The sequence below is a fragment of the Seriola dumerili genome, unplaced genomic scaffold (assembly GCF_002260705.1).
Source record: "Seriola dumerili isolate Sdu_G_001 unplaced genomic scaffold, Sdu_1.0 BDQW01002273.1, whole genome shotgun sequence".
Classification (NCBI taxonomy): domain Eukaryota; kingdom Metazoa; phylum Chordata; class Actinopteri; order Carangiformes; family Carangidae; genus Seriola; species Seriola dumerili.
This window is the reverse complement of record NW_019176528.1, coordinates 253,706-325,794: the sequence shown is the minus strand read 5'-3', so window position 1 is coordinate 325,794 and position 72,089 is coordinate 253,706. Positions and strand designations below refer to the sequence as shown.

Below are 72,089 nucleotides of genomic sequence, written 5' to 3'. Positions count from 1 at the left end.
AGAAATCTATGTAAACAAAATATTTCATACCAGGTTACATTCCAGAGGGATTTAGGAGGGATAAAACAATCAGCTGGTGGGGGTTATGCTTTCTGTTAGGAGTTAAGGCACTAGACAGTGGTAAAAACATTGGGAAACTTTGAATGCTGAAGTCCTTTCTTTGATCACAGTTAATACGTCTCTAAGAGGATTAAACTGTCATATTAGATAGATTTGCCTCTGAGGGGATAAATATAAATCCTCCAAGTCTCAGCAGTGAAATCTGTAACCCTCTGCATCCTGCCACACATAACTGAAAAATGCAAACCCTCAAATGTATTTGGTTTGCCATTGCTTGTCATGTATTGTACAGCATGTCAGAATTCATTGTTGACAAGAGTAAAGGATCTATAGTCCTGCCAGAAAGATTCAGCATACATATTTCAAGTTTGCACAAAAGTGTATATATTGAAAAAAAAAAAAAAAGTCCAACCAGAATGATGTTCGACTGATACCACGCTGAAAACTCAGCACACACAGCCTGTCTGTCATTAACTGAAAGAAATGGCTGTTTAAATACCAGAGACATAGACACTGACAAAACAAAAGATGTGGAATTTTGAAACTCCAATGACAACTGGCTACATCTCCAACTCCGTCTGCTGATGAAGATTGTGTGGTATGATTGAAATCTCCAGAACAGTTACTAAATGGACCTTGAGGTGAGACCGTTTGGTCAACTGCTGTTCCCAAAGTCAAGAGTGAACTTAAACCCTGAAGATATCGCGCTCACAATCCTGGCCATTTGCTCTGATGCTCAACACTCCTCGTGTTAACCACCTAATCATTAAGTGCTAATTAGTGCTTTCATAACAGTGATGTTTAATGGAAGACACATCCAACGTAGGAGGGAACGTAATCATTGATCACAAACTGCAGTGATGTTCAGGCTATTTCGAGAAAAAGCACATTATTTAACAATAACATTGTCACAACAGTAAAGGAGATTTCTGATAACACAAAGTTGTTATGGCACACACTGACACATACTGCCCTCTCCTCACGCTTGAATAGATTGTAGATTTAAATATAAAAATGGCGCATGGTGCATCAGTGCCCCCAGGAAAGAGCATTTGGCTAGTTCATCTATGTTGGCTAGGATACACATATTGCAACCCAACCAGATGAGCCCTTCTGCGAGCGACAGGTTGGGCGGAAAAGGAGGCAACAAGGACAAATGTCTTGGTGCTCCAGGTGTCACTATTATTTAGGAGTGAGGTTAGAGAGTTCTGGGAAGGGTGGATTTGCTGGGATTAGTCAGAGGCTTAATGAACCTCCTGGGCTCCTGTGTTTATTTGACAAAGAGACAACCCTTTTCACCAACTCAGGTTAAACAGTGTGTGAAATTAATCTATACATTTTAATGACCTTCCTAATGAAACTCCGCTAATCCACCTGGATTTTGTTAGCGCGGTTGGTGCAGATTAGGCGCTTTGAGCTGCCTCCTGTAGGCTGTTTATTTCTGGTGTTCGTAATGAGCAACTGATCAATGCATTGATTAAATCTCACCAAAGATATATTTAGCGTCTTATCAGCCTCTTCAGGGCTCGAGCCATCGAAGGCTTTAGGTCTCATCTCCAAATGAGGCATAATTACAGGTGCACGGTGAGAAAATGATCCACAAATGCAGGAGAGGGTGACTAAGAATCAAGTCTGATTTAAATTCTGATCTAATTGGTGTAAACAATTATAGCCTATACAAAATTCTAAACATTAACATTTATTTTCAGCTATTTCCTCACTTACTTGGATCTATAAAGGTCTGCATTTACAGCCCCACTCAGTCCAGTACAACAGCTGAATTCACATAAATACAGGCCTCTACAGAAAAAATGGTGGAAAAAAGAAAAAAGGGAGAAACACAAATTTTATTTTGCTACCATCATCACAACTATTTAAAGGTAACCATTTTAATAATCAGCAGAACATTCCCCTGACTATATCGACCTTTTCCTGTGGCCTCTTCCCGTGAAGAATTGAAATGCTGTGAGACAGCAGCTCTTAGCAGGATTAAATTGGTGCTGAGTAAAGCCCATTTTATCCTGACCACCGCCTCAGGACGCATAGATGCTTCCATGAAGCCCAGACTTGGCATTTCACTCCCTGAGCTGCAGGTCCAACATTTTTCATCACAGCAAATATTTGTGACCACACAGTCGACTAAAGAACTTTTACCTGACACTCAGCATTTTAATGAGAGGAAAATGTGATTTTTTTATCTTTTTTTTTTTTTCAAATTTCAAGCAATGATGTCATGATAGATGCTTTGTAATTACAGTACAGCTTTGCTATGTTATTGATTTCCATTTGCATGAATGTGTAGTCTTCCAGTAACATAATTTGGGAATAGTAGAGAGGAAGGGAAATGAGAAATAAACAGAGACAGAAAAGCAAGCACACAAGAGTCAAACAAGCAATACAAAGAGACAACAGATAAATAGACCAGAAGATGAATAGAGACAGATAGCAGACTGGTGTATTGGGGAAACATATTGTTGTTTTTAGAAGACTTGTTCTGATTGCATATTCTTGTACTAATGATAGATAAGATGGTTTGGTTGCAGCGACTGAACTATGCTCTGTATGCAGCAAAGATCTCATTCTGTATAGTAAACTGGTTGGAGTTTAAAGGAATGGCAGCTTAACAGATTCAGACAGACTGAAGCAGAGCTGAGGCATATTTCAAATACTGGACATCACTCAGGACATTTCAGACAGTCATTCTGTTTTATTCAGAACTAGACTTCATGGCTTGATAACTTGTTCATTAACCGTACAACGATTCACTCAAGAGCTGGAGGAGAGGTTTTTAGCCTGCATAAAATAATCCAAATTGGACACAGTAAAACATTAGAGAATATAAGAAAGATGATTAAGAGTATCCATTAGTTCAATCTATGACAACATCTACGACAATAGCACATTTTATTTAGAGGTTGTGGAATGAATTATTGAATAACGAAAGTGGCAGATATAATTTAGATGTGTAGAAAGTAGTTGGTAGTAAAAGTTTTAAGAAGAGATGTGATAAAAGTTGAGGACTATTAGTCACCGGATGATACATTTCTAACAGTCAGCACAGCCATACATTTTGATTACTTAAATTTGCACTTATCGTTTTTGACAGTCAATATTCAATAAGTAGAGGTATGAAAATGTAGTATTGCTTGAGAAATATTGACACTGCTCTGTAATACAGTGAGAGACACACTCACCAGAGCAGAGACTTCAGATGTCTGATAAAAAAAAACAAAAAACAAACATTGTCAGCAGTGTTTATTGTTGAAGAGCTTGTCGAAGCAGTGATCTGTAATACATAACGAGCATAGAGTCGGATACAGACATGGAGTGATTTGAGATGTTTCTATGGACGTGTTTTCCCACCATGAAAACTTGTCTGTCCAATGAAGAAAATACAACCACCTTTACAGCCACCATTCAATCCGACAGCAGGTAATTGTGTGATAGTCAAAAGATAGATTTTCACTTTAACCTCATGAAAAATGTTGCACCCACACTCTATTACATTGTTTGCACAATGCAGCCAGCATATGGTTCTTCTGCACAGCTGCTGTTGCTGTTGGGAACATTCAGCTGAAGAATTCATTCACCACTGTGGTTCAACTCCCTGTGACAGGCGTGAAAGCCTGTTTTGTACCGGAGTGTAAAAGCAACGGAGGTGAAGTTTGACTGTAATGCTCTGTGGCAAATTGATCACATGTGAGCTGTAATGAGGTACCTTCAGAGCACTGATTGGGAGCCAATTGCTCTGTTAAGTCAAAAGGTAAGCAGGCAACCTGTCTTTACTTTAATGAAATGACAAACATTTGGGTCATGGTTTTGAGTTTTTCGGAGAACCATGACTTTAAGTCCTTGAGTCCTGAATCTCAGACCAGCTTGTAGAACCTGAGATTGGGTCTACAGGTAGATTTGCGTCATCTAATAGTTTAAGTGTCACTAAAGTTGTGTGGCCATATATTGATTTCCCTGTCCCTCTGTTTTAATATCCTCACACAACTCAAATTGGAGCTTGGTGTTTCAATTTACTGTGGTATTACACAGGGTGCCTCTGTGAATCTCATTTTAGATCTCCCAGTCTGTTGTTTTAACATTCTTTGTCATAAAAACAATGTCACTAAATGGCTTCTGTAATTTGTTATGCGCTACAGTTTGTTTGTTGCCCGGCTTTGTTTTAGAGGAGCTCTGACAGGCACAGATGTGAGATACATTGAGAGCATTAAGCCTCCAGTTTCACTTTTCTCTCCTCCTCCTTTACCTCCCACGGCAGTTTGTGAGGAATGATCACTTACGTCGATTGGTACAGAATGCTACAAGGCGTCATATAGACAGGCCGGTAATGACGATATGATTCCACAGTCCACCACCTGGGCTGGAAACGGTTGGAGTGGATGAGAAAATGAAGAGGTGAAAGGAAGGAAGGAAGGAAGGAAGGAAGGAAGGAAGAAAGGGATAGGAGGAGATGAAGATGAGAGGAGAACTGAGGGATGATATAATGTTGTTTGTGTGGAGCCACAGTCCCCAGGCTCTGTCTGGACCCAGAGGCAACAGAAGGAACATCTGCTCTGGGCTACAGGAAAGGTAGGCGAGGAAGAATATAACACTGAGGACACTGAAGAATACTATTGATTAAACCTGTCAATTCATCCTGTTTTTCTGCCATCATGCCTTTTCCATAACAGTTTTATAAAACAGATGGAGGTAAGAGGAAAGGAAGAAGTAAAAAGGAGAAAATCGTTAAACAATATAGCCACACCATAACACATTGTGAATTTTTTTTGGCATCACTTTCTAATACAGTGGGCATTACTGTGCTGCTATATCAGCCTTCAGTGTAGGAAGTTTGTAACTTTGCTCCATCTCAGCCACAAGACCATTTGTGAGGTTGGGCACTGAAGTTGAGCGCCAATAGCTGGCTCACAGTCTGCTCCGGTTCATCCTGAAGGTGCTGGATGGGGTCACTGTCAGAACTGCACAGGTCTTTCAAGATCTTCACACAAAATGAAAGAAAACCACTTCTATGGCGCACACTTTTACTGTCCTGTTGAAAGAGAAAAAACATGTCCCCAGTGTGGACTGGACTGCCCACATACCTTTGGCTAGGTACCGGAATTACAGCTTGACTAATGATCAAGCCAGGTTGGTGATAGGTTTCCATTAGGCAAACAAAGATCTGCTTTTATAGCCTACTGCAGCACAGACATACATTTTGTTTGGAAGTATATACACTCATTACCATATGAAAGCAGATGTAAACAGGTGAAGCGGAGGAGGTGGATGAAACAGAGCAGCAGCTGCAGGAGCCTGACAATGGCTGAGTTATGAGTCATTTAAATGTCACGTCAGTGTGTGTAAAATATTGACTTGTTCAACTATTAGGAGAACCAGGTAAAGAAAAACTCCCCAACTTATACCACTCATTTGAACACTGAGAACCAGAATAAAAAGGAAAATTAGAAAAATAACAGAACTGGAGTGCTCGTTTGGACCAGGGCATATTTAGAGCAGCTTAGCACAACAATGGGAAATTAGGAAATGGCTAACCTCTTCAAACAGCTCCAAAACTGTCAAGTTTATATAATGTGTCTTGTTAACCTGGCTAGCTAGCTACTAATAAATCCTTAATCATCTGGGTTTTGTTCAGAGTTACAAGAAAAAGATAGCTTTGGAGCCGTCTTAGCAGAAGGCACATCCAATGGACCTAAGCTAATGGTCTCTCGCTACTTCCTGTGCTAAGCTAGCTCTGTCTGTACTGAATGCACAGGGGTGAGAATAATGTAGATCCTCTTATTTAACTCCCAGTGAAAAAGAAAACAAGAACATTTCCCATAATACCAGAATATTATTTTGAATAAAACTGCTCAAGTACAGGCTCGCAGGCTGATGAATTAACTTAATTGGCATTTTGGACATTCTCCAACCACTGAGTAGAACATCTCATTCTTCTTTGTCCACATCTATGCACCATTTATTTACGCATTTGTGCTGGTCTTGCTTTGTTAAACTGCATGAACATCTGATAGAATGAGCAAACAGTGGAAATACTGTAATCACTACTGCCTACGGGGAGTCAATCAGTCAGCAATTCCTGAACCTAGCATAAGCAGCAGTAGCGGAATTAATCACCTGGAATAAAGTAAGGTCTGCATTTCCCGTTTTTCATTTTTCAAAATGACACAAAGAAAACAAGACTAGCTGTGATGATTAAGTACACTGTATATGACACCTAATAAGTCTGAGATCTGATAGATGGTCCGGAGAGAGGGCAGAAAGAGAAACTGTTTTCAACCATGTTTGGTGCTCAACAAACAACTGCTGGCGTACAATCACAAAACTAGAGAATGACGCCAGAAGCAAGTGGATGTCTTCATCCCTCTTATTGCTGTTGAAGTGTTCAACCGTGAGAGCACATCTTTCTCATCTCATCCTCATTCTCTTTCTCGTCCACTGTTTGTTCCTTTAGATACAGGTGTATTATTTTTATCTGCCCTTGGGTAAAATGGCAGCTGCTCCTGTCAGAAGCTGATTTATGATTTACTTCCGTTGTCACCGATGTATATTTAAAAGACACACCCCTCATTCCCAGAGCTGGAGAGCAGACATTTAATTGCTTTTGATAGCAGTGAAATTAAATCTTTGAAACAGCAAATTGTTACAATACAAACATAAACAGTGAACACTATGACGCACTGACACTTAAGTAAATGAGAGAAAGGGAGAGAGAATATGCGTGTCAGTGTGGTTATGGAAGATGTATAAGTGTGTGTATTATGTATTTCATTATCTGCAACTATGTGGGTGTGGGTGTATGTGGGTACGGTCTAAGTACACTTGTTAGTGTATTTACTGGGGTAATTAGATTGGCTCCATGGTTTCATTTCAATTCCATGGTGTGCCTAGACTGGAAGCTAAGAGGTGGATTGGTCATGTGACCCCCAGATATATGTATGTACGGACCATATCTTATATGTTGTATATATTTCTCTAAATAAAAAAATAAATGAAAAAAAAAAAAGATGAAAAAAGAAAAAGACACCCACATATGCTATCTGTCTACACAAACACACATTTACATGCACACAGACCTGTGCACTTCAAAGCTCATAACTTCAGCAGCTGTTCTCTGCCGATTTGTCCTCTGAATTTGACATGACCTGCTGTCTACTCAGTGTGACTGTGTGCATGTGAATAAATCAGTTGACTGAACCACTGTTTAAGTCAAAGCTTTAAAAGGCATCAAAGGTGGTGAAATAAAACTTAACCTCTCTCTGCAGTGAATGATGCCGCTAATCTGGCCTTTGGTCAAAACACTAGAGGATGAAATGCTTTTTACATCTGTGCAGTGTTAATAATAATTGCATTGTCACACCATGGTTCACCCACACAGGTGTTTTCATTTATATGCCTGATTAGGCCTCCTCTCAGGAGTGGGTGGATGTGCTTGATTGACAACTCTCCCTTTTTTGTTTTGTTAGCGTTCACACAGTAATAATGAGCAGCCGAGTGGGAAAAAAAAAAAACCTTCACGTCAGCCTCCTAGGTGTAATTCAGAGTCAGAAATATCGGGAATATCTGACAGCTACGCTATCCCCCACTTGGCAAGAACCCAAACCACCCAGATTCAGTCTCGACAGAGGTCTCATTATCCAGTAACTGAAAACACCTGTGCGTAGGGCCTTTTAAGATGAAAGGTTTGGGTAGAAGGCTTTCATAAAGACAGATTTCAAGTGGGAGGGGGCTTTCTCACAAAAAACACCTTACATTAACAGCTATTATTGTAACAGCACAGTAAAGTTTCTGACATTTCAGTCCTGCCACTTTTGATTTAGCAAGGACGCCCGGACATGCTCCCATCCATGCAGCACTGACACACCAACACTGAGAATTTACTCCACTGCAGGGGAAAGGTTTGTTTTAAGAAACTTCACTGAACTCTTTAAACCAGTTTATTTTAGAGAAATCATTGTATTGCTCTTTCTACAGTGGTAAACCCGAGGGTTTGAAAAGTTTAAATTTTTTATAAGAGTGTAAGAATAGATGAAGTAATAGAAAACACAGTGTCATCTGAATGATGAATTCACAGCAACTTCAAACAGGCACGCAGACAAGCAAGCCATCACTCTCCAGTCAGACTTTTTTTTTTTGTCATCACAGCAGACATGCTGAATTTTCATTGTAAGAAAAGCATGTGTTTTAACTAATAACATTAATGGATGCTCTGTTCTATTCAACAGCCAGAGTAAGCCTTGACTGTGAGCCATCATTTACACGTGCTACTCCCATTGCAACATGTCAATACGTCTTAGCTGTGAAGGTGAAAGTGGAGAAACTGAACACTGGAATGGTTTCAGCCATCCAAATACATAACACACATTTTTCAACCATCTTCTTATGAAAGCATCAAGTTCCTCTGTTTTTGTGCTTTTTTATGTGGAGTGCAAAAAGCAGAGCTGCCTGCCAACTGTAAAATAACTTTCAATTAATACTTTGTGTGTGTGTTAAATGGCTGGTAATAACGATGGCAAAGGCTAGATGTACTTTGTGCTGGGAACATTCAAACACAGCTTTGGCCTTGCTTTCAGAAGGTTTATGACTTCCTGGAGCACACACCAAGACAAACTCCAGTCAATATTTCATTGAAATGGTAATAAATTATTGACTGATTTTTTTTTATTTATTTATTTATTTAAACGAGACAGCATGACTCATTGAAGTTGCATTACATAATAGGGGCTTGCTTTAATTTGTGGGGATCTCAGTGGTGTCTCGCCTTTCCGACATAATAAAGGTCTCACGTGTACAGCATGCATACTACTTTAATAAGATGTGAAGTGTGACTCAAACTGGCTTTTTGAAGCAAGTGCCTGAGGAGAACACTAGAGAGATTCTTCCATTAAAACAGTAAGAAGAAGGCTGATAAACTAACCTGATTATTTTAAGGCCTGAAATCGGTATCACTAAACAGAATTTTAACTCAAGCAGGACTGTAGAAGCGGACGAGCGAGTATCGATAAATCTGCGAGAGTGCTGTTGGCTTGACTGAATGATTGATGAAATTTGACCTGCTAGGAGCAACATACATGTCCACAAATTCACTCACATTCATATGCAGTACATAAAGCCAGCTGACAGAGTAAGGGTTATGTAGGATGTACGATTTAAGGAATGTTGACTCCAGCCAGCGTTTCCCCTTTACATTTCTTTTTCAGTTTTAAAGAGTTTCTTTAAAATCCACCAAGCAGTGCTCTTTCAATGTTGTTCTGGGTGCGGATTGTTTTTCATAATCATTCCTGGGTTTGTTCTGACAGCAATTCCACTGTCACATCACATGTATGTATGAGAAATTGAGAAAAAAGTAGTTTAGCTTGTATTTGTTTTGTTTTTTTCTCTGCTTTAAAATTCTCTGTCAGAGCATTCATCCTCAATTTTAAGCCTTTCCCTTATGAACTCTGAAAAGAATAAGCAATGGAACAAAAATGTCATGCAGACAGGGATTGTGTTTGCTCCATAGTGGACTCGGGTGAGAAGAATGCTGAGGGACAGGAAGAAAAAGAAGAGAGGAACAAGCGACTGCCATGACTTCACCTTTTAGGTATATACACATATATATATATATATATATATACACACACCTGCAACCGTCAACACGCCACAACACACAGCAACACACACACACACACACACACATCTTAAAGGACTGACTCAACAAAATGCTAGAAATCCTTCAAAGGGATCTTTGGTCATGTTGATCTAATGGCTAACACTGCACATAAGTCTAAGTGATGCATTCATGCTGTGAAAATCCTGTCACACATTATCCCAAAGATGCTATATCCAGTTGGGATCAAGCCTGTATAAAGAACTAATGTCCTTACTGTGTTCTTGAAGCTGCTGCATGCGATGGTTAAAGATATATGTGACCCTACAGGTAGGAATCATTTCATGCATTTGTATTCAGATGATGCTTGGCTGGTAATGACAGGCCCAATCTGTGCTAATAAATCACTGGCTACACTATTATATCACCAACTTCTGGCCTGCACTGTTGACACTAGACAGGATGGATGCAAGAATTCATGCTGTGTGCACCAGACTGTACCACTGCCTCCTGCAGGTTGCAACTTAACAAAATCAGTATTCTTTAGTCATTCAGTTTTTTGGATTCACTTTCCCACAGTAGTCCAGCCAGTCCACACAGCAGGGTTCAACAAAGAGTGTTTCCTGTGATGCCCTTCGGCTTTATATATATATATATATATATATATATATATCACTGTTTTACTGAGATGTTATGTAAATAATTCTGACATCTTTAGTTTAAATGTGTCTTGCCATTGTTTGACCGCTCTTTTTAACAGGAGCTTCACAGAATAACAAGTGCAGGATATGTTTTGTTGCAAATTCTGAACTGCATAACTTTCAAGTGATGGTGTTATTGTTTCTCGTACATACATGTATTTGTGTACAAGCCTGTTTCTTAGAATTTAGGTTCATGTACAATTACTTTTATAATATACTATATACATAAGTATGGTAACACTATTTATAGGTCCTGTTTTATCTCCTAAAAAATTAGGTGGTACTTCAATAACATTAAATTAAATCACCATCCTGATAAAATGTTGGTTTCACGATGCCAAATAGCATCTGACCCAGTCTGATCGACTACTGACGTAGGTTTAACCCACGCCACTGTTAGTTTGAACAGACTTTTCTCACTCACACTTTTTTCTCTTGATTTTTTTGCATCCCCTGCTCCAAATCTCTCTCTCTTTCTCTGTCAAGCTCCATCTGTCTCAAGATGATGATTTGAACATCTTAATTATGCTAGAAGTAGGAAGTATGGAGGAATGATTGCATACAACTGAGAGCACAGTTCATAAAGTGTTAGCTATACTTGAACTATAAATAACCATTGTCTCAAGGGCTCCTGACAGTTTTCAGTACAGCACTTGAGTTTTTCATCTCAGTGTTTGAATAGTGTCACTCACTTCCCAATCTTCAGGTTATTAACATGCACATGTCCTCATGATGACACATTAGTCAGAAAATTAAGTGGGACAGCCAAAATGTCTTAGTAACATTTGTTAGTTTTCTAATTCCTCATCTCTCCACCCTCCTCCCTGGGATCCCTCAGGCAGATCTCTAATGATTTTTCTTTGATAAACATTATTAATATACAGTAGTGGCAAGAAATGGCTCATGAATTAACATTCATAGTGGCCCACTTTCTTTCCCTCTATCTTCGCCAGTAGTTTAAACTGAATCTTCATCTTAAGTTTGACGTGTTCATTAATGATACTGAAATTTAGCAGTATATAGTGTTGTCAAAAATTCAAACAGTGGGACAAAAAAGTAGTACAACTCTTACAGAATATCTGGCTCTTTGATATAAAAAAAAAAGTTGGTTAGGCTACTAGATAAAAGTATAAAGTTAGAAGTTAACTATGAATCCCTGGGTGCATTTTGCTAAGAAACATTCATTCACCAAGCTTAAAATTCCAACAGCAAGTGCAATCAAAAGATGAAAACTGTGAACTAAAACTTCCAGCATGTCCCTCCAAATGTCCATTCCCTCTCCAAGCACTTTCTGATCTGAAGCTCCTGTCAGCAGGACAACATTACATGTCTGAACCCGCCAGAAACATTACAATTCACTGTTGGATTAACAAATCCTTTTTATGATCTGACAATGCTACGCTTAAGGTTGAGTTGGTTTAAGCACAAAAAACACTTGGTTAGGTTTGGAGAAAGATCACGGTTTAGGTTAAAACAAACACTTTGTTAAGGTGTTAGGTTCCTTTGTCACCAGGATTGCAATAACAACCACATGGTTAAGGTAAAGGAACAATGGTGGTCGTGGTTGAAATAAAGCAATGTTGACTATCAGCTGGAAACAGGAAATGAACATCTGTTTCCTGTATTAATGTTTGATATTTTGTTGACCCATACATCAACCTCAACATCATCCCTATGGAGATTTTGTCAGGAAGTCATCTGACTTCTTCCTTTGCTCCCAACACAATTACTATGGCCACAAGACAGTCTGTCACCTGAAGCCAAACACGTTGCTCTGGGCAACTTGCTGCAATATCATCTATTATTTTCCTCAGGTGGACAGTCTCAATGTCAGACAAAGCAAAAAAGCATAATGTCACCAGACCATAAGCATTTAAGCTGAACTCTCACAGACTTTCATTAATGTCATAAGAGGGATAAATTCTGTTTTAGTGACATGTGTGTTTATACTTGAAAGGAAAAATGTCTTCTTGCTGACTCCTTCAGTATTCTGTTTAAGTAGCTTTTAATGTAACAAGCAATGCATTGTGGGTTATTCCCTTGAGCAAAAGCTGTGTTTGTTTCCGACTTGATGGTCAACATGAACTGCTGGCGACTGCATAAAAAGACATAAAAAGACTGCCATCAACTCGGACACATTCTACTCGTGAAAGTGTCACAATAAAGTCAGACATAATTCTAACCAGTATGTGTCATTTTAAGTCCAGTGTGTATCACAGTAAATCAATGCTGCATAGCACTGCATTAACTGCAAGATTTATAGAAGGTAAGAACAAGGCTCAAAAAGTCAACCTCAGAACAGCTGGGACATCTGCTAGCACAGGTATAAATATGAGGAACAGGGTAGCACTTGGTGACATCATTGGCTTGGCAGTTCCCTTTGTCAACAAGGTAACTAGAGTTCTGGATTGAAGCTTGAACGTTTTTGACGTCTGACAACTTTAAACTGTCTCCACTTAAAGAATTTTTCTAATTGAATGATATTCCTGTTTTTTCTGTTCATGAAAATGTGCCTGCACTAAGAGTGGGGTGAAAAACTGTGGAGCACGCACAGACAGTACCTTCAATGATAAGCAAACGACAGGCTGGTTTGAATTTAATGACAGGCATAAAAAGAATAAAGAGAAAAGAAGAGATTTATTTATACCTATTAAATCTTAACTTAGTTGTTCCATGCTGTGCTGCTCAGTCAGAACAGCTTCCTGAAATAGCATGGTGGTGATGGATTTACAGGCTGTAGCTGTCTTTTTGAGCGTTAAGACAAACTCGTGCAAGTCTTACAATGCAGCCGACAGGTCCTCTTGAGTCTGAATCCATCAGGTACAGAGGCTAATAATAGTATTGCCTTTGCTTAATGTTGCTGTCACGACTGCTGTCATTTCATTGTTTCATTGCTCCTTCCCTCACATGGGTGATCCCCAAGTCTGTTATCACATACAATGCTGCTTTCAAAATCTGATCAAGTCAAGGTTCCATTTGCATTAATATTCATGACAAGACTGAAGAGCAACTCCTGACTGCCTTCATGCTGATTTGTGGCAACAATCTGTAATTTGCACAGAGAAAATAATCAATTATACACAAGTTGATCCCCTTGCTATACATACAGCAGGACCTTTCAAGGACAGCTCTATTTCTCCACACAACTTTGCTTTTTAAAAATGTAATAAAAATAGCCTGTCATGTAAAGAACATGAATGGATATTGCTAAAGGGTTTTATACGGTATATCTATTCATTATCAACACTAGTTGAGTCACACTTTATGGTACACTAATAAGACATAACAAGCCCTACTTTGCATGAAATTAGACAATAACTAGAAAAAAAAATGTTTTATTGGGCAGTAAAGAAATATGCTACATGTATACCCTAATTAGACACCATACACCTAAATTATGCCGTAATTAGAAACCACATATAATATAATTTCATATAATAACATTTCAGTAAACAGCAAGCATGCTAACGCTAACTGAATTGTGGCTCTTGTAAAGTAGCATGATGCTAACTGCCAGTCATCTGTTCAGTCATTATTTAGTTTTGAAACTAACGCAATCTGCAGTGTGATGCTGCGCTGGAAGGAAGCTTCATCTCCACTGCGCTTGGGACGATTAACCCCGTTGTACTATACTTTGGCCTCCTGTCCAATATTGTCACAACGGTCCCCAGGCCTTGGTGTTTTATGTCTGTCTTGTCATTTCCTGTTTTATTTTGGTAGTTTCCCTCTTGTGTCTTTACTTCTTCCTGGTTGATTACCTGCCTTCTCCCTAATGTGTGTCACCTGTGTCTCGTTATCCCCACAGTATTTATGCCCTGTGTGTCCCTTTTCACTTTGCCAGTTTGTTTTCTTCCATAGTGAGTGACTTACCAGCGTTTTCCTGACTGCTACTTTGAGAGAGACCTTTTTGTGACCCGTTTCCCGAGATCTGCCTGTTCCCTGTCGGTACCTTTGCCTTGTCCTGCCTGTCTGTGTTTTTGACCCTGCCCGCCTGACCACGTCTCTGCTTTTTCCCCACTGGATTCATCGCCTGTCTCCATTGGGCTTGCCAGTCTGTTTTTTGGAACGCTGTTGTCAGTATTTTTTGAGTTGTACAATAAACTGCCTGATTGCCAACTGCCTCTCGGATCATGCTTTTGGGTTCTACCTTTGTGTCCCGAGCCTGACAAATATAGAACATTTTATTTATAGTTTTTGTCTACTTTGATACAAATTACAGCTTGTTAGGGCTTATTAGTGTACCGTAAAATAAAGTGCAATCTTGACATCAGTTACAGTGGATTCACAGAAACATCATTTACTGCCTGTCACAGTTCCTTTTAACTGTAAATAATAATAACATTAAAAGGCTTTTTTACGACATGATGTCGACTTGGTACAGAGAAGTGGTTCTTTCAAAATTCTAGAAGCTTTGTGGCCTGGTGCATAAGCCCTTCAAAAGGCAGTAAAATCAGATTCCTTTGTTGAACTAGAGAATTGCCAAGTTCATAGCTGTTAATAAATACACATTGTATTTCATCTGTGCCTAATTTTGTCCCATGGTGTTTGTTGTTTGTTGGTGTTTGACAATGGAATTTTCCAACAATATCTCTATTGTCTTTGGGTGTTTTTGTTTGTGTTGGTGTCTCTCTTAAACACATCAAAACCTGTATACAACCCAAATTTGTGTGATGCCTAAGAAATGTACTCATGAGTAGCTGTTTTGTCTTAAAATGCAAATTTCCTTTTATCGCTCATAAAATAGTGAGTGGAGATGTGTTCTAAACCAGAGGAGAGATGTCAACCTCTGTAAATATCTGAAAATGAATATAATCTTTCTGCTTGGGAGAATTAAATTACTTTCAAACTGCACTGGTGGAGGAGAACAGGGAGTAGAGATGAAATACAGACAGTAGGAGAGCCACAGAGGAATCTGACATTGAGGCTGAGGTGGGAAAAGAGATGAGGGGACAAATTAAGACAGAGAGAGGGAAGGACTGAGGGAGTCAAAGATGTATGAACATTGCCTTTCCCATCTTAATCACGGGAACAACTGAATAATTGATAAAGAAAAAGATTAATGGGAAGGGGTTGCTGATGTATATGTCCTAAATTTATAATATCCTTCATTAGATTAAAATTTAAAAATTGTATGCCATTATAACAGCAGTAATTAAAAAATAACAGGGTATATAAATATTTGCCTTCATGCAAAATGAGATGGAGATACGAGGTTTTTCTTCCTACGAATACATTTAGACTTTATCTTGTGAGTAGTTTTGGTTTGTTAGTTTTGGTCATTCCAGTAAAGCCGAGTTAGGCACTCAGTTTGTGGCAATTAAAATGCCAAAAACCTAAATTTTATGGATTATTGTTTATTACTTAAACTATCGTCAGCTCTTTTAGTACCATAATTTAAACTATATTGTACTGTGTTAGCTATAACCAGTGGTCCTAAATCTCAAGAAAACAAAAAATATGCCCGGACAAGATTAGGGTCTATTGTGTTTTAGGTTGAGTGGTCGCTTTACTTTAGGGAGAGGCAGGTGGAGTTGAGGTGAGGACACTGTGCGCAGTGTTTGTGTGTGTTATCATTCTACAACTGCAGCGTGTAGGACTCGCAGTAGAATAGTAGTCCGCCTGTAGAATTGGCCATTTTCTGTTGATTATGTGGCTTCATTGACAGAGTGATTGAGTGACGGGACTAGCTGGGAACCAGTGACACTGTGTGTGAGAAATGACTTGTAATAGGCTATTACGGCACAAGAACCCCTCATCCCCCGCAGTGTACCTGTGGGATCTTTCCCACCACTGGATAGAATACAAAATACAGCGAGAGAGGGAGAGAGGGAGAGCGGGACAGAAAGATTGAGATTGATTGACTGGCACAAAGAGATAAAGATGCCAGGAATCAGAGCTGGACAAAAAGGCTCCAGGGAGATGAGGTGAGTTAGAGGGAGTTAGATGGATCACTTCACCTTTAAAGGGAGAAGAATGAATTTCTCAGCACTGGGCCAGCACATAAGGATAATTCTTGGTCTCATTTACCACCATGTTCACAATGTTCTAAGACCAGGAGGATAAATTCACAAACCTTCCTCATACTGCTGGTGAAATTTAAAAATTCCATGAAACCCAGGAAGCACTGCAGTCCCTCAGAACCTTTTTGTTTGTTTGTTTGTTTGTTTGTTTGTTTTTAGTTTGGTTTAGTTCTTTTTTGTTTTTCAAACATGAAGAATATCCGTGGCAATAAAACTGTATGGAATCACTGTAGTCCTTGGATTTTTCATTTGATGCTACAGTCAAAGTAAGTGATTTCTTGGGTTATTGTTTAAAAAAAATGGATATACTCAAGAAACTTTCATACAGTATTAAAGCAATTGTATGTTTTATCTGACTTTAAAGGAGCTACATTCAAGTTTTTGATATTGCTACATTAACAGCTTTGAAGACGGGTCACACATTCAGGAACAAACTCCGATACCGAGTCATTGCAGCATCCAGTCTACCCCGAAGAAGTATGTGAAACTTGAGTGACATATTTAGAGCATTCACGCACAAGTTAAGAGGCTAAAAGAACTAGTCACCCTATAACAACAAGGTAAACAACTTTCTAACTGAGACATAGCTGACTGTCCACTTGAGCCCAAGACATTTCTGTCAGGAAATTGACCATTTATAACAAATGGGTTGATTTGACAGAAAATGCTCTGAAAGTGGAAAGTCCGGTTCATTTTCTGCTTGGATGATGTTGGTGACTGGCAGTTTGAGCAGTTTCAAGACTGAATGAATGAATATGCATAAAACTCTCCTGGTTGAAGCATCAGTACAAGAGAGAAGGACCTGCATCAGAAAAGACATCTACAAGACTAATGTCTTGCTCACCTGTACATAAAATATTACTACAAATATTATGTTATGCTTACACTACAAGGTGACGAACATGGTATAGTACAGTGAGCAGTGAGCCTGCTAAACATCAGCATGTAAGCATTGTCATTGTGAGTGCCATGCCAGTACGAATATATAGCTCAACCTCACAGAGGCACAAGCATGGCCATTGACTCCAAGTTTTGTTTTCTTAAAAAGACAAAGGATCAAGCCGGTGTGTAGAAAAATAGTTAAATGTCAGTCTCATGATAGAGTATACTTTGTTGAGAAACATCCACTGACCCTTAAAAACTGATATACTGTGCAGAAGCCAAAGCTAAAAAAGTGTAGGCCTACACTTTTTAGAAAACACATCTGCAGCTTAAATGAATTCACTTTTGGAATCTGGGTCAATTCGGGATGAATTCATCAATTATGATGTGTTTTGTTCACAACTGCAACAACAAAGCATTTTAAATTCACTACAGCTCTGATTTTTGGCTCTGCCTGCCTAAAGGCGAGGAGAATAGGTATTGTAGTATGTAAAGCCATCCATGATGCAATACTTGCTTTATCTTCCTTTACATTTTTCTACTGTAGCCCACTCACTCAATTCAATTTTAGATTCAGAATTGTTGTGATACACACATTGAAACCTGATACACTCTTTTGCATGGGAGGTGCACTGGTGATGGCTAAAATGTAAAATCAGGATGTATCTTCTATTATAACTTAAAAGTGTATGACTGACTAGGGTGCAGAGAGGCCAAGGTAGCTTGTTTAAAGGTTATACTGTTATTTTGAGCTTTAACCCCCCTGCATCAAACTTAAACCAACTATAGCCCTTATTTTTAACCATAACCATATAACCAAAAAACACCTTATTATCAAAGAAAATTATCTGACTTTTGAACATGAATAAATGTCAAAGCACAAAAGGATCAAATGCAAAAACAGAAATTTTATATTCCAAAATAAGATAAATAAGTTTTCAGTTTATGGTACCAGAACTTTAGGGCGCATGTTGGAGCTCATTTTGAAAAGGAATATTGTCATTACTCACTGTCCGTTGGGAAAAGCAGGAAGATTTTAGTGACCAGCAGTGCAAACCCTCTGTCCAGCGGCTAGCTGGTTAATGTAGAAAAACTGTCCTGAGGCTTGATCCATGTGCAGAAAGCAGTCTTATCCGTCAGCAACAAGTCCTGAGCACCTACACTGCAGCGGCATGTGTGGCAGTACCTGAAGCACAGTCAAAACGACGCACAAAGTCTAATAAACTTCCGGTCTATTGACTCTATATGTTCATATTATTATTACAGTTTTTTGATCCATACTCACTCAGAAGGTTAGTGGAAAAAAAAAAACTTGCATTCCCACACATGCAGTCAGTCTCTTCTCCTCTAGTCGGACAAGCGCAGAGTTATGCTGCTCTCAGACAGAACGCGACTTGACCGCTCGGTTCAGCGCACTGTCCGGTGAAGTCGCGGCGGACAGAGCAAAAAAACGGGCGGACTTTTCAAAACTTCTAGCGTGACCAGAGATGTATATGAGTGGACACATCCACACTGCAGGAAGCTTCCGGTGTGTTCCGTTGCTTAAATATGTATCTTTCCTGTGCTCAGAAGAAAGCGTTAGCACTAGTATTTGCACATAGTGCCTACCTGCGACAAGCTACAGACTGTTAAAACCATGGATTGTATACCTTCTAACACACCTGACATGCCTACTCTGGTAGAAAAAACAGAGAGGGCTTGTATTTCGGGGTATTCAGAGACACAAAGGATCAGTTTATTCTCCATTTTCATTTAGCGCCGTATTTCCATTTCTGTGTTTCAATTGGCTACGCGGATGGTCGTCATACTGAGCCAAGACATATCTCCATATACGAAATATAAAAGGACTGAACTAAAAGGCATATAAAACCAATATATAAACATAATTAGTAGGGTACTACAGCACTCACTGTCTTTATTGTTTATTGTTATGCAGCAGCAAACTTGGCAGTTCTGATTCTGATGTAAAACCAATGGAAAATCGTGATTTGATTTGATTGAAAAGTGGCTGAAATAATTAAAACTAGTGGTCAGACTATAGTATTATTCCTGTGCTTTTGTGTGGAGGAGCATTGAGGAGTACAAGAAAACCTTGAAGCAGCAGTTTACTGAACTGCCACTTTGGTTCAATTTCTTTGTACTTTGAGAACTTTCCTGAAATCACACACTTGCTGCTAAGACTTGTATGGCTAAGGGTAGAAAGCTCTTTCAGTGAACAGTCCGAGTGTTTGCAAACACAGCCCCCGGTGCATTAAAGAGGGAAAATAGTATAGATATTGTTTAGATTGTTTGAGAGAAGGATGTGTTTGTATGTGTGCGGGGAAATAAAATTAGAAGCAACACAAAGAGGAATAACAAGAACACTGATCCTGAAATGAGCATCTTCTGTATGACTGCTCTGTGTAATGTAACTTTAAAAGCTCTCCCAAAAGTGCGTGATATTTCACGTCTGGCTGCCTATCTAAAAAGAAAATTGTTTTTGAACAGAGAGGTGCTTGTGTCACAACAAGTCTCTCTGTCTCTGTCTGGTACAAACAACACCAAAACGATCCAATACTGGGAAATGAAATGCAAGTGGTCAAAGAGTCCAATCGACAAATGGATCGGGCTTGCTGGTTCCCATCTGGACAACACTCAGTAACAATGAAGGCTTTGAGTGGGATCACTTTTCACGCTGTTAGCTTTAGTTTTTGCAGCCCAGCTTCAGCTATTGTTTATTTTACTCATTTGTTTCTTTTGTGTGTTTTTTCCTTCTCACATTTTTATGTAACCTATTTGTCTTATTGTTCTTACTAAGCCACATATGCCAAGTCACATCTACAACTGTAACTACCCATACAGAAATGTAATATATAACATATCATTTCCTATATCCTGTGACTGATGTTGCCATAAACACTGTTGCCCATAAAGTTGGAATAATTTTGTTTTCATACACAATCCTCTGTTTATTCCTATTTAAATGCATCAGTAATCACTTTTGACCAGGTGCAATGATTACATTATGTGTCCCAATTACCCAGGTGAAATGAATTCATGCATAGCATTTGTTTGGTGCTAAAAAAAATATTTTTAAAAATATTTTATTCCAACTTTATGAGAAACAGTGTATGTTGCCTATAAGGGGATATATTATTATCACATATGTACATCCTCTGGATATACAAAGGTATACGTTTATGAAATACCCATGGTAAAATTTGGGCCCTACTGTATATAATATCAACATCTATTGACAGGCTTTGGGATGGATATATATTTATGTAACATATGTCTACAATATAAGTACACATACATATTTGTATGGGCTAGACATATTTGTCAATACATTAAATAGTTCCAGTTTCTAATAGGTTTCGTATATAATTTTCATATTTTTATTTTATATGTATATATATTTAACACATATGGAAATTCAATATATGTACATATATTACATCTGTGTATGGGTAGCTAATTTGTATCTCTCTAAGTGTATAAAATTTATGTGAAAGAATAAGGCGTTATACAAATCCCTTTTCCTGATATTTCCCCACATCACATCTTGCTCATCCCTGTAGTTCAGGAGAGGAGATGAATTAGCCGTGTTTGGCAGACAACTTGAGACCCATACAGATAATTACACCTCGTAAATCTGTGCGTAATAATGTTTTGATCTATTCACTGCAGGGGGATTTGTTAACAGGACTTCTATTTATCAGGATCTATTTCTTCTCATGACTTTAACTTTTTTATCATAACTGAAACTTCATTACACTGAGATCAAGCAGTTAGTGCAGAGATGTTGTCCTTTGATTAGATAACCTTTTCTGTGGAGGTCCATTTGCATACACTCAAAATGTATCAGTCTCTTCTTATTACACAGCAACACAGCTGAAATAAACTGTTCATCAGTATTTGACATTTTACTCGTCTAATGTTTTTGTCTCCCTTTGTCCGTGTATTCCTCTCATACTCCACAACCGTGCATTTCATGTGATCTGGAAAGTCTAGATTCTGGTCTGATTGTGTCAGCCTAAGAATTAAACCTTTGAAACATACGGGACACGGCCAGGCCATTTGCCTTTAACACAGAGCACCATTAGAATCATCTCTAGCAGCTCACAATCTTTTACAGGACGGATAATAAATGGATGGGAGGGAAAGCTTCTACACCAATTTTGTGGACGGTTGTGCTGGTAGTCTATGTCGGCCATTAAAACTAAAACATTTCAGTGCCATTCACAGGGAGCAGCATTCTCCTCCCTGGCCGAGAGCCTGTCCCACAGAGCCTGTAAGTGCAGTACATGTGAGATTCTTAATGGCAGACGCTCTGAGCAGCCCAGTTTTGAAGTGAGTATTTCTACCTGGCTCTTAGCATGAGCTCCTTATCCTGTCTGCCTACTGCTTATCGGACAAATGTGAAAACACAATAAGTACTGCATGCACTATTGGAACGTTTTTTTTTGTTTTTTGGGGTTTTTTTTTTTTTCACTTCAAAAAATACAGTTGAATCTCTGACTTAATAACTATGTGGCTTGAGAGTAAAGGATTTGATATCCAATTTGTACCCAATGTACCCAATGAATTGTTTATCTTAAGTTGATTTTAGAGTCTATTTGCTCTTTTTCCTCTTAGAAAATGAAAAAGTTATATATCCATGCAACAGACCTAAATATCTTCATATCTAATATTGTGCAGAGCTTTTCCTAAGCCTTAGTTACTAGCATCTTTAAAAGCAAAATATAATTAAGGATTTTAACAATCCTCCAATAATCTGTGTTCGCTGAGATTAGGCAGCAGTTGCTGATTAATTAAAAACATTCTGACTTATAGCATCTGTTCCTCCAGCAACAAGGAAAAAACTTACAACCATCTGCATGGTCATGGTTTTTGCTGTGTGTTGCCCTAAAGGCCAGTAACAGCAATAAATGAAAGGGAACTACTGCAAATGATCTGCCACTTGAATTCAATAAATAAATAAATAATTCAAAACACACGTTTTCTTCTTTATAGGTAACAAGTGCTTCATTAATGTTGGCAGGAGACAAGCAAAGGTCTGTTTCTTTAAAGCCTTAAAGGAAAAATCAGGAGGAAAAGAGATTGGGAGGGAGCAGCACTGGCCAGAACCAGCATGCACTAATGGACATCTGGTGTTAGTATAACTGTTATATCATGAGCATCATCACCCTAGACTTTTATTTTAATTTATTTTATTTTATTTCATCATTATTGTGGAAACAGTGTCCACAATAATTAAAGCGAACACATTTCAGATGCCGTACTTATTACAGGGCCATTATATTGAATTACAAACAACTTAAAGTATTCTATAACTGTGTCCAAATTCAGTGGCCGCATGCTTCAGAGGCTGCATTTGAAGACTGACTGCGTGACAGCAGCACGACTAAGTTGTCCAATTTGGAAGGCTCCTTCAAATATGGTAGAGAAATACGGCCTTTTTTTCTCTCTGACGGGTGGATCTTTCGTCGCCCAACCTATCCCAAGATTCATTGTGCAGGAGTAATGAAAGCAAACAACACCAACAAAGATCCAGAAGATTACATTTTTAAATGTAAGTATTAGGTTTCAGCTCAGTTCAACAGCTAACAGTAAAGCCGTTAAAAAACAACAACCAAGGGCTTTGAAACGTCATGTTTTTGTGAAAATAGTTACGTGTTGTCAGGGTTGCTAGGTGATAGGAGCCAAGTCTTGTGATGCAACGATAAGGGTGGACAAAACTCATAGACCAGACCGGTCTCATTTTGGTTCGGCCTTCGCAGTCAACAATGGCTACGAGGGGCCACACCTTCATGGACGAGATCGTATCCCCCGAAGGATGCGGCCCCTGAATTGGTACACATCTTATATCTAATCCATGTTCCATAACCTCATAAACTAAGAACAGGAGTAAACAGGCATATGAAAAAAATGATTTGCATCTGTGATTTAAATATCTTAAACTTGCTTTTCTGTCTCAGGCACAATTTCAGTTCCATAAATCAATTGCAAGTCAATTTCTTTCCCTGATGCATTTCTGCATATGTTTTATTTCACAAACATGATATTCATATAAGCACCTAGAAACTATCTGATGTGAATGTATAAGCCTCAAATTTCAGGTGAAGAAGTAAAGAAAAGATAGAGCAATGATGAATGAGGTTGCTATAATCAGTCACTCATCTGACATTTTGCAGCAGAGAAATTCCCTAGGTTTTTAAACAATCTATTTGGAAGGTAAGTTCACGGCTGGCTTATGTGGTGCTTTATGTCCAACTGTTGTACTAACCAGTGTCCTGAATTTGCTCATTACTTTCTGTGACTGACACCTGTCCTCAGAAGTCGGATAAGAGGAGTGCAAGATGTGGAAGACAGGAAGCAACAAAGGCAACACAGGGAATAAACGTAAAACTATCTATTTGGAGAAACACTCACTGCAAATATTGGAAATGTCATGTATTATTGTTTGATTACTGTGGAAAATGTCAATGATAAGTCCAAACAGAACACAACGATTACAAAGTGTGCACGATTGCATCTAACGTAGAGACAATAAGTGGGCATGAGAGATGAGGCACACGCAAGGCTGTACAAATAAAGTCACAGACATATCTACTTGAATTGAACATGCTTCATCTTCAACTCGCAATCATCCTGAAGCTGCGTGACTCCATTTCATGAATGCAATTGAGTTGTCGCAGAGGCCTATGTGTACACACTCCGCATACACAGAGTCCATGTGTATTGTTGGGAGAATATAAAAAAGCTATATGACAGCAGTGAGCCTGCTTGTTCTTGCAGAAAAATTGTATTGTCACTAATCATAGGATCTGTACAAACATGGGTGTGTAATATTTCTCACTACACACTGCTGGTGTTTCACAGCCAGCCGCATTTTTTGGCAGGAGTTTCCAATGCACGTGATTGTTGCTCGCTTCTTCTAAGGCTCCCAACCTTTCAGGGGCCGCGAAGAACCAATCACAGCCCAGTAAACTTACATTCATGATGGGCGACTCTGCACCTGCACAATTTAAATCCAATTCTAATGTTCTAATCAAATTAAACCCCAGGTTTGATACACAGTAGCCAATCATTCAGTAATTAGCTCATTATATGATACAAGTTACTGATAGTAATGGAGCCCAACTGTCTACTATGGGAGAAAGACTAGTTTGCCGTATCCTGTGATACCTTAAAGAGTTAGGAGGTAGGTATACGCCGTACCTAACGCAGATAGATAAATATAATATCTTATTTCTTTAGCAAAATACATTCCAGTTTACTCTATTTATGTGATATACAACAATTCCTCAAGGCAAACCAGGCCAGAATAAGGCTCGATCCCTAGATACCTGCTCTAAATTTGTGCTGGTGTTCTACTTTTAGCGGTCTCTCATAGAGTAATTATTTAGTTTTAGATGCATAGCACATATGTTGAGTGTGTCACGGGACGGCAATTCAAAGAACTCCTCCTCAGTGTCACAGATGTCAAGAGACGTTGATTGTAATCGAACAATAACAGGAATCATCATCTAAAGTACATAAATACATAATACAGGGGATAGTGCCATTCCACTGTAAAAGTTTTCTATCGTTTTACTCTGGAGTAAGCGTAAAGATAGAGATGCATACATTCTTCTGTCTTTTAACTTAATGTTACTTGTAAGGCCAGTTTTCAAGAGATGCAATATTGAGTCCTCCAGAAGTCTTTATGGCAGTGCAGCTACTCATGAATCTCCATTGCAACTCCACAGCACACAACATGCGGACTGAAGTGACAGTAACAAAACCTGTCTGCCAGCATCTAGCAAATCTATCCATGTTAGGGAGCGAGGAGGGAAACAAAACGATGCCAGGGCCCTGTCAGTTCAGGTAATGATGATAAACAAAACAGAAAATGGCAGCGTGTCTTTCATCAGTATATTGAAATCAGGCACCCGTCTGTAAAGGAGTGAAGCGCCTGGTCTCTGTAAACTTGCAAGGTACTCGTCTACACAGTCATTTATTTTCTCAATAACGATGAAGGATGTGTTTGCGTGTGTTGAAACGTCTGCATTTGAACAAGGGTAATTACAGATTGAGACATGATCTTTTGATTCACCTTGTTAGATTCTTCAATGAGTACTTTGAAGCATTAGCAGTGCATTGTTGGAATTTGAATCATGACAGTGGCATGTTTAAATTCATATTCATTCATTCATAACTATTGGAGTCTACATACTTTGGATTGTTCATACTTCGGATTGATTTTGGATTGCTCATCTTTGAATTGCAATCAAAAACATGAAAAACAAAGACATGGTGACATAATATCTAATAGGCTTTCATTTTCAATTATGCATTGCCGTCTAATTGCAGTGGATTCAGTGAGGCATGCTACTGTATGTAGTGTGTGTGTTGTACTGGTGCAAGCAAAAATGCAAAATTCAGCAAATATAGTTTTTAAAAGCAGAACTGTAGTTAAGGTAAACAAAACAAACAAACAAAACAGCAATGGTGTATTTAATACCTGAAATTTACATGGATTTATCCCAAAGAACCACCCAGCCAGTCAATATGCTCCTCTTTGAAGAAGCTATTTCTAAGTTTTGCTATTGCTACATAGCCAGTGTTAGCATTAGCAGCTGTGTACTAAGCAGGCTTGACAAGAGCTTCAGCTGTCATTGTGCTTACAATGCAAGAGATTTAATTCACCATCTGAGAAGCGCTTCTTCAGAGCAGCCTACATACTGACTCAATATCAGACAGTTATGAGACAGTCTGACTGGCTAGCTTGCTAACTTCAGTACAAGACAAAATGTGATAGAAATAAAAGCAAAACAAAAGAGGTTGCTTTCAACTGCTGGAGACAGCTCTTGGTGAGTGAAGGAATGAAGGTTCAAGCTGAACTCACAACATTTCTTTTAGACTGGCAAGTAAACAGCTGTTAATGCTAACGTTACAACTTACAACTAGTTCCTTTAAGAAACTTTTTCTCCTGCAGGTTTCTGAGTCTGTGCACGTTACCCCCCACCTTTCCCCACATCCTCCCTTTTTATCATTCTGTGCTTCAGTTTTACTTCATCCTGATCTGCATGGAAAAACAACAGAGTTAGACTGACAGTTATTGTTCGGAAGAGCGAAGACACAGCAGAAAGAAAGCGAGGGGAGGAGGCAGAGACAGAAACTGAGGGTGAATCAATGAAATAGAGTTCACACTCTGTGATTACTCTCCACTGGAACATGAACGGTGTGTTTTAAATCACTGTTCTCATTGCTTATAGCCCATGGATTTGTGTGTTGAGGTGATGAAGGAGGGTTTTCAGCGCCCAGCAGAGATCCAGCAAAAACCATTCTAGTGACTGAAATGAATATGCCATTAATCTAGAAGAACTACCACTGACAAAAGCAGCAGCAGTAATGTTTAGGGTATCATATTTATTAGTCAACATCTGGTGTAGTCTGATATCAGTTCAAAACTCATCACACTGCATATTAGATCCATACATGTGAAATAAATGGTGTGGCAACAACCTGTAAATAACTTACCAAATGGTGTCTAATCCATATATGGCTCAATTTTATACCTCTTTTTTGATCAATCTAACAAGTCCTCCAATTTAAACAACCATATGGGTCACTCCCTATCTTCGAATATGAGCCATAGGAGTGTACAAGGAGCAGGCATGCTGGACCATGGTTGTCATGGCAACGATACCTGTGTGTTGTCAATTCATCCATCCAATCCAATCTCCTCCTAATGCAGACTTTGTTGCTCCCTTTACACCACCTCACCCGAGTTTTTCCTTTGCTCCCGTCATAACTGCTACGGCCACCAGAGGGATACTAACAATAACACAACCTTTATTTTCTCAGGTATACATTGACTGACCCTTATTTTCAATAAGATTTTATAAAATAACTATGGGTAATAATAAGCTGCTTCCACAGATGACCAATGGGCTTGTTTTTTACAAGTCTCAAAAATCAGTTATTAAAAAAGCACACTACCAAATTTACACACAATTTACTTATTTAGTAAACAAGATACATAGTTGCTTTATGGGAAATGTAGGATTGAGCTCAATAGTAGGGACTGGAAGTCAGGATATCTCAGTCTTTTGACCATTTCTTTTTTTGCAGACTCTGGATTGCATACAACGGCAAGGTAAAGCTCATGCAACTATTTTGCATGAGAGAAATACATTTGGCAGAACACATCATGGCACCCAAACTAACTTTCTGTCTTGTCGTCATTTGTTGTTCATCATATTAAAGAGAACATTTATTTTTAATGTTTCAACAAAGATTCTCTTCAAACTTTAGCGGACCAAGCAGGGGGCAGAGGGTGCCCCAGGCCCATGGTTCTTCCAGTTATGAAGGGGCCCACCTTGGGCCCAATCTGCCTGACTGAACATGCATTTTAGCTGTTGGGCAAAAAATAAAAAGACAGATTTAAACCACATCTGTGTCTGCTGCAGAGCAGAGACGAGCCCCCACCACAGCCAAGATGTTCTCTTCGTATGCAACCCCCACTGCTTCGAGTCGATTTGGCTGCCAGTGTCTGTTTGTCTGCTGTATTTCTGTTTGTTTTTAGTGACAATGAAAGTGTAAAAAGTCCAGATCAGAGCGTTTCTGAAGTCAATTTAAAGGTCCTATATTGTATAAAGTGAGATTTCCATGTCTTTTTTGATTTATAAAGCAAGTCAAGGTGTTATATAAATATTGTTAAAGTATCAAAAGCTCAATCCACAAAGAAATGAATACAACCAGTATTCAAAAACTGTGCCTTAAGACGAGCAATCAGGGCTTCCATAATTTTGTGATGTCACAACTAAACAGTCAGCAACTTCAGCTATTCCCCCAGCATGGCCTAACATCCAACCTTTTGTTGTTGTTGCTGTTGTTGTTGTTGTTGTTGTTGTTTAACTTTATTACATAACAACTCAATACCAGGTGGTCATTTTGTCATTGAGCTTGCAAGCTACAAGACACAGAATTGTTCAGGAAACACTACACAATCATTGGATATCAGGAAGCCAATGTATCTCATTGCACTTGTTGTCTTCCCAATGATAGTAATATTAGAAACCAGTGGCTAAAGTTTAGTTTTTCTTAAATTTTTAGTGTGAATTTGTCCATATGTCTCATCTCAGTGCTGATTAACCATCACTATTTGCATTTACTACAGAGGCTTACCAAGCTACGGCAGTAGGCTACCATATGCGACCATATTATTGCCATGGTTACATAGCTAACAAACTAACTAGTATCAGTTAGTTTCAAATCTGTAATCGGTGTTGAGGATAATGCCTAGATGTCCATCCCCTACGCTGACCTTCAAACCCTTTCTCTATAGGTGGATAACCGGGTTGCATAAACAGACTTTTCACATCGGTGGACTTTTGCAGCCTGTGGTACACAGTATAGGATAGAAAGAGCAAAAAAGAGAAGAGAGGGACATCGATATTCACACTGTTTTGCTGTGTTCCCATGGGTAACTGAGCTGTGCTGCAATTTATCTTCATGTGTCTTTTTTTCTCATCCTTCCTCCTGCCCTCTCTTTGCTTTACGTGATGTTTATGTGTCATTTATCTCCTTCGTCTTTCCTTCTGCACAGCTGTGTTTCCTCATCCACTCCCTTTTCCTCCTCAATTATTTTAATGGTTGTACCTTTTTGTATTCTCTGTGAGTCTTTCTCTCTTACTCTGCCTTCCTGTCTCCCCCTCCCTCCCCCTCTTCCTCTCAGTCCCTCTCTATCTCCTCACTCTCACCAACACCCCCACCAGCAGCCCTCCTGACAAAATGAGCAGATAATGAGACATGCTGTGCCAGGCGTGGACACTGTGTGAACGTCTTCTTCCTGTCTACTCAGCATTTGGGATTATATTCATTGCTAGGCTGCCTCCATGTCCAATACAAATCTAAAACACACACAGAAAGACATGCACCCGCGGTATAAACGGTGTAGCTTTGGAAAATGCCACCATATCCATATATTGACATGACAACAAACATCAGCTGTGAATGACATTTCTACAGAGAAACTGTATTGACTGAGATTTAGTGAGCAGCACAGAATGTGTCTTTCCTATAACAACAAAATAGTTCAATAACAAGAATGAGTAGGTGACCTAGCAGATGTTGGAGTGTGTGTTTGATCAAAGTACAATCGGCTGTGTGTGTTTCTGATGCCAACAGTGACTCTCTCGGGGTCACTAATGCAACTGTTGGACCTGCTCTGTGCTTTACATTTCACACAGGGCAATCATTTACCCAGTGTTTACAACCTTTTTTCACCTTCCCTCTCTTTCTCTCTGTGCTTTCCCTGTGTTACTTTTTCAGTCACCAGTAATGGAACAGTTGTCAGCGGTGGTTCACTGTTTGTGACAGGTCTGTGAGGTGAGTGTTTTGTGTCTCCTATCATTGTCATTGTCAGCTCTCCTCTGCACTAGCAGTCCTTCATATTCAGGTGTGGAAATTCACACCAGCACACTTAGATCTGCTTGTACTCCACCCAGCCACAGACGCACGGGAAGTGGATGATAAATGATTTGTGATATGTGAAAAGCAACTATAGACTGCCTTATGCAACTGTCAACTTGAAGACCGGCAAGCACTTTTTGTCTTGGGGGTAGCCTCGTATTTTTCTTCTCTCTGTCTATTTATTGCATTTTTTCTATCAATTTCTATTTGCAAATATAACCTCTTCGGCTTCCCCTGCTCACCAAACACAAGGGGACTGGGGAAATTATTTCTTGTCTGGGCCAAATGTCTTGTGTACACAAACACTCTCTCTTCACTCTTTCAGACAGCAATGGGAGGTTTTCCAAAGGTATTATCATACATTATCACATCGACTGCAGGGTTGTGAAGATGACACTATTTCACCTCAGCGGTCATGCATGCTTGCATGGATGGATGTCGTATTCTTGAATTCCTTTAAGCTATGTATTTGAGAGTATTGTTTACACTTTAACTGTATAAATTCAGTATCTTGAAATGCAGGTCTGTTCAGGAGAAGGGAGGGTGTTTTATTCTGACCTATCTGTATTAGTAATGCGTGGATCAGCTCTGATGTCAACCGAATCCGCATGTATGCATAAATCATCCACCCACCACCCACCCAAATTAATTATTTTTCCACAATTTAAAGACCCGCACCCAATCACACATTACCATTATTTCTCAGTAGGATATTATGCATGATGATACAGTAACATACTACACGGACGTAGGCTGGTTTTAAATAAGCAAACATTTAATGAAAATAGAAGTTCTCCTTTTTCGGTAAAATGAAAATGGCAAGTTATTTCCATAATAGCCTGAACACAGGCTGACGCTTAAATTCTGAATGTCACTGCTACTTCCCCAACACAAAGTATTTAAAGCAGCTGTTTGTAAGTTTTGCTATTGCTACATAACCAATGTTTGCATAACAGCTGTTAACTTACTAGTCTAAAAGAAACATTGCGAGTTCAGCATCAAACTTCATCCCCTTACTCACCAAGAGCTGTCTCCAGAGGTGGAAATCAGTCCTCTTGTTTTGCTTCTATTCAATAATGAACAATAAAAAATAATGATAATAAATATATAATAACAATAAACAAAAATGTCAACCTGATGATGGCACTAATCAGGGGATCAACAAAGTCACCGGGATTCATCCTTTGGGAACCATGAATCTCTGCATGAAATATCATAGAAATCTAGCTCTGCCTACCTAAAACACAGAAAAGACAATGACATTTCAGGAGAAAAATAGACAGAAAAACAATTCAAAAAACAAATCAACCATACCAACAATAGCAGACAACAGCATTTGACAACATAACCCAACATTACACAAATCACAGCATTTCACAAAACACAACCACATTATTGAAAATATGTAAAAAAACAACAACAAAAAAAAAAAACAGAATACACGTACAGAAAAAGCAGTAAAATTTTAAAACCAAAAAGTAAAAAAAAAACATAACAGCATTTCACAATAACAATAACAATTCAAAACACCAGGAAGCATTAGGGAAAGCATAATGACAAAATAACATTGCAGACAACACAACATATAAATGACATTTCCGAAAAACAATGACACCAGACAACACGTTTATGAGAACAACATGACAGCTTACGTAATAGAAAAAAATAAACACTTCAGAAAAAACACAGTATCTTAGAAAACGCAAAAATGATTTGCAACATTTGGGAAAACAGTAGCTAAATGTGTATTTCCCATACACATTTCAGAAAACACATCCACGCTGCAGAAAATACATCAAAAATTCAGAAAACCCGTTACAGAAAACATGAAATTTTACAAAACAACAATATTTCAGTCAGAGACACTAAATGTCAGAAACTTGAACATTCATAACAAATAGTGATACAGTTAGATCTGGTGGAAAAGGCTGTGCTGTTTGAAGGATCTCTCCATGAATCTGAACAGTGAGAAGAATTCTGCTGCAAGAGCTAATTCCCTGTGATAAACACATCCATGAAGATACATTTTGGGGAAATCAACCATATGAAATATCATAAAGGAGGCTGGGGTGGTGGAGAGAGCGGCAATCAGCAGCCTAACAGTTATAAGACTGTTGGGTTATCATCATGTCTTCGCACTGGCATTAATATGATTGACGATACTCACCACACAGCTGTAAATGAGTCAGTCATTGTATACTGGAAATAGCTCGTGCCAAATAGCCGATACAAACCCAACTTCAGCGCTCTGCCTGAACTAACGCTATGCTTCATTTCAGTCAGACACACTTAACATCAAGGACGTGACCATTTATAGCAAATGGTTATACAGTTAGATTTGGTGGAAAAGCCTCAGTTTTGCTCTGTCTGCTATTTGAGGGAGCTCTCAATGAGTCCAAGCAACGATGAGGATCCTGCTGAGAGAGCTAATCCCCCAAAACTAAATTATTGCTCAATATTTGTTAATCACTATTAACTGGTGTACGTAAAGACAACCAAAATAACAATGCCACTGAAATCTTTCATCCTGAGGCATTAGTAATACATAAATGATCATATCATGTTGGCAGATGTTTGGTCTTGTGGATCTTTTGTTTATCAGTTCATCTGGTTGCCTTTTCACTATCCATTAAATATAGCTGTTATTATTGTTCACTTTTGTACATGGTTGCAGACTCTCTCTCCGCCTTACTTGCATTTCAGTCTAATTCATTTGCCAAAAAAAGAGACAAAGCACACAATAAACAAAGTTAAAGATGAAGTTGACTGATAGCATTATTATTATTTTCAAATTTTCTATAGATATTGTGGCAATATCACTATTGTGTATTCTTTTGGCCACGATAATTGTGTTGTGAAAATTTGATATTGTGACAGCCCTAGTCTGAACTATAGTGTACACTTCTTCTTATCTAAGATGAAACTCAAATTAACATACAGCAAGATACAAATGGTATCTTGATATAAGGGAAATGTTCTAAACAAAATGTCTCTAAACAACAATGCAGCCATAGTTATGTTACTGGCATTGCCACCGAAACACATCCTGTACTGGGCCAAAACATGCAATGTCACTGGCAACGAATGAAAGCACGAGCAGCACGAGAAGCTCCGCAGCGTGATGGCCAGTCAAAATCTGATGAATAGGGCTCTGACGATCACAGTCTGAAATAAACACAGGAAAACTCAGCGGCTGTCCTGGCATCAGAACTGACGGCTGTTTTAAAAACCACAATGGACAGCGGGCAGCAGAAGACATGCAGTGCAACACGCCCTAAGCAAGAAGAATTCTCAGAGAACGCAACATTTCATGAAACACGACATCACAGAAAACAAAACAGCATTTCACAAGTTTGTGTTTCGAATATATACAGTACTCTATTACATTACCAAAATGTTGTACCAAACGCCATCTACACGTTAGAGAAAACACAATCACATCTGAGAAACCAAGATGACATTTCACAGAAGACACATTTCATAAATCACAACATCTCAGAAACAAGAAAAAAGTTTTTCAATTTGGAAGACGGTGATTGTGATTGACAGGCATGATGTTGCCAAGTAGAGGACACAATACCTTCTTATCATCAGAAACCATCAGCAGCTGCCGGAACAGAAGAAAAAATGACAAGGTTTGCAACTCTTTCTGTTTCTCAGCAGTTTGCATACTGCTTTCATTGACAACTATGAAGCATGTTATATAAGCTATTCAAATGCTAGAAGGTCACATAGTCAAAAATATTTATAAACCTGTTGGTGATGATTGGAAAATACATATGGTACATCATATGGCAAGGTATTCAGACATGTGACCACTCCATTACTGAAATCTGCATACAGTAAATGACATGCTGTTCCACCCTCGTCAACGTCAAGGCCCACTTGTAGTTGCTATGCATTTGTGGCTGCTGAGGGAGATGTGACGCAGGGAAAAGTATGAGGCCAGTACATTCACCCTTGGAGGGTTGTTTAGTCAATGCAGCATGAGCACACAGTATACACCTATACATCTATGAATCACACCTTTTTTCATTCCAGGGCTGTGGGGTTCAAGCTGGGTGAATGTAAATGTATACAATGAAAAAACTGGTACCAGTTACCGGTATCATTACCTCTGCCAATGAGGTTCTGTTTTCACCTGTGTCTGTCTGTCTGTTTGTTTTTTATCACTTTCCTTAATATTGCAAGACAGGGCGTTTTTCAGCATTTTTTATTAAAAGCAGGCATGTTTATGGTGTTGACATCTATGAGTTTGAGATCCAGATCTGGTAGAAGAAAATGTCTGGCCTTGCTGGAGGTATGTGCTATTTCTAGTTCATTCAAGACCTCCTCCAATGAAAATCAAGTTTTTAACCTTGTTAATATTTCCATATTGTGTTTTTTATATATATTATTTAATACTAGACATTTCATGAGCGAAATAAGCACATCATCAACGCCATGAATGCATATTTCCAGCTTGGAAATGTAGTGAACCAATGACATTCTCCTAAAAACGGATTCAGACAACCTGGGATTCATATGTCATATAACCTAAGGAACCAATCCTGTGAACTTGTGGGGGTGGAGGGCAGGCAAAATAAACCAGAAACCTTGTCAGTAAAGAGAGTGAGAATATTCATTAGCACAACCACTAACACTGTGTCAGCCACTGCCAGTTACAAGCTAACAAACAACATAGACAAAAAAAACATTCAAATTGAACTGTTCTGATATATCTCTTAATAACAACAACACACTGCTTATCTGAGTCTGGGTCTGACAGAGGCTCAGGCATGTGGCTGAGTCTCTCCAGTGTTTCCTCCACTAACCATCTTGTTAAGCACTGCTCTTTCACCTGTCAACCTAGCACAAGTAGTGCTGGTGGGCGGGGAACAAGGCCAGGTCCAGAATTGAGGAAGTAAGCATAGATGTGCTTCCAGCCCTAGTTTTCCTTTTTTTTCACTTTTTAAAACATGTTCAACAAAATATTAATCATAGCAGAGTATTTTTACATAGTTTAAAACATGTCTGGAGAGGAAGGTATATTTGCCCCTTTGCCCTTAATTTTATCTGTCACATTTGGAAACAATTTAAAACTTCAAACCAGTTGATTTGAAACAAAAGTGGTGTCTGATAGGAGCATAATGATGCATTCGTCATAACTGGTTTCCGCGTGTGTGTGTGTGTGTGTGTGTGTGTGTGTGTGTGTGTGTGTGTGTGTGTGTGTGTGTTGTGTGTGTGTGTGTGTCTTTAGTCTCTCTTACCTGTTCCACCTGTGATGCATGTCCACGATGTCGTTTTTTTTTAAATAAAATGTTTCAGAGTTCATATACAGTGAAGTTCAGGTTTCTCTTCTTTACTTCATACTTGTCTTTAGTGAGTCTGTTGTGACTCTGAGTTTTGTTGTCCAAAGCAAACTGCAAACTGAACAGCTCTAACACAGATGACTCCACATACAGTGACATAGAGTTCTATTGATGATGTCATAAATGTAGGACCCTGAGTTCCATTCTAAAGGCTGCTGGAGGGTTCTGATACAGAACACTGAGTTCTATGGCAAACGATACAAATCTGAGTTTTTTTGAGAGATGAGGGACAACATGTGACAGACACACAGAGTCAATGATCAGCTGTGGATACGGTCAGATATTTCCTTAGCACATAATAATGCATCATATATATGGGCTGCATGTCTGTCAGTTTCTCCTTGAGGTCTGTTTGATCTTGAGAAAAACACATAACATGACTTAATTATGGTTCTGATGCCCTTTAAGTGGCCACACTTCAACACAGCAGTAGTTATGGTAGCCTATGAACCATGCTCAAGTGGCAACAGACACACATGTTCACACATACACACAGACACGCACACACTCACACACACACTTGACATGCCTGCAGCTTTGAGAAGCACATGCACTGATGCAGAAAATTGGCAGGAGCGTGAGAGGTTTGTTCTGATATGATCTATGAGATGAAGCAGTGAAGCTTGTCACTCCATAAAATCTAATATGACAGCACCATCTCTAACCATCTCTAATCCATTAATCACACAGAAACACTCTCGCACAAACGCGCGCTGGTGATACACCCAAACATGAACCTCCACATAAACAAAGAGACACACATACATTTACTCAAGTGAGACGTCACATCAATTGAACTGGAACTGTACCTTTACCTGGAAAAAAATGAGTTTTCTATATAGCATAATTAATCTGGCCTCTTACATAGTCTGTTGAAACAAGGCCCCATAACCTTTTGTTTGTTTCTTTGTTTTGTCTAATCTCTGCTCCATACAAAGGCTAGCGCCCTATTCACTGTCAATAAAAAGCAACTACAACGTTCAGTGCAGAGCTTAACTGTGAAATACAACTTAATTTGCAGGACTTTATTGCATAACTAACCCAAATCCTTCTACCAACACAAGCCTACAGTCATATTAAATTATGCAAATATCTCATCTCTAATTCCAAATGGGCATTTGTTTGCTGTAAAGAACCAAATGTGAGTTCAGATTGAATTAGAAGCATCAGTCAGAGGTGGCACGGGTTGCTCGCAAACCCAACAGGAAGTACACAAAGAGACAGAAAAAGACACTGATTCAGCGTAGATTGTGTAACTTGAGGCGAAGACGTGTCCCTCTGGATTGAAAACGTTTCTGCTTGAGCAACAGATTTTCGCTTCTCCCGAGCTCCATGGAAGTACAGACACGAATGGGAAGTAGCCTTAAACAGATCCTGCGGGAGGGCTAACGCAGGCTACATCTGCAGGTTGGTGGGTGTTTGCATCGCTTGCCAAACAGACGCTGGTGCGCTCCATAAGCCTTGTTCAGGGCCAGTGCACGATGGATATCACAACCACCAGCTTATAGGAGAAATGACTGTCATTAAGTTTTTTTTTTGTCAGCTGCCACATGGGGAGGTGTTGAGCCATGGATTTTTCACTTAACTGAAAAGGTTGGGGCTGTAATTCAGAGGGGTTAAAGTCCCGCTGTCTGTCAAGCAGTGGACAAGCTTAGAAAGGATGTCCTCCACTTATGGAGAAGTACTGCAACATTTCATTCTGCTGCAATGGCAGAACTGAAACCTGCTGAGTGTAGAAGTATGCACTGTTGATAATTACTCAAGTGACTGCATCTCAAATTGGGACTGTAAAAATGAGTAAGTTTCATGCTTATGCAACAGAGTTGGTTTTGTTTTTGAAAGAATGAATCAGCACGGCAAACTGAAGTTTCATCCGCTGCTGCTTCACAATCTAACACAAGTGAATATCTCAAGAAATAAGATGCAAAACTTCACCTTCAAAGAACCAGCTTCAAAAATTTGGATTTCCGAGGATCTGAATTTTTGCCTTTCTATGGAGCAGCTTACCTTTTCAATTAGGGTGTGGTTTGACAAACGCCACTGCTCAACAGAGGAAGCAGCCGGGTAGAACTGTGCACCCTGCCTCAACAGTCACGTTGAGCTGTGAGCTGACTATGGTATGAGACCTGTATTTGCTGTAAAAGAAATACACAGACACTTGCAGAGATGCGGCAAGTGGGTCAGCATCCGACCTCCTTCCCCTCTGAGGGAAAACACTTGAGACAATCAAAACAAAAAGTACTTATTTTCACTGCAATATGTACCAAATGGAATACTGCTGGACTGCTATACAGATAACAGATAAACCCCTGGTTATAATCTGGTTATCTCACCTCTCATAAACTACCAGGGTGCAGGAAGCTGACAATGGGGAGCGGGGGACTGAGCACTCGGCCTATGTGTTTTTGTATTCTGATGCTGCCTGTAGAGTTCAGAATGGCTACGTGACTTCACAAAGTTGCAGGGTTGCGAGGGTGCGTAGAGGTGATGAATGTGACAGCCTTTGAAAATGCAGTCCTTCCATTTGCACCAGCATATCACAATATGAGACAGAGAGCAGTCAGAAAAAAAGATACACAGTCAACATAACGTCTCTTATTATGCAGTGATTGCTCATCGTCATGCAAGAGGGGAAGTCTGTAATACCTGCCATGTTGATCTATGAGTGTGACATCGCTAGCGTCATAGGAGAAAATATTTTTCCATTTGCTAGTGCTGTGAAACCGAAAATCAGCTTATGATGAATTTTTTTTTCTCCAAATGGGGGAGCAGCACAGAGTTGCATTATTACAGCTCGGGAATGGGACTTGACTTTTACAAACTTATTTGGCGAACAGTGGGATTGCGATGGGTTTATCAGTAATTGTGGTCTGACCTGTAAAATGCGGTCGCGCACAGATGCGGTGTCCCACAACTGTCTCAAGCTTCAGCCTCCATTTTCAACACAACTTTGTCTGGACTGATCGAGGCTTTTGAATTTTTGGCTTTGAGATGAAAAAAATAATAAATAAATAAACAGTTAAGTCAGTAACTGGAAGTACCCAGCAATCTGTCCAGTTTTCAACAATCCCACAGAAGTCTGATAATTCACAATCTGCCACTAGTGTGAAGTATTTGTGTGTGAGTGTATGTGCATGAGTGTACTGGGATACAGTACAGTTACTGCCAAAAAAAAGCATACTCCAGTTAAAGTACTACAAGTAGGGCTGGCTGAAAATTCAATATTACCATTTACTGCCTTTTAGAGCAATCATATCATGATATCATGTTTCTGTTTTTATCATATTCTGTTCCCCAAATTAAGGATTCCATTTTAATTCTCATTAAAAACTAACACAATTGGTCACTGCAGTGATTGTATTATATACACCAAACACCATAAGACATTTCATATGTGATTTTGCATACATTTACCATATCCATCTTTAACAGAAAATATTCTTATTAATATTATGATAATGATTCCATCCGTATTGACCCATGCTACAACATAAGAAGGACGACAATCAGTCAAACCGTTTAGCTGCTAATGGAGGTTCAGCTTCTCCTTAATCAGCTGATTACCAGGATGGTGTGGAGACAAAGAGACACAAACACAATTTTTTATTTTGATTTTGCATCTATCTCTTCACTCTACTGACAGCACCGTCCTCTGATCTCTCTCTTTCCAACGTTCAGTTCAACTAATCATCCTGCGTTCCGTGAGATGGTTTATTTCAGGTTGCACTTTGTACTGAAGGAAGGAGATTGGGGGAATAGGGTCTCTCATGCTGATGCCAGGCAGGATCCTGGTGGCTCAATTTTGGGGGCACTTGCTGCAGGCAATGTCAGAGCCAACTCCGACATAAGGAGAGTTACAAAGTTCAAGACGTGATAAGACGAAAGTATGAAAAAGTCTCCAAAGTCCTAAACTGGGGAAAATGTTTCAATTCTGAAATAAATATTGACCAAAATTCACAACTGTGCGTCAAATTTTAAGTCCAAATTGAAGATGACACCTAGTTATTTTCTACTGCTGACTGTTTTCTTTATTAAGCAATTACAGTAATGGTTTAGCCTGTGAAAAGTCAGAAAATAGAGAAAAATGCCCATTTTTATTCCCCTGAGCCGAAAGAGACGCCTTCAAATTGCTTGTTTTGGCAGAACAACATTTCCACACCCAAAGACATCCAATTTACAATGAAATACAACAGAGAAAAGCAGCAAATTGTCACATTTGAGAAGCTGGAACCAGTGGATGTTTGGCATTTTTTGACTTCCACTATCACCTCTAAGCAGGATTCTCCTGTATCCTGAGAAAGCTTCAGAGTGTGAACAGATTTCTTGTTGGAAAAAGTCTGCTGCAGCTGCACGGAGCAGATGCCAGAAGGTGGTTATGTTTGCCGTGGCAGCACCATGATAAGCACCAGCTCCATCTTACCAAGGGGCTGGTAAGATGAAGACGGAGACCCCCGGAGCCTGGATTGGCCAGAGCGCACTTGACTCAGCAGAGAGGTGCTGGCAAGCGAGAGACGCTGCAGCTGTAGTATTTGCAACTAACCGGTTACATAATGTGGAATAATATCCCAAGCTATGGGAAATTTCCAATTTTTCCTTCTGAAATTTCATGCGTGTCATACAATTTAAACAAGTTTGGGTTAGTTATTTTTTAATCAAGTCTTCATTTCCACTTATTAGCAGATTTCTGAAGAGTTAAGAGGCTACAGATATGCTTGTCAGAATCTATCCTCATGAGTGATACGGTTTGAGTGTGTGTGTGCGTGTGTATGTGTGTCACAATGTGGTTTAGTGTGTGATGAGTTGTGTGTGTGTGTGTGTGTGTAGTGTGTGTGTGTGTGTGTGTGTGTGTGTGTGTGTGTGTGTGTGTGTGTGCAGGCGGCTATGACTATACTCTGGTATACTGTATAATCCTTCAGAAAATGTTTTGTTACTGACTGACGTCTCCCTCCAGTGCTCCAATAATAGTCTCTGTTTCTCTCCTTGTGTGACCCCTCGTCTGACTCCCTCTGTTCAGAGGCTGTTTGTTTGAGTCAGAAACGATGGGCAACAATGTCGGTGTCCTTTTTGATTTATTCTGGAAAAATGCAGAACAACATCCAGGCAAGAGCCACATGAGCACGGCTGAAGCATTGCAACCATCTGTATAGGTCAAGTAGGTCCCATAAAAAAAGAAAAAGCCTGTCTTCCACTATCCTGCAAGGGGAACAAAGATCATCTGAAATCATGTTGGGCTTGTTCATATCTTCCCTTTTCCCTCAGTTTACTTCCTTCACTGTTGGTGTCATCTTACCTTAAAGACGGACTCAGTCACATTAATTTGTGTGCTTCCGACAACTGACTAATTTCTTGTGTATTTGCCAAACTCCCTGAAATGTTCCTCACCTGAAGACAGAGGAAGTTAATCTCTTCTTCCTTTACCTTCTCTATTTGAATTCCTCTGGCACTTCCTCTGACTCAGACACAAAGACTACAGGCAAATTGGATTGTAAACATGTTCAAAGCCCTGTCACTCAGCAAAGCTGGGTTGCTCTGAAGTTAGCAAGGAGTCTCACTGGCTTTAATTCTGCCCCAACTCCACCTCACACCCTGAATATTACAGGTTTGATGTTTAGCCTCTCCACTGAAAATAAAGTTTTCTCATCCATCTGAAATCCAGTGTGTCTGCCCCCTAATGCCATCTATATGCAAGACGAACACAAACAAAGCTACATTTGCATGGGAGCAGAAGAATAAACTTCCCTTTTTATCATTCCATGAACCACAGTTTGCTGTGATTGAACAGAGGGGATGTCAAATGTAAATAGACTAAAATCACAGCAAACTAGATCACATGTGTGTAATATTTTTCCTTTTGATTGCAGCTCCTCCATTTTTGGTTCCACTCTCACAGTCTCTGTGGATATAGACGGGTTTTCCTGTTCATAGATCAAGTATGCACATGCAGCAGTAGAAAACACCTGGACCATGTTACAATAGCTTAAACACTCTTTCACTATTCAGACATAAAGCTGCTTGCTGTAACCTCTGGAATTACTGCTTAGAGGAGAATTTTTATGTGGCAAGCAACGTCCCATTGCATACCTTTCTTTTCATACCACGCCGCCTTTGATAGACATCTGGCAACTCTGGCAACGATACTTTATTCCAGTGACAAATGAGGCGATTCACAAACGGCTTGTGTGTTTCCAAAAACATCAACTCACATCATGGGTTAAACTTATATCAGACACTGGATAAATGCCTGATGTGTTGTATTAATGCAAAAACTCATAGGCCACTAGAGAGGACTACGGCCTCAATACAGGATTTAATCGTTATAATTGATCAGCTGCACAAGGTCATGAAAAGAAATGTATCATTTATTTATTTATTTTTTATTTTGGGAAAATTGTAAGTATATATACAATGTGAGACATTTTTCCTTCAAAGCGCCTAGTCTGCTCCTCTATCAGCGGTCACCGATTCCCACACAGAGGTGTAGCACAGAGCCATAGCAATATTTATTCAACAGCCTTCAACACACAGTAAAAGTGTGAACTGTCTCACCTTAAAACTGGAGTTTATTCCCTCACTTCTCAGCTTTCATCAAATCTATATCTCTGGCCAGATCACTGGAGCTAACGGCTAATTCTGAACTCTGGGCTAACAGGCAGGTTTCCCTCTTGAGATGAAAAACATTTTCCACTCGTTACTTTTGCCAATTGTTCAGCTTTAAGTTTGAATCATTTTTTGCCCCATGCCTGTACGAACATCTCGCTGATGACATTGTTTGCAAATCCAACTACATGTGTCAATTTGTGGTTGCAAATAAGTAACTTTTGCAAATCAAAATCTTTCAGTTCCAGGTTGATCACAGTCCAGTGGGCAGGATATCGTATATGCTCTTCCTAATTGATACCCTTCAAGAAATGAACTAAATCCAGAATAAAGTCCATTAGCAACTACCTAGAACTGAAGTGTTGTCAATTTGAAACTTGATTCCATCTGACAAAGATCATTTCTGAGAAAATTAAATATTGTTTTGTTTTCAAGTTTTAAATCTTAAGTTTCTGTCACGATTTTTATTCACCTGTGATGTTGCTCCACCTGTGAATTGCTTTTCGGATGTTTTGTGCATCAATTTGTGGCTCACACAGAGTTGTTTTTAATCCCTGTCACAGTCTAGACAATCCACATATGCAGGCTCATTTTATGTCATTCAGTCTCACAGACTCCTCTGGGTAAAATAAATGATGAAACAACGCACCTATACTGAGAAAAATCCCACATAAATATTTAAATTAAAAAAAAAAAAAAATTAAATAAAAAATCCTTTGCCATCTCACTTTTAAGTATGACTTCCCATTGTTTTGATTTTGTTTCACCCTGGCACCTGTTCAACACATAAATCCGTAAAACACAACAAGACATCAAGACATTGGACTCTAACTACATGGAAATTGTATGTTGAAGTCATAATCCAACGTTGGCTAATTGACATTGTGGCATTTGGAAGACATTTAGCAGATGTCGGGCTTCGCTCATTGACTTGAATGTCGGTGTTTTATATGTCAAGATGGCGTTGGCATGAGAGATTTGGAAGTCGTATTTTGTTTACTTAACAACAAAACCAACAAAATATCGACGTCAGCTGTTGTCTGTATACCGCATCAAGTTGACGTTGGCTTTAGATGTTATTATCCTGACACTGAATTTTTGGTCACCTGACATCACAACCTACATTCAACCAAATATCAGCATCGACATTGGTGGCCAGATACGTGCCTGCAGGGACAGGATAGTGGTATTGGTACAGATTTGAATGTGGTCAGCAGCCAAGGAGTCACCAGTCACACTGTGTTTACGTAGTGTTTTAATTTGGAGTATGGTACATTGCTTAATTTGCATCTTATACATACATTTTCTCTTGCTCTTAGCCTGGTAAACAGCCCCAGGCCATCAGGCATAGACCGCAGTATGGCTCTTTCTGTTAACTGAGATGGACTGTACAAGGTAGTCCTCAGTTATTGATTCTTCCAGTAGTTTGAAACTAAAGTTTAAGCTCTCATAAATAAAGCAGATCAGCAGTGCCTAATATTTGTATTCCTGCGTTTGCCTCCTAGGCTTTCTTTCTGCTCCGAGGGCCTCAGAGGCTAATATTTTTTTAAAATGCCATTATTCTTCAAACTCGCCAAACCTTTCTCAAGAGAGAGAGAGAGAGCTCCAGTATGCTCGTTTCCATAATAAAAGTAAGAGTTTTTATTTTTAAAATTGCTGTTCTCTTTAAGAACTGCATGTTTGTATGAGTAGAATACAAATGAGTATTATTCTGCTTTATCTTCACCTAACCACCTCACTGCCCTTACCATTCATCATGAGGACATATGTGGCGAAGAATGACAAGTGCAGGGCCCACACCTGCTCAAGACCTGGGAGGTGGACGATCTGCCAAAAGTGGGTGGGAATACGTTGAAACACTTCTCTGAGATTCTTCTCCATGCTTTCACATCATCGGTTGTAAAGGAAGTTGGTGGAATGCAGATTCCTCTGTCTCTCTCTGTCCCTTTCTCCCCTAAATGAGTTCCCTTTTCATTTTTTATTTGTCCAGTTTCAGTTGTTTCTGTCTGCCTTTGCCTGTGTCATTTCACTATGGGCACAATGAATAAAAGATGGGCGACCGGTCAAAGGACAGGCAGAAATGATTAAACGGACAAGTCATGATGGTGCAGGAATGGAGGGTGATGCGAAAGGTGAAAAGATACGATCAACAGGATATTTATTTCAGATGTATCCATATCAGAGTATATGTCAGCCTTTGAAACCTATTGATTATATTGATCATATTTTTGGTGTCTTTGTCAAGCACTTAATTTTTTAATTTTTTTTTTGAAAAGTGCTCTATAAACACAGATTATTATTATCATTATCATAATTATTATCATTATTAGAAAAAAATTATTGTAGCACATAAATTGTAAAGATATATATCTGGTCATTTAGAAACAGTGTTGCCATTATCTAGTCGGTCCACCAGAGAGTACCGACAAGTTGATGAATGTTGATCTTTCTGTCAGTCAGTCCACCACCCTGACTTTTTCTCTAGTGCCACCATGAGGTTTAGTTGACATTTGCGGCTCTGCAACTGTGAGATGGATTGGCATGTAATTTGGAACAAACATTTATGTCCACTTCAGGATGAATTGTAGTCACTATGGTGGGCCCCCTGACTTTTCATCTAGCACCATCAAGTGACAACTTTAATTTGTCCAGTACTTTTGGTTTATGTCCGAATATCTGTGACATAAATGACATTCTCATCAGCCGCAGCTGTACTTTGTGTTTAAGAGCTAATAAGCAAACGTTAGTATGCTAACAAGCTAAACCAATAGGGTGAAAATAATAAACATATACCTGCTTGACATTAGCGTCTTAGCATTGTCCCTGTAAACATGTTGTTAGGATGGTGGCATCAGCATTTAACTAAGCACAACCTCATAGAGCTGCTGAAAGTAGCCTTTAGTTGTGTTCAACTGTAAAAACAAACAAACAAAAAAAACCTCCTTGCTTACTGCAGGTACATTTATTTATTTACCAGATTTTGAATGATTTTACAGCTGCATTTCTGATTCACCTGTCCAACGCCCAACTAAACACAGTATATGGTGGTCAGAGTTGTTTAAAAAAAAAAAAAAAACTGAAGGGAATGTTTACATCAAAAATGGCTATTGGCCAGTATATCCATAACATATATTTTTCAGCTCTCAAAAACAATATCAATATCGGCATTAAAATTACAACATCAGTCTTTCCTCTACAGGTTAACTTGTATATTTTCAGAGCTAATGCAGTCACTCTGCAATGTGGGTTAAAAGTAGGAGTGCAAGATAACTGACAGAACAGGAAAGTCGCAAAAACAATACTTTGCTTTGCTGCACAAACTTTCTCTATAACACATCCGTTTTTTCTTGTGAAATTGAAAGGCTTCTAATAATTATTCAAATAAAACAATCTGAGAGGGGAAAGGTCCTTTGTTGATTGGCTCACAGCTCACACATGCACAAGACACACAGACAGTGCAAACTGTGATCAGAGGTCATACAGTGACTGGACATTATTTCCTTCTAAGAAGTGCCAAGCCAGAAAGGTGGGAGAGCTAGATATGGATTAGAATCATGAAGCAACATTAGAGGGTAATCCTCGCCAAGAGGTGAGAGCAGAGAGAGGGGTGGAAAGCAAAATTAGCTTCTCATCCCTCACAGGTAATCAGGGTGTCACTTCAGGCATTCTTTAGTGCCAAGGTTACCTGTGACTGATCCGAGACGCAGCCACCTCACCAGGCTGCTTTGAGACTGAGCTGATCCAGCGTGTTTAACATTCCACAGAAAGCTGTGGGAGTGATTTGGAGCCGGAAGACAATGGAAGCCTGATGCGGTTTCAGAGGGAGGCAAACTCAGTTTCAATCAGCATCACATAACAAAAGTAAACAATTGCAATTACAGTAATTAGTGTTGGTTAAACTTCAGCTTTGCCACACTTACCTGAAAATAGAATTGTTGTACGTCGGAGGAGTTCAAACTCCTCACACAAGACTGCCATCTAGAGTTCAAGTCCCCCCACCCCTGGACTGGAAATCTTTCTCTGAATGTCTTTTCATTCCTGTGAGCAATATCAAATCAAAGAATATTTACATTTATAAATAATAAATCTGTGTTGTTGTTCATTGACTTTCCTAAAATAGGAAAACTGACTCGGTATATTTTTAGGCTTCCATCCACCTCTCCACCATTTCTCATTTCCAGTCTTTTCTACTCCCCTTTTCAGCGCTGCCATGGCTGTGATCGGTGAAGCTCCCAGGAGTCGATGAGGTTCATCTGCTGGGAACTTAGCCTGTCAGTGTCAGTCAGTCTTGAATATCAGAGGAGCCTTGAGCCACAGTTCATGGCTTACTGTAATCATTTGCCCTCAGATGAAAATGGGAAATGGTGCTTAAAGCCAGCAGTTTCTCCAGAAGCAACTAAAAAAAAAAAAAAAGGATCAATCTTGCTTTTTGACTAACCATACAGAGGTAGAAGGCTGTACCACTGGGCAAACATGAAACTGCACCTGTTTGAGGTTGTCAGTTAATCAGTAAGTTTCTCAATCAGAGACAGTTGCTTTTAATAATAAGATTTGAGAACAGCATGTCCTCTGAGGTTTCATCAGCTGAAAGTTTAAAGCTCCCTGGTGTGTTAGTCTGTCACACTGTGATTTAGAGCTCAAATCTGTCCATGTATAATTGATTTGTGAATGATTTTTTTCTGCAAAAGGAGCTTAACAACTGCTGTTCATTGCCAGTTTTTTTTTGTAACACTCACAATCTGTCCATGTTCAGATTAACAAGACTGGGCATTTTGCTATCTGCAGACATCTACAGTAGGTTTACTGTAACTACTTTAAGTCTGTGAAAACTCCGCTTTGCATTCACAAAATACATATGTTTATAGATAAATTGATTGGTGGATTAGTCAAGTAACAGAAAGTCATTCAGTTGCCACTGTTTCCTGTCTCTCAAAAGTAAATATTTGTTGGTTTTCCTAGGGGTCTATTATTGTAAACTGGTGGACTTTTGGTTTGATATGTCATCTCAGGCTCTATAGACAAAAAAGATGAATCGACTAGTCCATGAGGAAATAATGGTTGCAGCTTTAACTTACCATATACACTTTTGTAATTAACACATTTTAGTCTTTGGAGTCATGAGTGAGGGTTTGCTCCCTTCCAAAGAAAGAAAAAGTTCTGAATTCTGCATCTTTTCAGTGTGTAGGTCAGATTTGAAAAAGAAAGAGGCAGAAGATGATTAAACCATCGATCCAGATCCAGGACGCCAGGAAACTCCCCAAAAAACACTGATCTTCAACAGGTTCTTGATTTTCATTTGATCATTTCCCTCATGATGCTTCTCCTTTTTTCTTTCTTTACTTGATGTTCCTCTCCCATGATTTTGTTGAGTGAAGCAAACAAAGAAAAAAAGAGGCACATGATGACATTCATAACCTTGTGATGTAAAATAACTCACGTTGAGTCATTCCTCTTCATTTCCTTCATAATCATACTCCTCTTGGTTTATTCCATTGCTATTTGTCATTTGAAGCCTTCAGCTGCTATACATTCTGATAAATTATGGGATCTTTTCATGTTGAGCTGAGATGGAAGAAAAGCTATTCTAGAGTGTCCCTTCAATTTCCCTCTGAAACGAAAATGAAAGCACAAAAATGTCTGCAGTTTTGTGCTAAAGATGAAATCATGAGCCATTTACATAAATGGTGCTGGCAGCTTGTTATGAAAGGTAATGAAACTGTTGAAGCCAGATTGCCTGAGAGAAAACATTGAATGTAAAAGCGACTTTCAGTAACAAAGCCGGCGCGAGCCAATGCACCTTTCTGGAGTGATGTGTGTACCTTTTACAGTAGCAGCCAAAAACACTTAACAATTATTATTAAATTAGTGGTAGCAAGAGTAGCAGTGTTATTTGTCTCAATGTATGATCTCAGACATATAAAACAGGTACTAGTATCAACATGGGGCTGCAACTAAGGATTATTTTAATTACAATTTCATCCATTCATATATTCTAAATTAACTGATAATTCCTTTGGTCTATAAAAATGACAGGAAATTGAGAAAACCATCACAACCAGTGAAATAGATGAAGAATAACAACCTTCATCTTTGTCCGACAGGTAAACATCAAGGCTGTTGACATCTGCCTTTGCCCTCCAGCGTGTCTGGGAGACTCGGGCCAGTGAAACATTTTACTGATTTATTTTTCTGTTCACGGCATGTGACCGTATAACTTGTAGTCAGACTCCTTTGACATTCACATCACATTCAGATAGAGTGAATACAGAGACCTTGTGAGGTGGCCTTGCTTTTGTAATCTAGACTGTATATCTCCTTTAACAGGAAATGGGTAAGGACAAGACCTGAAACTTCATTGTGCATATTTTAAAAGCAGCTATTTAGTGCAGGAAGTTATCTCGGAAACTTCAAGTGGAATAGAGACTTTTTTTTTTCAGCTGAGTGGGCTTCCCAAGTTTCTGGATAAAACTGATCCTAAAATTGATCGTGGCTGAATGAGTAGCAGTGCTTTATATTCAGCTTGAAGAGTTCTTCAGTTAAGTTGAGATGAACCTCGAGAAAAACTTCATTATCACATTTGGGGGTTAGGAGAGGCAGAGAGGAGTGTCACTGTTGTTGGTAGCAATCTGTCTATGTAAATGAAGTGATAGAGTTGGCCTGAAGGAAAGAGAGAGAGCTGCTCTGGAGTCACTGTTATTTTAACTTTTTTTTTTTTTTTTTTAGGTGTCCAAGAACAAGAACTTCATGCTTGTATGTGTGTCTATACAACCTCAATTTCCTGCGTGTCAGTGATTTTGTGCACCGCCGTGCGTGCAATTTAATCCACAAAACACACAATTACAAGAGTGACAGAGAAGTTAATGAACAGTGTTGTGCTTCTGTGAAGGACTCCCAAGGGGAGACCTGTTAAGCATTAAAAGCAATCAAATAGTTTTGTTTAATGTATGCCATCAAGTGATAATGGATGTGTGGTGAGATGTAGCAATGCTCATTACCGTCCAACACCGCATAAAGTGGAGATTGTAGTTTCAATCAATGCATCTATCAAACTCATAATACCTCACTTCAGGCCAATATCCTGTTTGATGACTGGACAGGGCGACATGAGTGCAATGAAAGTGGAGATTTAAATGGAGATTTGCCTTTTGTCTGGTTTAATGGTCGTCAAAGTCTTTCCTCTTTTGCTCAATGCGGCTGTAATCGGTATTTTTATGATAACAATACGACATATGTGAAATGGGTCATTCATAGTACTACTTTGTGGAGTAGTCATTTTCAGCTCATTGTTTAGCTGTACACTTTGCAACTTTAACATTTTGTTTCACCCTCACCGCTCTCATAGTGACACACAGGGAAGCTGTTTTTTAACTGAAACACCAAAAACCCACTGTACTCACAGTGACTAGCTGGTGAGCATAGTGGGCCGTTTTAGCAGTTAAAGAGCCAGATATTTCTCCAAGGCGTTGGTAGAGACCAAAAACAGAGCTAAAAGAGAGTCAAAAAAATACTTATTGTATGTTTAAGTAACTGACAGTGTTGGGCAGTAATGCATCACATATTAATATGTCATAGTTATGCGATTACTTTTTCAGTATTGCAGTTTAAAATCCAGTATTTACATTATACTTTATAATCAGTAATGCTCCTTTACTTCAAAATTTTGGGGGTTTGCATATTCGCTGTGTTAAAAATTTTATAGCGAGAGGGTTAATATCAGTTTAGTCTCTCTTGACAGACTGCTCCATTAGCTCTGTGCAAGACCTGGAGGCAGAGGAAGACAAGTACCACTAGAGAAGACGTGAAACTCTTAATAACTGAAACGTCATATTTACAAGGTGTCTTCTTAGCTTGCTCGCTAACGTTAGCCACTGGTGAGCCTGTGAATTACCTGGAGTCAAAGGTGGAGGGTGTGGTGACCTTGCAGCCTCACCAGGGCTGACGTTATGGTCACTAAATACCTCCAAAATGTTGACTGACCACTTGTTAAACTGTTGTATTTAATAAAATAGAAGGCATGCTATGTTTTTTATATGTATATGTATATATTTTTATATGTTACTTTCTTATAAAGTAATATTAGTAACTGATCGCAAGTTTCGGTAACTTGTTCAACACTGGTAATTGAGTATGTGAAAGCAGGAAAAAATAACCTTTAAAAGTCCTAAATGGCGTCGATGTGAATGCTGCCTCAACACACGTTACTGTATATGACCAGGCTAATTAGAGAATCTACTGTGCCAAGTGTGTAAGTGTAGACGGGTGAAAGTAATTAAAGAAATCTGTTCAGGATACACATCGCCCTCCTCCTTCCTTCCCACATTTATCCTGATGCATTTCTGAGATGTTCTTCGTAGGCGAAGCCAAGATGAAACTGTGTAATGACTTCTCAAGTAATTAATTAGTACTGATTAATTACTGATTAAGAGTTAATTCATATATTTAAACAATATTTACAGTCAATTAACAAGCTCATATCTTGTGACAGATAACATTCTTAATAAAACAAGTGACGAAGTAAAACAGGAATAAAATGTTCAGTAACATTATGCCATTTTGCAATTATATTTAACCTGTTGTTATCCTGTTGTCTGGTTAAAAAATACCAGATTTATTCATTTATTATTGAACATAATTGAAAAGAAATACTTGACTCTCCTTCACTTTGTAGTTTCATGGTGTAATTTATTTTTTGTTTTTTCTGCGGAGAAGATCAAACAGCAAAGCCCTGTTCCATGTTTCTTCTTTTTTTGCTGACATTTAATAATCACACAGGGAGAAACTGGTCATAAAGGAAGCAGATATATCCAATGCTCTATCCATAATGCATTGCCACTGTAAAAGTTGTGTTATGTTTAGGGGCATGACGTGCTTTATCTGGTCTGAGAACTGTTGCTCCCTTGACAGGAGAAGTTCTCTGATAGATGCTAGAGGTCATTTAGAGAAATATAGGAACTCAATAACTGAGGCAGAAGTAGACAGAAGATAAAGTGGATAAAACATAAGCATATATTACACCACATTATCACAAACAACTGTGGAAGACCCTAGGCATCCCTGATTTATGATATTTACCACTGGAAGACAAGCCGGACTTTTCCATTTACAGTACAGCCTTCCAGGAGGTGGTGCTATGGCATTGGCTTACTGCGAATCATCCTGGCAGTGCTGTTGCTGTACTCCACCCACTGAGCATTACATGATTACATCAGATCCCATTTTTAATCATGAAAATGAAAAGACAATTAAGCTGGACTGCACTGAGTGTAAACCTCTACCCCTGCCTGCCTGGTTAATTAGGTACACTCAGTTCACAGTTAACCATGACCAAGTCGCCACATACAGTATGTCTTTTGATGGCATTTTAATAGATAATGAAATTTCTCATTTAAAAATAGTAAAAAGGTGGCAGGAGGCGGCAGTTGCAAGGAGAAGAAGCAGCAGAGTTGTACATGTATTAAATTATGTATGCTCACTTTTGTGTGTGTGTGTGTGTGTGTGTGTGTGTGTGTGTGTGTGTGTGTGTGTGTGTGTGTGTGTGGGTGTGTGCATGTGTGTGTGTGTGTTATCAATATACTATATTGATGGGGTCCTAAAATAGCTTTGTGCAAACCAAAATGCTGGACCCCACCACAAGTATAAATATCTGTTTGAGGGTTAGACTTGGTTTTAGGGTTAGAATTAAGTTTGGGGTCAGGGTTGGGATTAGGCATTTCGTTGTGATGGTTAAAGTAAGGGTAAGGGGCTAGGTAATGCCAATGCAACGTCAATGATGGGTCCCATAAATATAGTAATACAAAGATGTGTGTGTGTGTGGACTTGTTCTACTACATTCATGGGGTCCCACTATATTTGTGGGGGCCGATAGCTTTAAGGGGACCGAATTGCTGGACCCCACAAGTTTAAATGGTTGGTCGAGAGGTGACTTGGTTTTAAGGTAAGAATTAGGTTTAGGGTCAGGGTTGGGGGTTGACATCCAGATGTGATGGTTACAGTTAGAGTTATTGAATGAATATAGTAAAACAATGAAGAGTGTGTCTGTGTGCATGTGATTCAAATCCTGTATGAAAGATGGTGTTAAGACTTGGAAATTATTCCATACGTCACAATCTGCCTACCTTGACTAACACATTTATTATCCCATAAATAATTCAAAATTACACTCACAATATTATAACGCCAGGTGACAGTAATTCCTGATCCATGTATTTTAATTCTAGTCAGTTCTGCTCTGACAAGATTACACAGAGAGGTATGCGACACATGCTACAGCTGGACCTTCCCCCACTGGTGTCCTACTGCTGCTTCGCTGGGGACTCATCATCAGCGATGTAGTGAAATTGCTTCCCAGCTGCCTGCCTGCCCACTCTGGGGTGTACCCGTCCGCGAAATCACTGCTAAGCACTGCTGAGCCTGCCAGCAAGCATTCATTATTGATTTTCATTGAAAACTGTTAACATGAAAAAGTGCGGACCAGCACTGCTCCACTGGTAGATCATGGCATCAGAACTACAAGGTTTAAGAGTTAAATTCCCTCTGGGGCCACTGCTGGCTATGGTTAATAAAAGTATGGTACCTTTTGATTTTAGCTTCATTCCTCTGACTCTTCATTCCTCCTCTGTTTGCTCGGCTGGTACACAACCACTCTGCTGAATGAGCTAATTCTACAAGACATTGTCTCTGCGAAGGAGTCCCACCAAACCCTGCATTACAATGGTATGTTACAACTCCATCCACATCCATAAGCTCCATCACTGTTATCCGACGGAACCATATTGTCTTGAATGTAGAGGGACAAGAATGCTGGCAGAGAGAGCTGGCTGGTACATCTGTTTTAGCTTTAGTGTGAACTGGACAGACTGCTAATTAGTAATTAGCAGCTCATTATTGTCTGGACAGGACACTGGCCAAGAACAACAGAATTACCTATGCGAGGCACTGCAGGTGTAGCCTGACCAGGGACTGTAGGAAAATGTGTATAGTGGTCCATCACATAAAATCCACTTATGAGACTCCTTTGTTCATGTCATTTGTTCCTCCTACACCTTTTTTCATAAAGGGTAAAATAACTTTGTTGTAAGTGTTGTGCTCCACAGCATCACTATTACATCATCATAGCGATATGTTACTCTACAAAATTGCTATATGGTTTTCTTTTGCTGAGTCAGACACCATGAAGTAAACCCCCTCCTGATTTTCTACCAGTGGATGCTGTGGATTCTATTTTCTCTGATCTATTGAAAGTGCACAAAATATTTGTGTTGTCAAGTAGATATTGGTTATTCATTATTAAATGTGGATCTCTCAGAAAACTTGGCTCTAAGTTGCTTGAATTACGCTGAAGTGCTGATTCAGGTATGGATTATCATACTTAAAAGGCCAAAGAGAAAAGAGAAAATGAACTTTCCATCATCCGACTATAATGTTGAAGCTACCTCTAGTGGTAGGAAGATGGAGATGCATCAAATGACATAAAAATCAAAATAAGGTGAAATTTTATTCATATCAAAGTATATTAAAGTCCAGAGATATACACCAGAGGTTACGTTGCCTCAGAAAAGAAGAATGTTTGTGGGTCTCTTCTTAATGAATAACACATGTATAAAACTAAAGAGGAGTCTTAAGGGAAGCACAGAGGTGCAGTTAGTTCAAGGTTGTTTTTTATGTTGAATGTTCAAGCCACTGTGAGGGCAAGTCTTCACCCCGCTAAAATGTCCAAAAGACAAAGCAGTTGTGCTCTGACCTTCTCTTAGAAAGATGTAAAACATATGAGTCAAGCAGTGTATCAGAATTTCCATATTTTCTACAGCAGATATTAACTATTGTACATGCACTGCTGCAACCTAAATGGTACAGAAACACTAAACTGGGGCTTTAGATAATTTTGTTTACAAGTAATAATTTCGAACCTGCATAGTTGTATTGTTGAAAGCTTTTTTCGGCTTTTGAAAATGGGAACATTGTAAAATAATGAAACAACTCTACTACAAGTTTTGAGACATATTTCCATATATTCAAATGACATCAATTTTGTATTTTTAGGATAATACACATGACAAAGAAATGAAGGACTGCCTGAACATGTGTTTGACAGCAAGATTATTGTCTGCCAGTTCGTGAGCAAACATCCTGCCCCACCTTGATAAGTGTGAGGATCCTTCTGCCTTGGGTCTGAGATATTACAAACAGAATGTGCAGCATTCATTAAGTTAACATTCTACTGTGGCATTTTGAAAATCACTTCAAATTCAAAGTAAAAAGAAACAGAACCAAGTCTGTAGCATTTGTCTTGAAAAATTGCATAATAACTCAAGCCTGATTTACTCGTGGTCCCTGGTAAAATGATGGAAAACATTCTGTGCACCAAGAAACAGAGAAGCCCACAAGCACTCGCTGCATTATTTATGAAAACCAACACTTCTGATTGGACACAGATGCTTTTCGCTGTGTGTGCCACTCATGTGAAAAGAAGGATCTGTTATTGATTTCGTCTGAGGTGGCAGATGCAGTGATCCTCCCCTGTGTCCAAGCACAGACCCATTTCCAGCTCTCTGGAGTGACAGAGGAAGACTCAGGCCGTGTACAGTGACACGAGGCAAGTTGATCAGATACTATTACAGAAACAGATCCATTCACGTCTGTCAATTCCAAAACTGATACATAAGAGTGTTTTTGGTTTTTGCTTCTGTGATAATACAATTTTTGAAACCAAAAAGTTAGATTTATTTAAGGTAACCAATGAGTTATAGGCCAAGCATTAACAATAGTCACTATTATTATCAATGCTTACTATTCATTTTACAACTTGCAGCTGTGTCCACCCTGCTGTGATAAAGAGTCTGTCAAATGTGTATGTGACGCAGAAGTGTAGAGACATTAGTTTTAGCATATAGAGAACGAAGCTGCTTCCTTTCATTTTTACCGTAGGCTATACAATGGATTTTTTTTTTATGCAGGTGGGCTTTTAGTGCAATGTAATGACTTTGCATTGGTTCTGGAAAATGTCTCACTCTTTGAGCAATTTATTTCTTAACAACACTTGGGATCCATTTGAGACCATTTATAATTATATCTGAGGAGGCTTTTACGAGAGCTATGCATGAAAGTCCATGAAAATATATTGTGTATTTAAGCCAACTTCATAAATTACAATACAGCTCTTTGCATTATATTAATTTGAAGTGTATCAGTATGTATGTGCTTCATAAGAACATTTGAATATACAGAACAAACACTCCCTGCGATGAATTACAAGAACATCATACGTCAGAACATGCCAGCATTCATGGTGCTATTAATCTGCGTCTGTGCAAACTGAACCCTATAGCCCTGAAGTTTACTGCTGAGGCAACAGCAGAGTTGTAAGGACTATGGATAGATCTTGCAGGTCCTGCAACTTGGTTTGGTACTAATGTTAGTAATCTTGTAGCCTAGGACAAGGAAAAGAGTGACAAATACTGTTTAGAGTAAGAAAACTATTTTTAATTCAATGTGCTAATGAATAGACTTGTAAAAAATGTCCAATACACAAGGGAGCTTGTGAAAAACAGAACAAAACAATGAGGTTGATGAAGTTTTTGAATTAGTTTAGTTTTTCAGGGACATTTCCCCCTTAACAACTAAGACTGAAAATGAGCCCAGAATTCCAGTGATATTACTCACAAATATAAAGCCCATTTTGTCCTATCATACACATTGGTGGAAGCACAGGTGTTAGTGATAACACTAACGATGACTATTCAAGTGTCCTAGCAAGGAAGCATGCATAAAAGTAGGACCCTGTAATCAACACAGCTCAATGGAAGTAAGCCATCTTTAATTTATTACTCAGACCAGTGCTTTTCTTACTGTGACATGTAAGCCCATGGGCCAAATTTAAATATATGGCTACTGTTTATGTCTTCCCAGCTTTACTAATGTGCTTTGGCCAAACATTTATGTGTATCAAATAGCTCTTGTAAAATTAAATCAGTTGTCGATGCAGGTTAATGTCCACCAGATATAGGCCTACTGATGGGTGAAAGTCCAGTTGGTCTAAATTTGTCCTGTCTACAATGTTAAAGACCCATTTGTTGGATGAATATTCAACATAGTACATGTTGCATTACAATCTGCTAAAACCTACCAAACTTGTCTAATTTTAACACAGAAATGTGACTCTAAGTCATTTTTTTTAATTAAGCTGGGGTCAATGTATGAACGTAGTTTATAGCGCCACCCCCAGGTATGCTGTAACACCATACACACATCACATGAAGCTTTAAGTAGGCTGCATTTAACGCAGACAGCCATTTGACAGGCGAGGGAAACCCCTCACCCGCTCCATCTCTAAGAGAATGAACAGGTGTTTCAGTTTTACCTGCTCCGTGTACCTGTAGCTTGAGCTCACAGGTGGTGGATGGGCTCTTTGTTTGCTAGCGTGTTGGGTTTTTTTTTCTTTTTTTTTCTCTCGGTACCGCGCCTGCGTGCGCGCGCTCTTTATCATACAGGTGCGCTCAGCCCAGCCCACTCAGGAAACACAGCAGGTAAATGTCGACTCTTATCGTGAATACCGAAAGTAACAGAAATATCCGTTAGAGGTTGTCTTACTTCTCCTTTTTGTTGTGGGGCAGATGGCAGTAAGTATTTAACAACTGTAGGTTTTGGGAGTTAAAGATTTCACCTCGGTCGCCTGAGCAGAAGAAAATGGCTGTAACATTCAGCTGATGTGTCTTATAGCATCAGCGTATTTTTGTTTGATTTTTTATTTTGAATAGACGATATTAATGTTGTTAAAAATGTAAGGGACTGTTCCTCTGCAGCCACAGCTGGCGTTTGTACGAAGCCTAATGAACTCCCTCTTTTTTTAACAGCAGCAGCGGGATAATATGACAGATACAGAGAGCAAAATCAACATGGAGGAATTTTTCAAAACGGTAAACTTCCCATCGCTTGCTTGTGTTTTGTCTCATCTAATTTCCAAATAGCCTAATGTAAGTGTATTTATGTGTGTGTAGGTGGGGGAGGTGAAAGGCCTCATTGAAAAAATCTCTTGTCAAGCAGAGGAGGTGGAGGGGAGACATGGCGTCATCCTCTCCACTCCAAACCAAGACAAGAGTAAGTACAGAGCATCTCTGTCATAGTTCAAATAACTTTACATTTTATTAGAGTTGCCCACGTGACCATAACAAGTTTTCAAACGATAGGAAAGTAGAAATTTGATACCTTTACTATTGTGCTGATTCTTTCAGAGATCTATCTCCTCCTTCAGGGCATACAACACTGAAAAGACAAACAGAGCAACAGAAACATGAAGGTTCAGCAGCCTTTGACAAACACACCTGTGCCTGTTTGTAGACAGTGTAACAGGTATTCTGTAGAGTAATAAATGGGAAAAGGTTCATTAGATGTAATGCATAGAAAAATATAAACTAGATGTTATACAGAACCATATCATGCCTAGGCAAAAGGCTGGATATGAAGTACAGAGGACACTGACAAAGCTGCCATTATCAGAATATTGAACTTGTTAAATCCGTTATTTAGACAAAAGCACAATACATACAAAACCTAACCATTCTTTAGATGATAGTCATCTTTAATTGTTAATTATTCCTTCTTTGAAGTGATTAAGTGAAGTGAACTTATGTCATTCTTAGGAAATAAAGACAAGCTGGAGCAGCTGAACAGTGAGATCAAGAAGAATGCCAGCTTGGTCCAAGCCATGTTAAAATGTGAGTGGAGACAATTTTTTTTGAGTCATTCCACAGTGTGCTTCTGTGAAATACATATTGATTTATCTTGTGACATAACAGAATTAGTGTAGATGCAACAGTTTTCCATACATCAGTCTTTCAATGTACAAAGTTTTGATTGATACGAAGCTGTGTAGCATCAGTGTTTGTGACAGTGAGGAGGAACTTTGCAGCACATCACACCTCAATTTCTGGGTCTGTATAGCTCATAATGCAAGATTTCACTTGCAAATGGATAGAAACAGAAGGCTACTGCACTCCACTCTACTGCTGGTCGTCACTGTCACAGGATAACAAAACAGTTCACCTGATACTGTGAATAGATAAAAGAATCCTAATTTTCATTAGCAAACTTTAATTAGCCAAGATCTTTTTCCTTTATATGGTGAGGGGTGCCTTTGAGTTTTAATTGAGGTTTTAAGGTGGATCTGTCCCGTGTTCTTTCTTTCAGCAATGCAGAAAAACTCGCCTGTGGAGGAGAATGGTAAAACTGCCTCAGTAATCCAGCGTATAGAGAAGAACCAGGTTTGTGACTATTTTATTTTGTGTAATGAGCCAGATGCCGAAAAATGGTCTACTCTTTATTGTATATAATAACATCCCTCAGGAAAAACAAATCCTGGAAAACCAAAGGGGTTTATTTCACAGTGACCTTTCCTGCACCTGACAAAATCACTACTGATAATGATCTAAGTACAAAATATTTAGATTGATTCCTTTTTCATTTCTGGCTCAATAATCTGTTGACTCTCTTTCAACCAGTACTCACACCTGACTCGGTGGTTTGCTGAAGTCATGTGGGGCTACTATAATGCACAGATATCCTTCAGAGAGAAATCCAAAGCAAAAATTCAAAGACAAATGGAGATTGGTGAGTTGCCAAAAACAAAATGAAACCTAAACATAAACACTTGTTCCAGTTCTCCGGGAACTCCTTACTAGCAAGAAAACTTGTGGTGGTGTGTATGTGAATACATGTGCAGGAGTTTTTCTAATAATAGCTCTTCAGATAGTCAGCAATGGTATAATGTGGGTGTGGTTATTATTTCCTCTTCGCAATTAGATAATTAGTACGAGTGAGAAACTTAGCATTGAATTCAACTACAGCATCTACCTTTTTAATTACTCTTTCCCCATCAGTGTTTTATTTTTTTAGGATTAGGATTTTTTTTCATAGTCTACTCCTACACCCACTTGTTAGATTTAAGATTATAGCCAACATGCAGTGTATTTAAAAAAAAAAAAGTATGTTTAGAATTTGTATAGTTTTCCTTTTCCTAGAGTCCGTCTGCTACATTTAAAACAGTGCAGGTCATTTTAAAACAATAATTTAAATTCAGAGGAGATACACAGCTGTTACACCATGTTCATGTGTCCCTCTGAAAAGGTCCCGTCTGTTCAGTAAATGAGCTCTAGATCCTTTCATGAAGAGCTGTTTTCTGCACTCCAAGTATTGCTTTTCTTCAGTCATTTGATTCACATAAATAGATCAAGGCAGTATCTTACCTTCAGATTACACACAGATTGTGGTTTACACCAACAGTATTCCTAACTGATTTTGGTTTGGGGAAAGTGGCATGGCAGTAAAGAAGCGTGATTACGCCATCATGTGGCAAGCAGTTAAAATGCATGTTATTTTGTGATTGTCCCTTGGCAGCGCACATTTATGAAAACAACACACAAGAGATTTGGGCTGTCATTAGTGATGTCTGTCAGTGAAAATGTCACTAAGAGTCACCATATATTTTTTCTGTTTATAAGCACACTTGTTTCTGAGGTGACTGTTCAGCTCACCTGTACACCATGCACATTTGGCTGAAAATCTCTTTGAACTCAACTTTTATGTCTGTTTCAGTGGATAAAGTGATAACAGATAAAGAGTTGGAGGAGATGCTGCTCCGTGACAATCTTGCCATCTTCATATCTGATGTTGGTGGAATTTCATTAAGTTCTTTTTCACAAAAAAATGTCTGTGCAATAGTTGGTAGTACCTACTGTAGTTTTGTTTTTGTTATTGATCACTTAGATATTGGGGTGTTTATTCTTGTATCTATTGTTTGTGTGTTACCATGATGTGTTTTAACAACCAGGTGAAGCCTATTGTTGTTGTTGTTATTATGATTATTATTATTATTAATATTATTATAATAATTATTATTATTATTACATACATATAGAATGTAATGTTAAGCTTGGATTTTTCTTCAAGATCAGCTCTGATGGTCGGATTTCAAGTGAGTCTCTAAGTGAGATTGAATCTCGTCATCAGGATATCATCTGCCTTGAGTCCAGCATCAAAGAGCTGCATGAGATATTGACTTACACTGCCATGCTATTGGAGATACAGGTAAGATAGCTGCCTCATTTGCATCCATTTTTTTATGATAATGGACATAAAAGAATATACTTAAGTCATGAGACCATAATCTGACTGTCAGTTATGTTTTTCTTCTTTCAGGGGGAGCTGATCAATAACATAGAAAAGAATGTGACGAGCGCTGCAGAGTATGTATTTGAGTCCAAAGCAGAAACCAAGAAAGCAGTCACGTACAAGAAAAATCCATACAAGATAGCATCTCTGCCAAGCTTCTTCAAACTCTTCAAGAAGCAAACTGCTGCTGTAACTGCTACTGATCAAAACACCTCAGACTTAAACCATGACTGAGCTCCTGAACCTGTTTGAACATTGACTGCACCAAACATCCTGCTCAACATCAAAGCCTGCACACGATGGAAGACACTTCATCTGATTACAGTACATTGCCAGTCTGCCACCTCAGATGCCTTCTTTCTAAGGGATAATGAGGAAGCTGTTATTTTTAACTTTAATCGTGACTTTGAATTTGAACTGCTGTAATAATGACCTGTCAAATGAAAGAGCCAAGGCTGTGGACAACCCTTGCAAGCCAGTTTGGGAGCACTACCTGTGGACTGCTTTAAAGGACAAATGCAGAGGACACTATGATACTGACACAAAACAACACAATTTTAACTTCTTTGTTAATGTTTACAGACTCCCAATACTTGCCATCAGACATTTCCATTGCAATAATTAAACTGGTGAAAAGAATCTTTTCATACACTCACTCAGCTGGTGTTCCTCTTAGTGGCCAGTAGGTGGCATGACAGCATTAGATGCAAATCTCAATCATGACCACTTACTTTTTCTCTGCAGTCCTGCTGGTGTTACTAATTCAATGTAATATCATGTTGTCCGATACTAAATTCAGTTGTGGTGATAGACTTGAAGACTACAACAATCCTAAATTAAATCAACTGTGTGTGGTAAATTTGTCCGTTTGTTACTGATGTTTCAATTCTAAAGTCAAAGGAGGGTAAGAGAGGATTGCAGTGACTACACATACCTGAATCAGTCATCAGAGACCTGTGTAAAAGCTTTTTAGCTGTGAAATATTTGTTCTAGGTATTTTTTTTTTCTTTTTAAACAACTTTTTATTTAGCTACATCATCAGGTTAAAATTTTAATTTGTCCAATACGTAGGACAAATCACATTCCCATTCGTCCCAGCTGTACTTTTTGTTTTGTGCTAATAGTTAATATTAGCATTTTAAATATCAGTATTCTAACACTGTCATTGTAAACACATTATCATTTAGTTCAAGACACTGCTTTGCCAAAGTACAGCCTCACAGATCAGTTAGCGTGACCATTAGTCTTGTCTTGTTGTGTGTCTAACTTTGTTTCTATAAGTTGTGGGGTAACACCTGAAAATAATTACCTAAATGTCTAGAAGAAAACAATATGCTTGCAAGGACATCTGAAGCACCTGACTCCTTCAAGTACAAGGAATGCAGGGCTAAAATGTCTTTCACATTAATATACATACACATGGCAAATAAAAGGAAAAACCAACATAAAGTGTCTAAAAAAAGGTGTTAGACCACTAAATCAGATCTCCATTTTTAAGCCTGAAAATCTATTAAAGGGATCCACGTCTCCATTTGGGATGAGATCTGGTGAATGGAAATATCCTAGCAAATGAAATGCATCCTTTCCGTGCTCACCAACCCATTCAGTGACCCCCAATGTCCTGTAGAAGGGGCATAGAGATCACACCTGACAGGACAGAAATGCTTCTTCATGGAATAGAGCTAATTACTCAGAATAATTGGTATTGATTTGCAGTGATGCTTTCTCTAAGGGGACAAGTAGAGCCAAACATAGCTGGGAAAATACCATTTGTATTGAAGTATACAATACTGTATGTATTCATTATTATCCTGCACACTATTCTCAATCTGATCTATGGGAAAAAACTCAGACAAGCCTTTTCCTGCATCATGGGAATGCTGCCAGATGAACCCACTGACTTATCTCTCAGACTTTGTATCTCTCTCTCTCTCGCTGTCGCTCTCTCTCTCCCCTCCTCCTCCCGCTCTCTCTCTACCTCCTAGATAAGATTTCACAGCACCTTTGGATTTTGCTGAAACCACTGATTTCCGAATGGGAAACCGAAGAAGAAGAATTGGAGTAAGAAACAAGGATGACAATGTAATTTTAACAAAGAAATGGGGAAAAGAGACGATAAGGAGAAAAATTAGACACAGGCCTACATAAAAATATGGTTTCTTTATTGGTTGTGCCAGGGTGGTGGGGCCCTCAAAATAGGGCCTGATCACAATTTAAAAGGGCTGAGTGATGTATGGCTGCATAAAATATGAGGCCAGGCTGTCTGTTTGAATTGACAGGTCATCCCTCTGTCTGTCATTTAAACAAACAGGGCTAATGTGCTGAAAATGGCCCGACTCCAAAAGAACCATTAAAGATTTCCCCAGTTGGAATGGACTACAAAGGTGGATAAATGGGTAGGACGAAAGGTTGAAGGACAAAGGGGGAACAGTCTCTTTTTCTGCCTCCTCATGGAGCCTCCAGAGCAGGTTTACTTCTTGGCTTTGCCCTGGGCAGCCACAGCCTCCATGGCCTTCTTTACGGTTTCTTCATCACCAAGGAAAGCCATGGGCTTAATGGGCTTCAGGTGTGCATCAAGCTCATACACAATTGGGATTCCTGTGGGCAGGTTCAGCTCCATGATGGCTGCATCAGACATACCTAGAGAGACAGGCAGATAAACCAGACGGGTAGACATGCAGATCAGCAGACGGAACAGAGGGAATGTAATTGATACAATATAAAAGTGTCTGTCTGGAGCCCAGCTTGGCATACAGGAAGGACACTGGTCTTACATAATGAAGGCTTTCAGCAGGGCAGGTTCTCTTTCTATCTGATCGTATTCTAAGTTATTTTGGTTACAGCAATTTGTAACATATAAGAAACTTGATCTACTTCTGTCTCTCATCCTTAGCCCTGACATCTACCATTCCTGTCTGACATTTACTTTTGACCTTGAGGCGCTCTGGCTGTGTAACTACCTTAAACTACCTTATCCATGTCTGGACACTCCTTGAAAAAGTACAACCTTTCTACATAAAGGTCGTGACTGTAATGGGAACCAGGCTCATGACCCTCTCCCCTGTCCCTGAGCTGTAGTGTGAGAGTCCCTGCATGCTATTTTTAAACACTGTAATCCACAACTGTGTGTATGTGTGTGTGTGTATGTGTATGTGTCTGACTGATTATCTAAGTCTTGGTCTTGTATGCAAATGCAAATGCAAATGCAAAAAAATCTTTGGTTAATATAATAGTGCATTTTTGTGATTTCTGACTTGCTGCCAACATCCACATCTACCTATCACTGCAGCATTTTCTTCTTCATTGTCTTTTTCTATCCACCTGCTGACTGCAATGCTCACCCTCTAAGTGCTTGACGATGCCACGGAGGCTGTTGCCGTGGGCAGCGATGATAACGTTCTTTCCAGCTTTGATTTCAGGAGCAATCACGTCGTTCCAGAAAGGCAGGGCACGGGCAATGGTGTCCTTCAGTGACTCACATGTGGGCAGCTCACCGGCCTTCAGGCCCTTGTAGCGCCGGGACTGGAGGTAGTAAGAACAGCAGAAGTTAGTTTACTCCCACAACAATTGACAGAAGTTATATAACTAAGTGATAAGACTGCTGAGTAAAGGTTGGTGCTCTTCAAAATGAATTTATGCCAATAGCTGCTTTATAGTATTTATTTGATTAGTTTTAATTGGTTGGAACTGCTCTTTAGATGATGATTAATTAGTAAGAAAAATCCTATTAATGTATTGCTTCCTCTAAATGAGTCTTTTCCTGTAGTTTTTCTCACCTCACTGATGATTTTGTGGTAAGGATGGTCCTTGTCCATGGGGGGAGGTGGGATGTCAAAGGAACGGCGCCAGATCTTCACCTGCTCCTCACCGTGCTTCTCAGCTGTCTCGGCCTTGTTGAGACCAGTGAGGCCTCCGTAGTGGCGCTCGTTCAGGCGCCAGGTGCGGATCACAGGGAGCCACATCTGGTCTGTGCCCTCCATGATGGTCCACAGGGTCTTGACGGCACGCTTCAGCACGGAGGTGTAGCACACATCAAACTTCATGCCTGCTTCCTTGATGGCCTTGGCTCCACGCTTAGCCTCCTCCAGACCCTTCTCACTGAGGTCAGCATCGAACCAGCCGCAGAAGCGGTTCTCTTGGTTCCAGGCGCTTTCACCGTGGCGCACAATAACCAAACGATGCGCGGCAGCCATGCTTGCAGTGTTTCTCTGGGGTTTACCTTAAACCAAACACAGTACCCTCAGCCCTTCTAAGCTGTGCACACACACTGGCTGACAACAGTGAGCCCAGGCCAGCATACCACACTCTTTTTATAGTAGCCTGGATAGTGGCAGTGCATAGCAGACAGGCCTCCTTTACTTTCCGCCTGTGAGAGGCATTGACACACTGATGGACATACAGAAACAGCCAATAGAACCAGACCTCTGGTGGGCCGGTGGCTGGGAAGGCCAGAGGTCAGATATTAAGCAAAAATAGCAACATGACTTTTAAACTGAGATCAGTCGAACAAAAGTGTAAAGATCAGAGTTGGCTGTAAAAAGGCACCTCGCTCTCAGTTGAGCAGTTTCAGCACTGAGAGAGAAACTGCAGCTCATTACACTGTAAAGAGGTCATGTTTTCAGTAAATATTAACAATGTTCACGGGAAAGTTGTTATGCGGAATAACAAAGCCATTGTCCCTACAGGTCCACTCAGTTTTACAACAGTGGGAGGGGAAAAATCCACGGGCAACATGTTGCCAAAGCACAGCTGAATTAACAGCTGCGTATAGCCCTCATCTGCTTTCTCTTACTGTACTTAAAGCTGCCAGCAACAGCAGCTATAACCACAGCTGCTGCTACTTCTGCTACTGCTATTACCACTACCAACAACAATCATTGTTAATACAATTTCAGTAAAATCAAGAACTGGAGTAAATCTGGAGAAACAGAAAAAAAGGAGAAAAGAAATGTTAAAGAACATATTCCTCAGCTGGAGATCTATAACTACATCCTGGTTTCATAAAGGCCCAACCTGTTCCAACCTGAAAAAACAATCATCATATCTTATCAAATCATCATAAAATCTCCCTGTTATCTTTAAAATAAAACATATGGAGGAATTTGTAAAGTGTTATTTCTGTCCATCACCTCTAGGAGTTGCTCTAGTACCAGTTACACAAATAAGTTTTAAATGCACCATGCAACATTTCAGTCTGTATTCAGTAAGACTGAGCAAACCATGGCAATATATCTCAAACTGTCAGACTTTTTTATGAGATAAAACACCTGAGAAATAAATCCTGAGGTTTTAGTAAGTTAATGTTTGATGCATGGTACACACTGTACCATGTTATTAATCTTAGCAGTTGTATATGAGGTGCAGGCATGTAGCTAACTGCAAAGATCAAAGTGCCCCGTCTCAATATCACTACAGCATATTATTATACATAATAATTCAAGTTATTGTGAGTCTTGCTTTCAGAAATGTCTAGTGTTCCATCCTACTGGAAATATTATATCCCTCCGAGACATATAAGCCAAATATTGCGCAGTATCCTTCATGAAATGTGATGTGGGGAAGCAGAAGTGCACTGAAACTTAAAGGACAGAGATGAAAGTGCTGACAAAGCTTGGAAACTAAGCCACAGAGTCAAAGCTGAGCTGTCAAGCAAAGTCAAAGTCTATTGCCTCTTCAATTCAAGTTATGATCCATAAATATAAAATTGTATATAGTACCAATACAATAAATAGTCCACAAATATTAATGGAACTCCAGGCCTGATGTCAACCTGTGTCATATGATCATGAAAAGGGGATGGGTTATTGTATTGTGCAAAGTATGAACTAACAATGCTACTAACTAACTAATTGCCAGCCTGCTTTAGATCATTGCGTTGGTTTTGTGGCACATTCCCTGTATTGTATGTACAGCCAAAGTTACACAGTGGCAGGGGAACATACTATAGTCAAACATGTAGCAGCTTAAGAGCTGTGCCAGCAGAGGCCAAAGCAAAGCTTGAATAAGCGAATATTGAACTAGCAGTCACCAAATGCCCAGAAACACCAGTCACAGTCACTACTAATTTTGCTCTGTGTCTGGTGATGGTTGTTTATCTGTATCTGTTTTAGTGTTTTTTTTCTGCCCTCTAGTCCCAAAAGTGGAATAATGCATCGTTACAAAGTTGATAAATACTTTTCATAATAAAGCATAAACATATTTAACCTCACCACTATCATCAACAAGAGAACAACTGTTCATTTTCTATTAATTTTGGAAGATGGTTGTCCTATATTGCAAAGTTGCTGTTTTTCTTGAGTGTGTGATGCTTTCATCAGTTTCTTGCTACTAGAAGTTACCAGAAATGCTAACAGTAATTATTTGATACTTAGGATGAGCTTTTATGTTAACTTCAGAGAGAAAATGGGCAACAACAGAAATTAGCACTTTAAGTGAATTAATTTGTTTGGGAAAAGAAACTAATAGTCTGCTTTCCATTTCATTTCCCCAGGTCCTGTAAGCAACTTGTCTGCCAAAAATCGCCCCGGTGCAGATTGTCAGACTGCTGTTAGGGTGGGAAAAAGTGTACACAGGGGAGATTGGGTGATCACCACTGTTACGATGACTCAGCCTGCAGCAGAGTCCATGCAGCTCCTACTGAAGTTCCCCACCTCCCACTGCCTGCCTCACTTCTGTTCTGGGCACAGCATCGTCTGTAAGTAGTGGGGGCCTTTGCTGCATAGGCAAATTACTGGATCGGGTCATGCATACACACACACACACACACACACACACACAGAGATATTGCTGCAAAGCACTGCAATACACTTCATTTATTCACGGAGCTCAAAAGCAAGATGAACCACCCAACGTAAACTTCACTGAGCCTCTGCATACTGTACCTGCACAGATATACACACACACTCCCACCAGTCACACAAGAGAAGAAAATACATGTCAGCAACTGTGTGAAACTGACCTGCTGGGGTAACTGTGCTGCAGATGAGAGGGACTGTTTGTCTTTTATAGAATTAGAAGAACAACCTGACAAAAACCAATTGCTTTTCTTCCACTTTCTTTCCATAAATTAAGATGATCTCTTTTTTGAAGAAAGGTGTAATATGAACTGTTCATGCTTTGAAAAGTAATTATAACGCTTGAGCTTTCCCATGTCAAATCACAACGATCACATTATATACCAGTATTTATTAAATATTGTAAATTTCTTGTGACATTGGCACAGACAGAGGCATGTAGAGACCAGGACTTTTGTCTCTACCTATATTGGTGAATTAAGGTTAGGTTTAGTTTTCCACAAGGTCAGAAAAAGAAAATACAAAGCTGAAAGTGTATAACATTATTAACAAAAGAAAACTTCAAACAGAGGCTGCAAGTTTAACAGCAGAACTTAGTGATGGACCAAGAAATTAAAACAATTCATTTATGATATTTCTAGTAATTGTAATAATTTCAATTTCAGTTACACTGGTTTGCCTGTACTGTTTACTATAACATGTCACCTTCTGTTTGGGTGGGATTTTATCATTGCAGGTCTTTTGAGGTCATGATTGTAGTTCTGCTCTCCACCAGAAGGAGAGATGCTGTGTCACGGTTGTAAAAATCAGGACAACCCCCCCCACCCCCACCCCTCTGTCTCTCCTGCAGTGGGGATAGCACAACAAGCATGTTTTAGTCATGTTTTCGCTCTACATAATATATGGATCTCCTAACAAACTGCATCAGAATCTATTTGAAGTACTGCAGTGGTTAAGGTCAGGTCAAGGTCAAGGTTTCGGGTTCGACGTTAAAACTGGTGATGTGCTTTATTTATTGTTTTGTATGCATTTATGTTTTTGTTCAGTAAACTGTGATAAATCTGTTTTATAAATCCATATCATGTAGAAACTCAGCTCCGTTGAACATTACTGTCAATGCCTAAGTCAGGACAAGATAAACAGGAGCATGTAGCTTTATAACTTTATAACATGTAATTTTTCCACTTATTCCCTCCTGTCTTTTGTTCTCTCCATCTTTAACCATTGCTTATTTTCCTCCGACACTCATTCCCATGGATCCTCTGTCTCATTTCTTGCTGTTGCAGTGTAAGCCTATCGAGCCTGCATTGTCAGAGTTTGGGGAAAGCGCTTGCGTCAGAGCTCACTGTCCTACTATAAAAGCCCAGGCTGCTGCAGCAGCAAGCAGTCGAGGCTTAAACCTGAGCCCTTCGTACACCTCCACACGCACACACACACACACATACACACACACACAGAGGGGAGGGAGAGCAGCCAGTCCTCCCACCACTCAGCCATGAGTAGCATCGGATATGACCCTTACTATTCCACCTCGTCATATAGACGCTGGTATGTCGAGGCTCCCCCTCGTGTGGTTACCAGAGGGAGAACCCACTCCATCTACTCTTCCCATGCCTCCCCAATGTCCTCCTCTCGTCTGCAGTACTCTTCTCCCGGCCGAGTGCTGCTCTCCTCCTCCTCACCAGCCTCTTCCCTGGAACTGGAGCTCAGCCAGGCGGCCCAGATCAGCTCTGACTTTCGTGCCGTACGCACCCAAGAGCGCAGCCAACTGCAGGATCTCAACGACCGCTTTGCTGGGTTCATTGAGAGAGTGCGTGAGCTGGAACAGCAGAACCGTGCTCTGGAGGCAGAGCTGCTGCTGCTGAGGCAGAGGCACTCTGAGCCGTCTCGTCTGAGAGCACTGTATGAGCAAGAGGCCCGCTCCCTGAGAGCAGCTATGGACGAGGCCAGGGCAGAGCAACAGGCTGTCCTGGGCCAGAGAGATCGACTGGAACAAACCTTGAGCGCCTTGCAGGGTCGATATGAGGAGGAGGTGCTGGCTCGTGAAGAGGCCGAGGGTAGGCTGATGGAGACCCGTCGTGAGGCCGACCAGGCTGCCTTAGCTAAGGCTGAGCTGGAGAAGAGTGTTGAAACTCTGCTGGAGGAGCTGGCCTTCCTCAAGAGGATTCATGAAGGTGAGGTGGCCGAGCTTCAGGCCCAAGTCCAGCTAGGCGTCCAGATGGCTGTAGAGTCTGAGGCCGCCACTCCGGATCTCTCTGGGGCTCTCAGGGATATCCGGTCCCAGTATGAGAGGCTGGCAGCAAGGAACATGCAGGCAGCTGAGGAGTGGTTCAGAGGAAAGGTGGGCTCCCTTACTGAAACTGTGGCCCAGCACAGTGATGCCGTGAGAAACTCCAAGGACGAAGCAGGAGAGTACCGACGCCAGCTCCAGGCCCGCCTGCTGGAGATTGATGCATGCAGAGGCCTCAATGAGTCCCTGGAGAAACAGCTGCATGAGATGGAGGAGAAGCAGAGTGCTGAGATAGCTGTTATGCAGGTAAGCAGTGGTGTTGCAGGTGTATTCTACTAAGATGTGTATTTGATTTTTTAGGATACATATATATGTAAGTCCTTGTGTCTTATCTTTTATTTAGGACACCATTGGAGAGTTGGAGGGTGATCTGAGGGGCACCAAACAGGAAATGGCACGCTACTTGAAGGAGTACCAGGACCTTCTGAATGTCAAGATGGCGCTCGACATCGAGATTGCTGCATACAGGTGAGAAGCAACTGCACTGGGATCAGAAATCCGGCTGGGTTTCTAAAAATCAAAGAATCAGAGGCATCAAAGAGGTCTTATTAGTGTTAATTTTATTGCGTTAAAGTAGTGCACAAATCCCTTATTATGAGGAAGCATGAATTTTAGATAGATTTAGAAGTTATTCATGAGGTCATTTAAGGTAAAGATATTTATCATTTAAGTAAAGGATTGCATTAGCAGTTTCAAACAAAGCTAGTATTTGTTATCATTACTTTTTATGTGATTTGATTGGCACAATGTATAGCAAAACTAAATGTATTAATGATTTATGTTGATGTTTAGGTTCTCACATTAGAATAGAAAAGTCAAAAAGTCCAGGCCACTTTTATTTTGGTAAACACATTCTGAGATAAAACCCTATTCAGTGTGAAGTGTAAATAAATGGCCACTAACTAACAAATTTAAAAACTGTACTTCCTTTCTATTGTACTGCTCATCACCTGTCTTTTCACCAACCTGTGCAGGAAGCTGCTGGAAGGGGAGGAGTCTCGCTTCAGCGTTGGAATGGCTGGGGGAGTGTCCTCGTTGTACAGCCACAGTTTGTCAGCGCCCTCCTACGCAAGGCCCGTCCTCTCCAGCCTGAGCTCTGGCGCCTCCTACCTGATGACATCACGCCTGCTCAGCTCCAGCGTCAGCACCACCGAGGGAATCATCTCTGCTAGTCACGCCCGGCAAGCAGAGGCCAGCCCACCCGCGGAAGAGGAGGAGGCAGCAGAGGAAGAAGAGGAGGAGGTAAAGGAGGAAGAGGAGGCAGAGAAGGAAGAAGAGGGAGGAGAGGAGACGGAGGAGAAAAAGGAGGAAGAGGAAGTGGAGAAGGAAGAGGAAGAAGGAGGAGAGGAGGAGGGAGATAAAGAGAAAGAAGATGAGGAGGAAGCTAAGGAGGGAGATGAAGAGGCCAAGGGGGAAGAGGAGGGTTAGTGCATCTTTTTTGTAATTCACTTTAATTGCTCAAATAAACGTTAATTAGTAAGGTCTTGATGACAATTAACAAAACTAATCTATTGATACAGGTGGTGATGACGAGGAGCAAAAGGAAGAGGTGACAGAGGCTGCTGAAGATAAGGAGGAGGAAGAGGACAAAGGAGAAGAAGAGGAGACTGAAGTCAAACAAGAAGCACAAGAGGAGGAAAAAACAGAAGGAGCTGATGACAAAGAAGAGGAGGCAAAAGAAGAAGAAAAAGAAGAGAAGGAAGAAGCAAAAAAGAGTGAAGAGAAAGAAGAGAAAGTTGATGCCAAGAAAGAAGACAAAGCAGACGACAAAGATGACAAAGCTGCTCCAAAAACAGATGACAAAGCTGACGCCAAAAAGGAGAAGGATGAAGAAAAAGTGGCCAAACCTGAAGCTGCAGAACAAAAGAGCACAAAGGATAAGAAGTAAGCCAGCAGCCTCAGCAAACTTCAATCAAGACTGTCCACATACAGACCACAGCTCGATAACCAGTAGAGGCATCAGCGCTATCCTCTCAAATCTGCTTGTTAACATGGTGCTCAAGAAAACAGTCTAATAGCCATTTACAGCAACAAATCAAGGTTAACTGCTTGCCAATATCAAAAGTAGTCCATAAAGGTCTGCTTGCACACTTCCTAATGTGAGAGTGTAATACAGTGTGTAATTGCTGAAGGCAAAAATGAGTGTGTGACTCTCTGGTGGTTGAATAAACAATTCTTAAAGCCATATGTGTCCTTGATTTTGAGTATGGTGAAGCATAGACAAGTCTTGATTTAAAGTACACGGTGTTACAGTGTAGCTTTTATGAGAACTTGCAAGTCCTGGGAAATCTAATGTTCTACACTGACCTCAGCAGTGGAGTTTGAGATGTCTCAATTACTTCTGGCATTACAAAACAGTGAGACAGTCCTGTCACACCATTACCTGTCAGATATACTGCTATCCCATTACTTATTATACAGCCTATTACAAAGGGTCTGCTGAAGTGAGACTATGTACCTTTGAAAAGAAGGAATAACAGAATATCTCTCCTACAAATGAAAAACAGAATTCATAAGCAATAAAATCCACTTTTATTTCATTTAATACACTAGAGGGCTGTGTTACAACCTTACTTACTCTGGTATATCCCATAGCTTATGCTGGACAATGCTTGCTTTCTATTGTTGGCAAACTTAAGTTAATTTTGCTGTGTAATTATGGACCTTATCTATTCGTGATATTGTTAAACTACATTTTAGCATGTCACAATGGTTTTATCACAAAAATAAAACACGAATTAAACACATTGTACCTACTAGGAGATATGTTTGTTGTTTCCTGCTTCTCAGGGACGTTTTAAAACAACCCATAGATGTATGTCCATGAAACGACCATAATGAACACAGAAGAACTCGTACAGGATCAGGAATATATAAATTAACAATTACAACACTAATGTATCAACAAATAACCAACAATTATTTCTTAATCACTTGGTATAAAACAAAACATATGTAATATGTTTTAAAATAACTGACTCGAGGAATCGTGGAGAATAAAGGGAAATATAGCGTCATTATTCAGTCATTTCAGCTAATGGCTATAGGGGGCGCTGTTGTGCAGCAAACGTTATAATATCCACGGATTTAGCATTGTACCCCTTTTAACGTTGTCAGATAATGAGTATCAAAATTAGTGCAAAGGAATTGTTATATCCTGTATTAGTTCATGGATTCCGCTTCCTTATCAAAA

At 39.6% G+C, this 72,089-nt stretch overlaps 3 protein-coding genes across 4 annotated transcripts; 2 read left to right on the top strand and 1 right to left on the bottom strand.

Moving 5' to 3' along the window:
- Positions 1–29,572: 29,572 nt before the first annotated feature.
- LOC111239314 (syntaxin-2-like) lies at positions 29,573–60,742 on the top strand. The gene is made up of 9 exons (XM_022769161.1): positions 29,573–29,618; positions 56,500–56,562; positions 56,644–56,743; positions 57,286–57,360; positions 57,833–57,906; positions 58,144–58,252; positions 59,237–59,310; positions 59,591–59,728; positions 59,840–60,742. Exons 2-9 carry the CDS (start codon positions 56,515–56,517, stop codon positions 60,044–60,046), a joined length of 825 nt encoding a protein of 274 aa, XP_022624882.1. The 5' UTR covers positions 29,573–29,618; positions 56,500–56,514; the 3' UTR covers positions 60,047–60,742.
- Positions 60,743–61,953: 1,211 nt separating this feature from the next.
- Positions 61,954–64,089, bottom strand: LOC111239309 (phosphoglycerate mutase 2). Its single transcript, XM_022769155.1, has 3 exons — positions 63,589–64,089; positions 63,154–63,334; positions 61,954–62,452 (listed from the first exon to the last, which is right to left on the bottom strand). The coding sequence occupies exons 1-3, from the start codon at positions 64,003–64,005 to the stop codon at positions 62,283–62,285; spliced, it is 768 nt and encodes a 255-aa protein (XP_022624876.1). The 5' UTR covers positions 64,006–64,089; the 3' UTR covers positions 61,954–62,282.
- A 4,012-nt stretch (positions 64,090–68,101) lies between these two features.
- LOC111239311 (neurofilament light polypeptide-like) lies at positions 68,102–71,010 on the top strand. Of its 2 annotated transcripts, none has more exons than XM_022769158.1 (4): positions 68,102–69,142; positions 69,240–69,364; positions 69,871–70,319; positions 70,693–71,010. In XM_022769158.1, exons 1-4 carry the CDS (start codon positions 68,102–68,104, stop codon positions 70,782–70,784), a joined length of 1,707 nt encoding a protein of 568 aa, XP_022624879.1. In that variant the 3' UTR covers positions 70,785–71,010. The 2 variants fall into 2 exon arrangements, with proteins under 2 accessions (XP_022624879.1, XP_022624878.1); XM_022769157.1 differs by having other exon boundaries at positions 70,417–71,010.
- The last annotated feature ends 1,079 nt before the right edge of the window (positions 71,011–72,089 follow it).

Excerpts from the sequence above, each read along its gene's own strand:
- LOC111239314 (XM_022769161.1), top strand. The coding sequence starts at position 56,515 with ATGACAGATACAGAGAGCAAAATCAACATGGAGGAATTTTTCAAAACG. Across the intron at positions 56,563-56,643 it reads TGGAGGAATTTTTCAAAACG|GTGGGGGAGGTGAAAGGCCT; the intron begins GTAAACTTCCCA and ends ATGTGTGTGTAG. Across the intron at positions 59,311-59,590 it reads TTGCCATCTTCATATCTGAT|ATCAGCTCTGATGGTCGGAT; the intron begins GTTGGTGGAATT and ends TTTTTCTTCAAG.
- LOC111239309 (XM_022769155.1), bottom strand. The coding sequence starts at position 64,005 with ATGGCTGCCGCGCATCGTTTGGTTATTGTGCGCCACGGTGAAAGCGCC. Across the intron at positions 63,335-63,588 it reads ACCACAAAATCATCAGTGAG|TCCCGGCGCTACAAGGGCCT; the intron begins GTGAGAAAAACT and ends TACTACCTCCAG. Across the intron at positions 62,453-63,153 it reads CATCGTCAAGCACTTAGAGG|GTATGTCTGATGCAGCCATC; the intron begins GTGAGCATTGCA and ends CTGTCTCTCTAG.
- LOC111239311 (XM_022769157.1), top strand. The coding sequence starts at position 68,102 with ATGAGTAGCATCGGATATGACCCTTACTATTCCACCTCGTCATATAGA. Across the intron at positions 69,365-69,870 it reads ATCGAGATTGCTGCATACAG|GAAGCTGCTGGAAGGGGAGG; the intron begins GTGAGAAGCAAC and ends CAACCTGTGCAG. Across the intron at positions 70,320-70,416 it reads GGCCAAGGGGGAAGAGGAGG|GTGGTGATGACGAGGAGCAA; the intron begins GTTAGTGCATCT and ends CTATTGATACAG.